General features: G+C 39.3%; 2 protein-coding genes and 1 non-coding gene across 3 annotated transcripts; 2 read left to right on the forward strand and 1 right to left on the reverse strand.

Annotated features, from left to right (window-relative positions):
• Nucleotides 1-5,379: 5,379 nt before the first annotated feature.
• Nucleotides 5,380-8,404, forward strand: LOC133782698 (beta-glucuronosyltransferase GlcAT14B-like). Its single transcript, XM_062222052.1, has 4 exons — nt 5,380-6,203; nt 6,806-6,881; nt 6,978-7,093; nt 7,631-8,404. Exons 1-4 carry the CDS (start codon nt 5,654-5,656, stop codon nt 8,140-8,142), a joined length of 1,254 nt encoding a protein of 417 aa, XP_062078036.1. The 5' UTR covers nt 5,380-5,653; the 3' UTR covers nt 8,143-8,404.
• A 5,293-nt stretch (nt 8,405-13,697) lies between these two features.
• On the reverse strand, nt 13,698-15,815 carry LOC133782699 (pentatricopeptide repeat-containing protein At5g66520-like). The gene has a single exon (XM_062222053.1). It carries the CDS (start codon nt 15,524-15,526, stop codon nt 13,907-13,909), a length of 1,620 nt encoding a protein of 539 aa, XP_062078037.1. The 5' UTR covers nt 15,527-15,815; the 3' UTR covers nt 13,698-13,906.
• Nucleotides 15,816-42,499: 26,684 nt separating this feature from the next.
• On the forward strand, nt 42,500-42,606 carry LOC133787257 (small nucleolar RNA R71). The gene has a single exon (XR_009872288.1). It is a non-coding gene; the product is annotated as a small nucleolar RNA R71 (small nucleolar RNA).
• Nucleotides 42,607-72,089: the final 29,483 nt, after the last annotated feature.

Consider the following 72,089-nt stretch of genomic DNA (forward strand, 5'->3'; position numbering starts at 1 on the left):
AGGTGCTCATCACTCCAAGCACTGTAGTCGTCTTAGAAGGGAGTGCAGCTCCGTTCTCCCTCAAATGCAGGTCGGGCAATGAGACCATCAGCTCCCGTCTCGATATTGTGACTCAGCAGGATCTTGTTCACCTTCCCCTGAGTCATTATCCGTGAGACTATATGGTCAGCCTTGAAAAAACGCGTTGGGGTCGACGACAACCTCTCTCTCCACCATAGGGCCAAAGTGAGGGATGGGAGATTCAGAGGCGATCTGCTTGCCTTTATTTTTGTTTTGGGCAGGTGAGCTCGCGACATTCTTCTTGGGAGGTGCCATGATTCAGATCACCTAACGACAAAGCGACCTAACTAGTAGGCAACCTAAGATGGTCTCTAGCTATGGTTGTAGAGGTACGAAAGACGAAAAGGTTTAATTGGTTTACTTTCAAAATTTGAAAGTTTATACGAGCTAAGCTTTGCCCTAGCCTCAACGCGTGGTCCCACGCGGTATCCTAGGCCACGTGCTTCGATTTCTTAAAATCCCCAGATACTTTGGGATCCATGTGTCAGAACCATCAGACCCACTACTTTCCTTTTGAAAGTGGTTCAATGCAAAATCACTTAAGGAATCGTAACATCTAAGCTACCTAGGAATAAACATAAAACTCCTTTGGTTTTTACAACCCGATTTTCCATTAGAGTTTTCTCATAATAACCTAGAAAATTGCCCAGAGTTATGAGTATCTTATTTCTAAACAAGTTTGTTTCATTCATTTAGCCTAAATCGAATCCTATTTCCTATTCGCACTCAGACATGGCCTAAATGATATCGAACAACATGCATTTTTCGAAGTGAAAAACTCACTGGAAAATGAAGAATAAAAAAAAAAAATCAAGCCAGATGATGAAATACTTACATTGTATGTTCGTTCAAAGAAGGTGTCGAAATGTCCACAGGAAGCTCCTTGAAAGCTTCTGAAAGTCTGAAAGGCGATGAAGGTTTTTGGAGAAGAAAAAGGAAAGCTTGGGTTTTTGAAAAAGAAAATATTTTGAATACAAAGGTGGTGAAGGCTCAGGACTGATCATCCTATTTATACGTAAACTATGGAAATTAATCTGGGCCATCCGATTGGGTTAGTTTTAGAGCCGAGGGCCAAGATTAAATGAACCATATGGTGACAAAAAGTTGACAGGACAGTTGTTTTAGTCCTCGAAACCCGAATGGACACCAATTGCAGGAAGCCACGTGTCCAGTACTTGAGTAGTGGGCAGGCACGATTTTATATGGCAGAAGTCTAAAAACCCCTACTGTGCATGTCAGAAGGTGACGACATCAAGCACGAGCATGAGCTTGTGGGGAAAATGTTGTACCCTAAAATTAGCATGAGTTCAATTACTCAGCTCGGGTACAGTTGACAGATAAATATGTGGAAAAATGGCCAAGTGGAATATATGGTTATTAATGATGTGAGCAGCTCGAGATCCAATCCAGTTCGTACACAGTATACAAGTTATCATTTGACTTACACTTAAGGTAACAATCGAGTTCGAGACTCATAATGGTCAGATCCAACTTTGGGCGCTCTGAAGTTACTACGAGCTCGGAGTCAGGTAGTTGATTAAACATGAGCTCGAGTGAGATATTCAGCTCGTGAGAACCTAGACAACGCATGCTAAAGGATCCCAGGAGATTCGGGGATTCTTTATACACTCATTAACGAACAAGCTGTATCATATATCTGTCATTTATTATTCGAGATAGCAGGAGTATATTTATTATGTTATCAAATCATATCCCAATGAAAATGGGAATACTCTGTATTAATTATATACGTTATTTAATTACGCGGTTTGTTTATACAGTTACCCAAACCTGTCCATGAAATTCCCCTATAAATACTAGGAATATTGGACAGGAAAAGGGGGGACTTTTTTGTATTACCGAAACTCTGCAGAAATAGAGAGAAATAATAATATTGACTCGTGTGACTAGGTGGATTTTAACCACTGAACCACATAAAATTTCTATGCTTTTGAGTGAATGTTTATTAGTTCATTATGGTTTATAATCTAGCACTAGTCTACTTGTTTAATTTCTTAATACATTGTTGGCGAAAAACCACGTCAATAACAGTGTTCAAATAATCGATCTATTTATTCATTTTTTTTTTAATTTTGACAAAACACTAGTCCTAAATGTTAATTTTAAAAAATAAAGGGTTCAAACGGGCAGTCAACCAAAATAACTCTTACACAAAACATAAATTTTCTTATACATAATTTAGACTTTTTATAAAAAAAAAAAATACCACTTAAGCGTATAAAAAAAATAATATTAAATAAAAACACACGTATAACAAACACTTTGAACTTTATTTTCAACACTTTAATTATTTAGAATTTCTCGAAAATCTGCAGGAAATTTGTTATAAAATGAGCACCATATAAAGAGTATGTTATACGAGTAGGGTAAAATTGAATCCCTGCCACCCAATTTCCCAAAAATTATTTTAAATATATATTTTAATCATTTCAAAAGACTGCGCGAAACGCAGTTATGTTTTCTAGTGTTGGTATAAAGTTGGGTCTGAGTTTGAATTGTTAATTGTATAAATCTGTTGATGTAAATTTATGGGATTTGATATTGAGAAATTTACATATATCATAAAAGTTAAGAAAATTTTACAATTTTACTGTTACACGAAGCTTTTTTCTTATTTACTGTTCAAACTTTACTTTTTCCAGTTATACAACTTCTTCCTTCCGTCGGAGAAGAAGCCATTTACCGGGAGAGGCGAGGGGTTTGGGCTTGCGCAGAGGGTTGGTCGGCTCGGGTGCTGGTGGAGTCGCGCCTGCGAGGGGTCGAACAACGACTACGAGGGGTTACACAGAGAGAAGCTGAGTGTTTGGTGTTCGACAATGGGGAGAGGCTCTGTCTTCGGGTCCTTGACGAGCTCTGAGGAGAGAGACTAGGCGACCTGATCATGGTCAGTTGGCGTTTCAGATGAGGAAGAAAAAGTTCTAGAGAGATAAATTTGGGGTAGAGAGAGAAAATGAAAGGTTGAAGTGGTGGTTTGGTAATGGCCGAATGGAGAAGGAGTGTACAGTAGCAAAATAGGAAAGTCTTTATTGGTCTTAGAAAAAAAAAAAAGGAAGTCTTTATTGGGACCCACTTTTCTTTAGGGTCTCTATTGGGACCCACTTTTCACAAGGCAAAATCTCATTTTTCCTCTGGTTCACATTTTATATTGATTATTTAATTTCTTGAGTTAGGAAATTTAAGTTTTTTAAGTATACTTATAATTTTAGTTTATATTTAATATATGTTGGGTTGTTTTTGTGTTGTTTTTTCTAGTTGTTTAGATTTATGTATAGTTGTTTTCACGTTGTTTTTTTAGTTGTTTAGATTTATGTATAGTTGTTTTCACGTTGTTTAGATTTATGTATAGTTGTTTTCACATTGATTTTTATTTGTTTTAAGTTTATATATATTTGTTATGTTGTTGTGTTGATGTCTAATTGTTGTTTATTTGTTTCATATATATTTTGATTTTTTTAACAAAAAAACATGTTAGTATGCAATGAGTTAACTTCTAGTTGTTCTTCAGTTGTTGTTTTTAAATGTGTGTAGTATGCAGTGAGTTAATGTTTAATTTTTGTCTTATTATTGTTTTTGGACTGTTTAGATTTTACGTATACTTGTTTTCATGTTGGTTTTTAGTTGTTTAAGTTTATTTATAGTTGTTCTGTTGTTGTTTGTTGTCTATTTCTTGTTTAGTTGTTTGCATATATATTTTGATTTAAAAAAAACAGGGTTAATGTTTAGTTATTGTATTCTTATTGTTTTTTAGTTGTTTCATTAGCACTGTATTTTTGTAAATATAAAACTTTAAAAACGTATTTTCCGAAAACTTAAAGTAATGTTTTTGAAAAAAAAAATCAGAGACAGTAAAAAAACACAAAAAAAGAGTACATTTTAAAAAAAATCTCTTTGATATTTGTTGTGGAGAGATTGTTAATGTGTGTATTTTCTTTTTTTAAATAAAGTTCAAAATCAAATACCAAATATCAAATTATATTTCACGTTTATGGTGTAAGAAAGTTAATATATAAAGTTAATTTTGTAATTTACCTAACAAGAAACTAAAACTAAAATTTATCAAAAAAAACATCTGGATATCACATGAAGATCTTGTAATGATAATGTGCATAATTAATTGGTCCCCAGTAGATTGTTTAATAGGGAAAATCAATAGTTCGGATTGAAATAAATAATAATTTGTAATATAATATAAATTGAAGATATCCTTTAATGCTTTGCAATTTGGATGAAAATTACGTACAAGAAATGAAACTTTATTTTCAGAATGAGGAATGACATTTATTGATTGAAGAAATAAAAATTAAAAGTATTATCTTTTCATAATGACATTTATTGATATCAATTATGAATCACTAAATAGATGAATAATCCCAATCTATAATTTCAATTAAAATGACAAATCTCCATTGCCAAAAAACGACAGATCTCCATTGCCAAAAAAAGAAAGATCTCCATTAACAAATTATTTACATAATATGATGAAGAAAAAGAGGATTTTTTTTAATCCTAGGAATCTACAAAATCTATACTTATTGATTAGAACATGAACATGATAAATCATGTGGTATATAACTTGGCATAAATATATATATATATATATATATATTTTTGTTGTTCAGGAGGTGGTGGGAATGGGACTTGATATTAAAAACTATTGTTAGAAAAAAATACCCTTCATGTTGACTTTTCAAAACCAAATACCCAATGAGTGCAAATTTTACAAATAGGAAGATGCCCTTAGGGCATTGGGAATTATCATACCATTAATATCAAGAAAGAGATTCCAGAAGCCCTTGGATCACTAACCCATCTTTTAATCCAAGGGCTGAATAACGAAGACTGGTATCATGGAGAGTGAGGAGAATGCCAATAGAGAAGGAAAATGAATAAAGTATTGAGATTGGGTCCACCAAGAAAGGACATCACGATTCCTTACCTGGCCAATTAGTCCCACTCTAATGGCTTCTTGGTGGCCTTAAATTGAGATACCCACCCTTACTTAGTACCATAGTGGACCTAAAACCATATTCTTTTTTATAAAAAAAAAAGCTTTTCTTTTATGGTTTTGTTATAATTGGTATCAATATATCGTATCTAAACGACACACTTTTCAATAGAAAAAAAACCATTCTTTTCTTTTTTATTATTGATAAAAATTCATTCTTTATGTCTTTGCTATTCTTTTCATAATATAATATAGATGTGTAAACAAGCGTATAAATACCACAATCTTTACATGTATGATGTCTCTCTCTCTCTGTATGTTGCTTCTTTACTTTATGTGCAGTCCCTTTCACACTCTCTGAATCACACCCCACTAAGCCAAAAACAAGTGAGCTAATAATTACAGCAGTTGATACATTCATTCCGTGACCTCCATTTTTTCCATTTTTTGTGCCCGAAAAATGGAAAAAAGAAATTTAAATAAAACCCAACAAAAAAAAGAGGTAGATCTTCCATGAGAGCATTCCCAAGAACCCATTTTGGCTCTCTATCCATTGTTTTTCTTTGTTGTTCAATGTAGATTGATATCCGATTCTTTGTCCGGCTAAGTAATACAGAGGTTTTAATCATGGAGATCAACAAGCAGCAAAAGAAGAAGAAATGGTTTTTACCATTAGTACTCTCTCTCTTGTTATCTACTCTACTCGTGTTTATTACAGTTTTCACTTCTTTCAGCTCGTCTTCCTCAAAATTGTACAAGACCCCTGTCAAGTATGAGCTCCCCCGTTTTGTTGAATCCAAGCTTAGGATTTCTGATACTTCCAAAGACCCAATACCCAGGTTGGCTTACTTGATCTCAGGCTCTATGGGGGATGGGAAGAGCTTGAAAAGGACTCTGAAAGCACTGTACCACCCTAGAAACCAGTATGTTGTGCACTTGGACCTCGAGGCCTCGGCCGATGAGAGGTTGGACTTGGCTGAGTTTGTGAGAAAGGAGCCGCTTTTTGCTAAGCTGGGTAACGTTAGGATGATTGTGAGGGCTAATTTGGTGACCTATCGAGGGCCAACAATGGTGACCAATACTCTTCATGCTGCAGCTATTTTGTTGAAGGAAGGTGGAGACTGGGATTGGTTTATCAATCTAAGTGCTTCTGACTACCCTTTGGTAACCCAAGATGGTACAGACTTTAGTTTTTATTTTTTTCCTTTTGATTTCATTTTTTGGATACTAAATTTGGTCCACTTGATCTATGAAATGAATGGCATTTTGCTGATGTCCTTTTTTTTTATAATGGAAGAAATAACTGGGTTTGCTTCTTTTTTGCATTGAGGCAGGCATTGGTTGGTTTTTGGGTTAAAACCTAGTTAACTCTATTATCAATTTTGCTTACTAGTTACTATCCCATGTTTGGATGAATTGGTTATTAGTTTCCCCACTGGATTGACAAGTGTTTGGCTAGTTTCAACTACTCATCTCTTTCTATTGGAGTATTTGGCTAAATTTGACCTTCTTGCTCTTGTCGTTTATAATTGTTTTACTGATATTTCCTTAAGGAAAATTGAGAGAAGGGGGGTGTGCCTCTTTCTATATTCTTTTCTCTCTTTATTGGTGTGAAGGCCTTTAGTAATGCCATTCTTTGCTTTTTTTTTGCCCAAGTAGATTTGTCCCTGTAATTGTCCTTAGACTTTGGTTAATAGATGAGTAGATGATCTCATTGATTAAGAACAAATGGTCAGGTTCTAAATCCATAATTTTGGACGTTTATTTCCTGTAATGCAGATCTTCTTCATACATTGTCAACGATTCCTAGAAACCTTAACTTTCTTGAGCATACCAGTGACATTGGCTGGAAAGAGTAAGTTACAATCATGCCTTTTTTTTTTGCGTTGTACTTTATGAGTTCAAACTAAAAGCTTCATAGCGAGGTGTTATTAACTCGAGCAATTTGCAGGTCTCATAGAGCAAAACCTGTTATAATTGATCCAGGGTTGTATAGCTTGCACAAATCAGATGTATTTTGGGTGCCGGAGAAGAGGAGTGTGCCAACCGCTTATAAGCTGTTTACAGGTGAGATTTTCTGTTTCCTGCAATTTGAATGTACCCCTTTTGCCTTTAATTTTGCTAAGAATACAAGGTAGACATATGGATTTAATGTCTAAATTTCAAAACATAATTAAGGTGAAGAAAGTGTAGGCGTGACATAGTGCAAACACTCACATATTATTTGGTTTAAGGCCTCTGGTTGTCAAGATGGTGTTTCCTATATTCTCGACATATTATGAGCATATCAGTTGCTTCTAATTTTACATTTTTGTATCTTGCAATGGCTTTTAAAGAAGCATTTAAGTTTACCACATGTTATCGATTGTACTGCCTTAAGGTAAAACACTTTGATGCATTGCATATCCTGAAGATTTTAGTCGACTTTGAAGTTTGTTACTAGTCAGAATTGGTATATAGATCATTACGCACCTGCATGGTTTTTTCACACTTTTCCAACTCTGAATTATGCAAAGGAGATGAATTTTGGTAAAGTAAACTTCCTTTAAATAATCAAGTTCATATGCTCATTGTTTATTGAATCATGCTTGATGATTTCTTCAGGTTCTGCTTGGATGATGCTCTCTCGCCCTTTTATAGATTTTTGTGTGTGGGGGTGGGACAACCTCCCAAGAATAGTCCTTATGTATTATGCCAACTTTCTCTCTTCGCCTGAAGGTTATTTCCACACAGTCATCTGTAATGCAGAGGAGTTTCGGAACACGACTGTAAACCATGACCTCCACTTTATATCATGGGACACTCCTCCTAAGCAACACCCGCATTTCCTAACTACCGATGACTTCCAGAAGATGGTAGCTAGCAATGCTCCTTTTGCAAGGAAGTTTGGCAGGAATGAAACAGTTCTAGACAAAATCGATACTGAGCTTTTAGGTTGCAATGCTGATGGGTATGTACCTGGTGGATGGTTGGCAGGAAATACGAATGTAAGTGTCCTAGACTACATCATAGCAAATACCACAAAACTCAAGCCAGGTCCTGGTGCTGAAAGGCTCAAACTTCTCATCAATGGTTTGCTAAAAGCAGAGGACTTTCACGCGAAACAGTGCTCCTGAAATCTGAACAAGGTCAAGAAATGCTCGACAGCACCATACTTATACCTAGTAACCAGGGCAGGACATTGCCAGCAGTACAATCAATAATGGATGAGCCCTGGCTACACATATAGCAAAGCCATAGGGATTTAGTGAGTAAGAAATATATGACCGAGTTTTTATAGGATACAATATTCTTGTAGCTCGAAGCTGAAATTGTAAAATGAATAATTTTTTGTTCACATAATTACTAAAAGTGAAAATATCATGCTTCATCTGTTTACTGTGTGGAAAGGTACCATTGGCTAGTCATTTCTATTTTAGTAACTTCAGTAGCCACACTGGTGATGTGATGCCTTTGCATTTGAGGTTAATTTTTGGACTTATATCTTGCTTGGAGTATTGGTGGCCACAACTAATCTTAGGAAATTACTTTTTGAATTATAATTCTAATGAGGTTTCTGGAGAATTAGAAATGGCTGGTTTAGGGTATTAAGCTTGAACAAATAAATGGATTTTCTTTCTACTTCTGCATACAGAAACCACTATAATGAAAGACTTAATCATAATGTTAAGTGGAAATGATTTTGTTTGTTCTCACCCATGCTGCTCCTCTTGTTCCTCGTTCACGTACCATCACTGGTAGTTTGGTCTATAGGAAGGGGCTCTTTAGTAATTGTAGATAATAATGAGGAGTAGCTGAATATATTGAGTGAGGAGGAAAGAGAAGGTCATGCATGTACTAGCTTTTGCTAATTACAGCTGGAGATTCCCAGGCTCTCGAATCCCTGTGGAACCTGTATCAATTTGGTTGATTAATACACATTTCATAGTTTCTTGATCAGCCTGGGTTATTTGTTCTGTTCTTTCTGTTTTGGTACTGTTTTATTGGGTTATTTTCAGAATTGCAGGTAGTCGGGCCTAACAAATTGGTATCAGAGCACTCGTCGGGGTGAATGACGAACACGAGGATGGATTCTCGACTTGACTCAGTTGAATCTCAGTTGTTCGCCCTTCAGGATACTGTGACATCGCAGTCGCATGATATGGCGGTTCTTACCGAGAAATTGGAGATGGTGATTAAGGGCCAGGCTCTTATCACCTCTGAGTTGGCTGCGGGCCGTTTTGGTGCTGACCGTCCCTCCGGCGCAGGCGAGCACTCTTCGGCCGGCTCTCCTCCATTGGGTGGGTCGTCTTTTCGTGGGGGCGAGGGTGGCCATCGATCGGACTTTCGAGCTCGGAAGATTGAGCTGCCTGTGTATTCGGGGGCTGACCCCGATGAGTGGACCTATCAGGCGGAGAGGCACTTTGGGTTGCAGCGGTTTTTGGAGGCTGAACAATTGGAAGCTGCAGTGATGTGTTTGGAGGGGGCGGCCCTCCATTGGTTTCGTTGGGAGAATCTTCGGAGGCCGATTGCTTCATGGGAGGAGCTGAAGTCGTTGATTGTCAAACGGTTCAGGCCAGTCACGGAGGGCTCCCTGTACGACTGCTTGCTGAACCTCCGGCAGACGTCCTCGGTCCAGGATTACAGACGGCAATTCGAATCCATTGCGTCCACGCTGGGGACGATGGAGGATTCCATGCTGGTCTCCACGTTCCTCAAGGGCCTGAAGATGGAGATTCAGGGCCCACTGCGAATCCTTAAGCCCGCGGGCTTGGCCCAACTCATGGAATTGGCAGAGGTGATAGAGGCTAATCAGTCCTTGGTTAGGGCTTCTCGGGTTGGGCTTGGGCCGCCCAAAACACACCCCAACCCTATTCGGCAATTGGGTCCCTTGCAGCTCGATACGTCCAGAGGTCCTTTTCCCTCTTCGGCGGCTACATCGCCGCAGGCGACTTCTCCGACTACACCAGTAGCCGCCTATTGTCGCCTAATAGAAGCTGAGATTCAGGATCGGAAAACACGTGGAGTGTGTTTCAAATGTGAAGGCAAATGGCGTCGGGGGCATGAGTGCAAGTTCCCTGAGTTGCAGATTGTTTTGCTACAGGATGATGCTCCTGTAGAGGAGGCCGACGAGCCGCTTGAGGAGCTGCTGGGTATGGGTGCTGCTCCGCCACCGTCAACGGGGTTGGAGGCTCAATTGGTGGAGGTGTCACTAAACTCGGTAGTTGGTTTGACTTCGCCCAAGACGATGAAGCTACTGGGCAGTATCCGTGGACAGGACGTGGTCGTTCTTATTGATAGTGGGGCGACCCACAACTTCCTTACCGCTGAGTTAGCATCAAAGCTGCAACTTCCCATATCTCGCACTGAAGCGTATGGGGTCCAAATGGGGACGGGGCAGGCGGTCAAGGGGGAAGGGGTGTGTCGCTCGGTTCCATTGGCTTTGCAAGAGTTGGAGATTGTTGCTGATTTTCTACCACTACCGTTGGGCAGCACGGATGTCATTCTGGGAATTCAGTGGCTTGAGACATTGGGGGGCACGTACCATCACTGGAAGGACCACATTATGAAGCTGAACGTGGGCGGCAGAGCTTTTACGTTGCGGGGTGACCCCTCCCTGCATAAAACCAGAGTTTCCTTGAAGGCCATGCGGAAGATTTTGCAACAAGAACGGCAGGGGGTTTGGGTAGAGTTGGGGATGTCCACGGTTGAGCCAAATGTGGGGGAGCTGCCGAGTAAAGCCAAGGCATTACTTCAGATGTATAGTTCAGTCTTTGATGTGCCGTCGACACTACCACCACACCGGAGCCGTGACCATGCCATTTCCCTGCGTCCAGGCACCTTACCGATCAGCGTGCGGCCTTACCGTTACCCCCAAATTCAGAAAGACGAGATAGAACGATTGGTGGCCGAAATGTTAGCCGCGGGGATAATCCGCCCCAGTACCAGTCCTTATTCCAGCCCCATTTTACTGGTTAAGAAAAAGGATGGCAGCTGGCGTTTCTGTGTGGATTACCGAGCACTTAACCGAGAGACAGTCGCCGACAAGTTTCCTATTCCGGTTATTGACGAATTGTTGGATGAGTTGCATGGAGCCAAGATTTTTTCCAAGTTAGACTTACGTTCGGGCTACCACCAAATACGAGTGCGACCAGAAGATATTCACAAGAAGGCTTTCCGCACCCACGAGGGCCATTATGAGTTTGTTGTCATGCCGTTTGGGCTGACGAATGCCCCCGCCACTTTTCAGTCCCTCATGAATGAAGTTTTCAAGCCGTTTTTGAGGCGATTTGTGCTGGTTTTCTTTGACGACATCCTTGTTTACAGCCCAGACAGCGACACACATTTGGAGCATTTGGATTTGGTCTTCCAGACGTTAGCACAGCATCAGCTATATGCTAATATCAAGAAGTGTTGTTTCTTCCAATCTCAATTGGAATACTTGGGTCATATCATTTCAGCGGAGGGGGTCGCCGTTGACCCCACAAAAGTTCAAGCCATGGTTGAATGGCCGCTGCCCACAACGCTTAAAGAGCTGCGGGGTTTCTTGGGGTTGACCGATTATTACCGGAAGTTTGTCGCAGGTTATGGGACCATCGCACGGCCTCTCACGGACCAACTGAAAAAGGACCAATTTGGGTGGTCAACGGCAGCCACTAAAGCCTTCTTAGCACTCAAGACAGCACTAGTATCCGTGCCCGTGCTGGCTCTTCCAGATTTTACCAAGCCTTTCGTGGTGGAGACAGATGCCTCGGGATATGGCATTGGGGCGGTACTCATGCAAGAGGGACAGCCCCTTGCATATTTCAGTCAAGCGCTTAAACCACGCGCCCAATTGAAGTCAATTTACGAGAAGGAGCTCATGGCAATTGTATTAGCCATTTTGAAGTGGCGACCTTACTTGTTGGGTAGGAAATTTACAGTGCGCACAGATCAAAAGAGCTTAAAGTTTCTGTTAGAGCAGCGTTTAGTGTCGCAAGAACATCAGAAGTGGTTGGTAAAAATATTGGGTTATGATTTTGAGGTTCAGTTTCGGCCAGGGGTGAGTAATAGCGCGGCTGATGCACTCTCACGGCTGCCACAGGTGGAATGCACTGTTTTGTCCTCCACTACTTGGTTGGATTGGGATGTGGTATCGCGGGAAGTGCAGCAAGACAAGCTGTTTGGGAGAGTGATTGCTGACCTTACCCAAGGGAAAGCAGTTCCGGGATTCGCTTGGGAGAGTGGGCGACTATTGTATAAGGACAGATTGGTTTTGACAGCTTCTTCTTTGCTGCTAGAATTTTTGCGGGACTATCATTGCTCACCGATTGGAGGACACTCGGGTGAGTCGCGTACTTATCAGCGATTGCGACGGGATGTGTATTGGCCGGGTAAGAAGAAGGCGGTGACGGATTTTGTGCGTCAGTGTGAGGTATGTCAGCGGAACAAGAGCATGGCCATGTCCCCTGCGGGATTATTACAACCACTACTGCTGCCTGAGCGGGTTTGGGAAGATGTGTCCATGGATTTCATTGAGGGGCTGCCCAAGTCGGAAGGGGTAGACTCGATATTGGTAGTGGTGGATCGACTGAGTAAATATAGCCATTTTATTGGCCTAAAGCATCCTTTCAATGCCCGGATCGTGGCTGAGAAATTCCTTGACTTTGTGGTCAAGTTGCATGGAGTACCGCGATCGATAGTCTCTGACCGGGACCGCATTTTTCTCAGCAATTTTTGGACAGAACTGTTTCGTTTACAAGGTACCGAACTGAAGCGGAGTACCGCGTACCAACCCCAGACCGACGGCCAAACTGAAGTGGTAAATCGCTGCCTTGAGACATATTTACGCTGTTTTGCATCAGAGAAGCCGAGGGTGTGGGCGAAGTGGCTGTCTTGGGCTGAATATTGGTACAATACGATGTTTCACTTAGCTCTGGGGTGCACCCCTTTTAAAGTACTTTATGGCCGAGATCCTCCAACTTTGATTCGCTATGAGAATGGCAAAACAACGGCGGTGGCTGTCGAGCAGTTATTGGAGGACCGAGATGCATTTTTAGACGATTTAAAGATGCATCTACTGCAGGCACAACAGAAGATGAAGACAGCGGCAGATTTGTCTAGACGACATGTGGAGTTTCAAGAGGGGGATTTGGTGTTTGTGAAACTTCGACCCTACCGACAGAAGTCCTTGACCATTCGGAAGAATGAAAAACTGGCTGCACGTTTTTATGGTCCCTTTAAGGTGCTATCTCGGATTGGGACAGTAGTGTATCGCTTGGACCTGCCCGCTACTTCAGCCACTCACCCTATTTTCCATGTGTCTCAGCATGGAAAATAGTAAGGCCTCACCCAAACTAAGTCCTTGACCGAGATGCATTTTCAATGTTAGGCCTCCTATTCGGTTCACTTATGCTAGGAGAACCAAGTCCACGCACCAGGGGTAGTTTGGTCTATAGGAAGGGGCTGTTTAGTAATTGTAGATAATAATGAGGAGTAGCTGAATATATTGAGTGAGGAGGAAAGAGAAGGTCATGCATGTACTAGCTTTTGCTAATTACAGCTGGAGAGTCGCAGGCTCTCGAATCCCTGTGGAACCTGTATCAATTTGGTTGATTAATACACATTTCACAATTTCTTGATCAGCCTGGGTTATTTGTTCTGTTCTTTCTGTTTTGGTACTGTTTTATTGGGTTATTTTCAGAATTGCAGGTAGTCGGGCCTAACACTCTTGTTCCTCGTTCAGGTCTATTTCATTCACTGAATAAATATATATGGGTTTATTCCATAACAACTGTGTTTAAAAGTCAAGTTAATACTTGTTATTGGCTAGAGAAAAATTGGCATAAAGTGCTGTATAGGCACATATTTTATGCAGTATCAACCCAAAACGCTTGCTGAGGAAACACTTGTACTTCGTGACTATAAACTATTCAAGGAAAAATCACGTGACATTGCGTCCTCCAAATAAACCATTTTGAAAAAAGAATCAAGCAACTTAAATATTTCTTGTGCTTGTGGATGGCAAAGATCACCAGCAAGGAACTCTTCAACTACACCATTTACTTCTATCACACTGCATCCTGGCTGCTTCAACATTCCAGCGTTTGAAATCACTTTTCTGACTCTCTTTGCCTGCATATCCCAACCGGCTTCTTTATACATATTATAAGAAAGTACATGAGCACCACAATCAGCTGTCCCCATATCAGCTAGCTTTTTCCAAACCCGGTTGCCAACTTCAACCTTCCCATAAATTCTGCAAGCACCAAGTAAGGCTCCCCAAACATTGGCATCCCACCCAGCCAATCCCCCCATCTTCTCTTCTAAGAACTTTTCAGCTTCTTCTACCATTCCTGCTCTAGCCAGAAGGTCAACGACGCATGCATAGTGCTCACGCTGAGGTTTTACCCCATAGATGGTGCTCATTCCGTTGAACAATTTAAGGCCCTCATTAACCATTTTTGCATGTGTACATGCAGTAAGAACAGAAATGAATGTGGCCTCTGTAGGTTGAATCCCATATGCAGTCATTTTTTCGAAAAAATGAAGTGACTTCCTTGCATTCCCATTCAAGGATAGCCCAGTAATGATAGCATTCCAAGCCTCTGCATGCTTACTGGAAATTCCCTTAAAAACTGCCAAAGCTGACTCCAGTAAGCCACATTTTGAGTACATATCAACCAAAGCTGTGGCCAAGATCGGATTCGAGTCGAGCTTGTTCCTCTTGGCATAGGAGTGGATCCATAGTCCTTGTGTTACAGCACCAAGGCGAGTAGAAGCAGTAAGAACTGTAACAAGAACAGATTCATTGGGCCTAATAGCTGCTTCTTGCATTTTCCCAAATAAACAGAGTACCTCTTTGAAGTTACTCAAACGAGAATACGCAGCCATCATGGCACTCCAAGATATAGCATTTCTCTGAGGCATTTCATCAAACAACTCTCGCGCCTTCTCAACGTCACCCATTTTCCCATACCCATCGATCATCGTGGTCCACAAAACGACATCTTTCTTCGGACATTTATCGAACAAAAACCGAGCAAGGCCCATTTCACAAACCGAAGAGTAAAACTCAATAAGAGCGCTATTCACAAAAGGGTCATCACGAAAACCAAATTTAACAACATGGGCATGAACCAAACGACCAATAATTAGCTTCGAATCCGGGTCAATGAGAATCGTACAAGCTTTCATCAATGGCGGAAATGTATAGTGATTAGCAGCCAGCCCGTGAGCCAACATGTCCAAATAGCATAAAACAGTATCCAGCGGCGCACGTACTCGAACGAACCCTCTGATCATGGAATTGAACATAAAAACGTTTCTTCGATGGCGAAGATGGTCGAAGATTGAAAGAGCATATGAAAAGAAAGAAGCGTCGCCGAAGGTAGCGGCGGCGGAAAGCACAGGCGCAAGGGCAAAAGGGTTTTCCGGCGAAAAAGATTTGATGAGATGGGCATGGATCTGCTTGAGCTGGTTTAAGGTTTTGCATTTTTGTGAGAGGGAAACAATACGATGGTGGTGATTGTTCTGAATCATATGCACTGAGGTCTCATATCAGATCTCTCGTTCTCAACTTTTGATTAAGAAGAGGAAATCCTCATTCTGAAAAGCTGAAACTTTTGCAAAAATAAAGCAATAAAGTGGGCTGAGGCATTGGCATATCTAAGCGAGAAGACGAAGTCACCAAAGTTATACTTGAGCAGTTCACTCACTTCACTCTTAGCCTTTGTTTGTTAAAGATGAAAAGCAGAGGGAATGAATCATTTGGAGAGAAAATTGGAGAGAAGATAAAAAAGAATGGTGGTTTGGTAAGAGAGAAAACAAGGAAGGAAAGAAAAATGAAAAGAAAATAAGTGGTGGGTTCACACTAAAAATTTTCTTTCAAAATTGGAGAGAAAATATAGAACAGTTTGTATGATTATTATACCCTTATAAATTTACTAAAAAAAAAATTAATAGTATTTTTTTTATATATTATTACTAAAATAAATATTTTTAAATTATATTTTTTACTTTAAATATAAATATTTCAATACATAAGTATTGCTTAAGTTTATTTAAATTTGTTCTTAAGTTTATTAAATTATTATCATTTTATTTATAAAAAATAATTTTATAAAATCACACATTATCAACAATGATAAATAATATTCCATATGTAATAAAACATACACATATCAGCCTTATCAATTATTTTATAATTATAATCATATGTATTGCCAACTATTTACTTTATCTTCATAATAAATTTGAAAAATATATTTTTATTTATATTATATGTGACAAAAATATATATTTTTAAATATACAAAAATATATTTTTTCAATAATGAGTAATACATAAATACTAATATAAAGGTATAAATGTCAAAAAAATATTTCTTTTTTCTCAATTCTAACTCAAATACCAAGCAAAGGAAATAAAATAAGTTTGTTTTATTTCCTTATACCAAACAAGAACAAGAGAAAATGTATTTATTTTCTTTCCTTCACTTTTTCTATCCTCCCTATTTTCTCTCTCCTCCCTATTTTCTCTCCTACCTACCGAACATACCTACCAAACATAGCATTAAAGTCTCTAATTAAAGTCACTACTACTGGATTTAAAATTATTTGTCATACTCTAATCATTGGTTGAGAAATCTTCACTCTATCTTGGTATCTTTCACTGGAACTTTGAACAGTATCATAAACAAAAATCTCGATACTGCACGAGCCATTCTTCAACTGAACAGTTGCATCAACATTAACTTTGACTTGAACATCAGTTAGTGTCCTCCATTTTTCTTTATTTGGAGTGTGAATTAACTTTCTGATACTCAAAGCGTCTCCATTTTAGTTCTAATAATGTGTAAACTTTATTCTTTTATATACTCGTGCATTTGTTTCTTCTAATATATTACCAGTTCAAATTCGCACGTGATAACTAGCACTAATATATGTCATAGCTTCGTGTTTGGTTCGGTGGAATAGAGAGAACCGTAATCAAATGTAATAAGAATAACAATGAAAATAGTGTTATGATGTTTGGTTTTTGTTTGCAATAAACATTAGAATTATAATTATTATATTTAGTTAGGTGTGCACTGAAATGGAATAAATAGTTTATTGACTTTATTTATTTTTTAAATATTTAAAATTTAAGTAAATTAAAAAATATTTATAATTTAAATACATAATAAAATAATGTTAATATTTTAAATACTTTGAATTAATTTTTTTTATAATTAAAAATTATTGTTTAAATTGTAATAGACTATAAATAATTTTTTATTTTAAATTTTGTAAATATTTTTAAATGTACTAACTAAAAATGATCTTACATATTAAATAATAATATATGATTGAATAATAATATAATATGAATTTATATATTTTCAATATACACTTTTGGACCAACTAATGTGATACTATTTTCTAAGTGAGTGAGTCCCGCATTAAATAAATTTAATTGGTTTAATGAAACTGTCACGTCAGTTGGTATAATGTTTTTGTGCATAATTTTGGTACACATATCATTACTCTTATTTTTAATCATTACCTATATGTAATTTTAATATTTTTGGTACATAAATAAGTTGCAACTTTATTTTTTTTACATGACGGTGTATAATGTAGTTATAGGGGACCTCCTACAAATTTTCAGGAAATTCTAAATAATTTAGGATGTCAAAATCAAGATTCAAACAACTTGTTGCATACGTAGTTGTTTCAATATTTATACACGCGTGCTATAGGTTATTTAAATCATAATTTCGACATCCTAAATTATCTGGAATTTTCTAAAAATTTATGAGACGTCTCTTATAATTACATTATACATCGTCATGTAAAAAAAATAGAGTTACAACTTATCCATATACCGAAAATAATAAAAATACCTATCGGTGGTACTATATATAATCAATGAAACACATACACATAAAACACACCCTAATAGTGAGAATATATGTTCAATATTATAAATTATTACTGAAGTAACTAAAATGGACAAAATAGTCAATTTTGTGTGAAATAAGAATATTATTAAAAAAACACAACTAATACATTAATAATCTAATACTAATATATTAGTTTATTAAATTATTTAAATAAAAAATTAAGAATTTAGTCAAATAGATTAATGAATTATTTTTTTATAAGCATGTATTACTAATCTAAACAAAATACAATAAGGATGCACATACTTCTATTTATACTAATAGTGCAAGATGAAAAAATATTGAACACTATTAATGGTAATATAAAAAAATCCTTACCATGTATAGAAAAATTCTACTAATAATACTCTTTTACTAAAACTAATTAACACATTAATAATAATGACAATATTATTTGTTGACTAGCTTTTTCACTAATAACTAATTAAACGAAGCTTAAAGAAAAATAGAGATTGAGACACAGGATTTTACGTGGTTCAGGTTATAAATTAACCCTAGTCCACGAGTCACTTGTATTTAGGAGGTTTGGAGCTTGCAAATGTCAAGCTTTTATAGAAGTTTTCATGTAGTGTTTTGCCAATGCTTTGAAAACAAGAAGTGAATCTAAAGGTCCCTTAGAAAGTATGCCCTAGCCCTATTTATAAATGGCTGAGGGCAATTAGTTCCTTAATAAGGAATAATTACAATTATCTTCCCTTAATGGGGACTTAAATGTCAATAAATGGTAAATTCCTTCAGCTAATGTGCTGGTGGGCCCCTGCATATCTCATTGGGCCCAATACGAGGTACCAACCCACTACTTTATGGGGCAACACGCTCCTGACAGTGTTAGGCAGGTAGATGCACGTTTTCTCATGTCAGGCGGCATCGTTAGACATCTTGCATATTGCTTGTACGAAATTGACACCACGATTTGTGTAACAGTGAATGTCAGATGGCTGCTTGTGGTTCAGGGTCACTATGCTTGACACCTGGCAGGGCTACTCCATGTCCGGAGGATGATTCTCGTAGACCCGGAGGACATGATTAGACGAGACGGTCTTGTTAATGACTTGGAGCAACATCTTGGAACGTGGTCCTCGGGAATCAGCTTTTTCACGAGGACATACTCTAGTGCTGGTGAACGGTGATTGGAGGCAAGACTTTCCTTCCGCAGAGCTCCAAGCAAGCTACACGGGACTTAATTAGCTTATGCAAAGACTTAATTACTCTTTAATGCATGCCACATGTCACTTGGTGAAAACACGGACAACATTTTCCCCCCAAGTCTTCACTCATCCTCAGACAATGGAGACTTTGATTGAGAAGAGTAATTTTGAGGGACGTACTCAGGTTGAGACGATTGAGCATCATCGAGGCCTGACACCTCTAAAAATGTGGCACCACGTATCGACTCCCTATTGTTTGGCCCACCAATCGATGTCATTTAATGAGGGTTCTTTTCCATGCTCGAAACGTCTATTCCGTACCCGAGGCGTCCTTTCACCTTTTTTATCATGATCTGTGCCTTGATAAGTATGGCTATTAGATCATGCTCGAGTATTTACTCCCTAGGTGATCAAAGGATGGGGCTGAATTGGTTCCCGTATACACACACTCCTATATATTCAAATTTCACCTTCATTACTTTTCACTTTTGCATTCTAAACTTTCCCACTTCCAGAGCTTTGGAAAACCCCATTTCGCCAAGAACTCATTCGTCAAATCTAGTAATCTTTTGTCGTCAATCCTGGAAGGTTGGAGGGAATCGAGATATTTCTAGGTCAATCAAACGAAGTTTTTTTGTGTTCGGACTCGCTTTAGCATGTACATTTTGGTGCTTTCATTGAAAGCTTTAGGAAAGCTTTGAGTTGCAACAATGGTAACCACTAGAAGAAACTGTTGGTAACTGTTTTACCATGTGTGTAACGGAATGCACGGCGTGGTGGACCTAAAGATTTTTTTAAATAAAAATAATTAAACAATCTTTAAATAATGAGATCCATTAATATGCGTACAATAATCAAAGCCACAGAAAATATAAGGAATTTTATCAGTTGAAGAACTATCAAGATTCCTTGCTATCTTTTCGTATCTCCTACGAACATCCAATCCTTAGCAACCTCTAAAATACTTAGACCAAGATCTTTCAAGATGTATCTCTACACCTCAAGAGGCGAGTGGGCACATAGAGTAATTGTGGGAATTGAAGTGATTCTCAAGATATTCTCAACGCATGATGTAACACCCTGGATAACCAAGACCGTTACACTGTGTATTTGAAATAGTGCAGGACCTGCTAATCAAGTCATTTGGACAAAAATGTGATCCTAAAGTCAATAATCCAGTTAAGGTTAAAAGATTTTGATCGTAAATGGTTAATTTTCATTAAAATAGATGTTTGGTACATAGGATCCCAAAAACAGGGTTTAAGAGACAAATTTAAAATTTTCAAAAGTTCTATACAACCAGTAGCCACTCTAATGGAAAAATACAAGTTTCAGGCTTCTGTCCCTGTACTTTTCCTCGGCCATGGCGGTCGAGCAGCTGACTATGTACACTTTGCCCCTAGAGCTCTCCAACTCATGGTTGGTCCAGTTTCCATTTGCCTTTACCTGCACCATGTAGCACCCGTGAGCCAAGGCCTAGTAAGAAAACCAAGAATATCAAACACAGGTAACAATTAGAATATCCAATCAAGCTTATCTCATTTAAACATAGAACAGAGTACGAATATTCAATTAATCAATGATAACACATAATCTCAAGTTCTCAAATAATTAGGATTGGCACACTTAGGCCGAGCCTCTGTTGATCTAGCTGGCCCCGACTCACGTAGGCCGGGCTGCGCTCAGTACGCTTACCGTCAGCCCTGACTCCTTTAGGCTAGTCATTCATGTATATCACATTAATCTTACCAACACATAGTACAGACAATCAATAATTGGGAATCTCAGTCCCGTTCACAACCACACAAGGGTGTAGTCTTCTTACCTTGAATTCTGAGCGGAGCATACCGAAGGGTCCCGAGCACGATCCTCAGTCTTGAGCCTTGGCAATAAACCTAGTCACAGTGGCTAATGGGTAATCATCAAATTCTAATCCAAATAAATACTTAGGAGATAAAAACTAGACTTTGGGACCTCAATTTCTGCTAAAGAGGGTAGTAGAAAATTGTCTCGAGCGCCTAGGTTCGAGCCCCCCGAGCCTCACCAATTCTAGAAATTAACCTAAGGCAAAAACCCCCAGGCAGGCCACTACTTGACCCTAAGGGTCACGACGCGCCCCCAAGTCAGAGGCTAAATCCTCAAGCCTTTAGGGGAGGTGAGCCACGACTTGCCCCCTAAGGTCGCGACACGCCCTCAAGACAGAGAGCCACCCAGGGCGTTCTGGGCACGCGGACCGCGACGCCCCTGAGCTGGTCGCGGCGTGCTCCCTCGCACCCAGAATTTTTAGGTTTCCTCTCCACTCTTCCCAGCCAGATTCCTAGAATTTCAAACTAAACTAACCTCCCAACCCAGACTAAACTCAGCTATGAATTCGGGGCTTTTAATCACCCAATTTAAACACAAAACCACAACAATAATACTAAAGCTAACACTCCAATTCAACAACAACTTATTACCCAGAAACCCAGTCTAATTCAACCCAAATAACCAGAATTTCTTAACATAATCAGTGATAAAGAACTTACCTCAATTATGATTTAATCCTCACAGTTTCCAGCCTTCTACCCTTGAGCTTAAACCCCCAAGTATCCCAGCTGGATCCCCCTGATTTCCAAGCTTTAGCTCAGCCTTTTCCCTTCAATTTTTCTTCCAAAATTCCTAGCTTAGAGTCTAAGTTCTTCTGTCTTTTTCCCTTATCTTCCAAGTATATATAGAGAGAGAGAGAGTGAGAAATCATGAGGGAGAGAGAAAGGAAGAGCTGAGAGCTTCCAACACCTTCTAAGTTATTTTCCTAAACCTTCTGAGTATATCCCTTACTTTAACAAAAGACCTCATTGCCCCTCTAAGCTTATTGGTTCACTAAGGGTACTAAGGGGTAAAATGGTCATTTCGCTCATAGTTCCCACTAATTCCTCAAGTGTTCCTAATATTTACCAATTAATCCTGTCATGTCCAATTAATTACCACAAACTTATTCAACATCTAGTAAATCCCAAAATATTCTCTAAATTCCTAAAAATACCCCTAGGCTCCCACCGAGCCGAGCATTAAACCCCGCTGTGACTATTTCGCCAATCTGCTCACTAGGACCGTCTCGATCCATATATTGCAAATATATCTTCATAATAATGTGGTCTCAACAATTTATCACATTTAATCACGTTTATGCTCTTAATGGGCCAAAATTACAAATATGCCCTTATTAGCTATAAATGGCCCACATGCATATCTAATACTCATAAACATGCATATAGCATATTCATATAATCATATTAATCATGCATGCCACATAATCATGCATTTAACTATTCAAACATTCATATACCAATTATGCCCTCCTGACATGCTAATCAAGGCCCTTAAGCCTCATTAGTGATATTAGGTCGTTACAACTATCCCCTCCTTATGAGAATTTCGTCCTTGAAATTTACCTGAGTAACTCGGGATACTGATCCTGCATTGATGATTCAAGCTCCCAGGTCGCTTCCTTGACCCGACTATTCCTCCACAACACTTTGACTAAAGGAATCATCTTGTTCCGTAGAACCTTATCTTTTCTGTCTAAGACCTGAACCAGTCACTCCTCATAAGATAAATCTATCTGCAACTCCAAGTCCTCATACTTCAACACACGAGTCATATCTGAGACGCACTTTCGAAGCATAGAAATGTGGAATACGTGATGAACTCCTGACAACAACGGTGGCAGAGCCAATCTGTAGGCCACCTGACCGATCCTCTTCAGGATCTCAAATGCTCCTATGAATCTTGGGCTTAGCTTTCCTTTTTCCCCAAACCTTCTCACCCCTCGCAGTGGTGAGACTCCCAGAAACACATGGTCGCCTACCTGGAACTCCACGTCCCTACGCTTAGGATCAACGTAGCTTTTCTGTCTGCTCTGCGAAGTGAGCATTCAAGCTCGGATCTTCTCGATAGCCTCATTAGTCTTTTGAACCATCTCCGACCCTAAATACTTCCTCTCACCCATCTCATCCCAATGAATGGGCAATCTACACCTCCTCCCACATAACATCTCGTACGGAGCCACTCCAATCATTGATTGATAACTGTTATTGTACGAAAACTCAATCAACGCGAGATACTTACTCCAAGACCCCTCAAAGTGCATCACACACGCCCTGAGCATATATTCCAACACATGAATCGTTCTCTCGGACTGTCCATCAGTCTGAGGATAAAAGGCCGTACTGAACTTCAGCTGAGTCCCCATAGCCTTCTACAAACTACCCCAAAACTTGGAGGTAAATATAGGATCCTGATCTGACACTATAGACTTAGGAACCCCATGGAGACATACAATCTCCCTCACATACAACTCCGCGTACCAATCCACAGTATAGGTCATCTTTACCGGCAAAAAGTGAGCTGACTTGATGTATCTATCCACTATCATCCACGCCGAATCATGCAGCCCCACTGTCCTGGGTAAACCTCCCACAAAATCCATGGTAATATCCTCCCATTTCCACTCAGGAATACCTAAAGGCTGTAGCAACCTCGCTGGTCCCTGATGCTCAGCCTTCACCTGCTGACAGGTTAAACACTTGGCCACATACTCCACCACATCCTTCTTCATCCCAGACCACCAATATAATGTCCATAGATCCTGATACATCTCTGTGGTGCCCAAATGGAGTGAGTACGGTGTAGTATGGGATTCATCTAATATCTCTCGTCTAATACCCATATCTGTCGAGACACAAATCCGACCCTTATACTATAGCAAACCAGTCTCGGAAATGGAATAGTCCTTAACCACTCCAGCTAAGACATTCCCTCTAACCTCCTACAATGATGAATCAACCATCTGAACCTCTCCGGAAGGGTCGGCTGTAAAGTGATATTGGCCAATCGGCCCACAACTAGCTCTATTCCCACTCTAGACATCTCCTCTGCAAGCTCTCTCGATATCTGTGCGGAGCTAAATAACTGTCCCGAGCCCCTCCAGCTCAACGCATCTGCCACGAGGTTGGCTTTCCCTGGGTGGTAAAGGATATCACAATCATAGTCCTTTACCAACTCCAGCCAACGTCTTTGCCTCATATTCAGGTCCTTCTGGGTGAAGAAGTACTTCAAACTCTTATAATCGGTGTATATCTTGCACTTCTCCCCATACAGATAGTGTCGCTAAACTTTCAGTGCGAATACTACCACTGCCAATTCCAGATCATGGGTAGGATATCGCTGCTCATACTCCTTCAGCCATGACGCATAAGCAATAACCTTCTCATTCTGCATCAACACGCATCCCAAGCCCAACCTCGATGCATCACAGTATACCACAAACTTCCCTCCCTCCGAAGGAAGACTCAACACCGGAGCAGTAATCAGCTGTCGCTTCAATTCCTTAAAGCTATTCTCACACTTGTCTGACCAAATGAACTTCAAATTCTTCCGTGTCAATTCTGTCATCAGTCCAGCAATCTTTGAGAACCCTTCCACAAACCGTCTGTAATAACCTGATAATCCAAGGAAGCTCCTAACCTCTGAGGCGTTCCTTGGCCTCAGCCAATCTCTCACTGCCTCTACCTTAGTTGGATCCACCTTAATCCCATCTTCACCAACAATATGTTCAAGTAATGTCACTTCTGGTAGCCAGAACTCACACTTCTTAAACTTAGCATACAACCGATGCTCTCTCAATCTCTGCAAGACCTGTTGGAGATGATGCTCATGCTCTTCCTCTGAACTGGAATAAACCAAGATGTCATCGATGAAGACAATCACAAACTGATCTAGGAAGTCCTTGAACACCCTGTTCATCAAGTCCATGAATGCTACTGGGGCATTGGTCAAACTAAACGACATGATTAGGAACTCATAATGCCCGTACCTTGTTTGGAAGGCCATCTTTGGTATATCCTCGTCCTTGATCCTCAGCTGGTGATAACCAGATCGAAGATCAATCTTCGAGAATACCGTCTTTCCCTGCAGTTGATCGAACAAGTCATAAATCCTTGGTAAGAGGTACTTATTCTTGATGGTCAACTTGTTCAGTTCCCTGTAGTCTATACACATTCTCAGAGTCCGGTCCTTCTTCTTCACAAACAAAACTGGAGCACCCCATTGCAAGAAGCTAGGCCTGATAAACCCCAAATCAAGAAGTTCTTGTAACTGTATCTTCAATTTTTTCAGTTCTGCCGGAGCCACCTATATGGTGCCCTCGACACTGGCTCTGTCCTCGACGCTAACTCAATGACAAACTGAATCTCCCTATGTGGCGACAGTCCCGAAAAATCCTCAGGGAACACATCTAAGAACTTGCATACCAATGTGGTCTCTCCCGGCCCTGCTGGCATAACCCTTGTAGTATCCACCACACTAGTTAGAAAACCTATACAACCTTCTTGCAACAAGTCCCTAGCCCTTATTACTGATATCATGGGTATGCGAAGTCCATGCACAACACCCACAAAAACAAAGGTGTTGACTGCGTTTTTAGCCAATGACGTGAGAACGTCAATTATGACAAGCCTTCAAGAGAAATAAAAACGACACAGACAATTTAAACAAGAAAAGTAAATAACACAGGAGATTTTTATAATGGTTCAGCCCCGATTGTCGGTAATAGCCTAATCCACTTAGAGTTGTGATTTATAAATCTATACTCAAGATCAGATGGACTGAGCCAACTGAGTTTCTTCAGTACAGATTGTGAAAATACAAGAATTCTCTCTAATTTCAGCACTTTCTCTCTCTAGAATAGACAGACCCAATTTTCTCTCTCTAGGAAGAAGAAGCAGAAGAAAAAACCCCTCTCTCATCCCATAAGCTCTCTATTTATAGGCCTGGGATCCTCAACTGATATCCCCTTATGATCGGGATATTTTATTATATTTATTACATTTATATTACAAATAAACATTCAAAATTCGAAATGTAACAAACTTCTCATTTGTGGGAAGAATGAGAGATTCCCGCGTATGTTGTTGAAGTTGTGTCTGACTTAGTCTCCTCTAGCTAGTTGGTCCACCTCCTACTCACTACCCATGCAAGTGCTGGTTGAACATGCATGGTGGTAGGATATGCATGGTGGTAGGACATGTTTTTGGTGGGTTGAACGTGCATGGTGGTAGGACACGCACTTCTCTCCTCTAACATGACACTCTCCTCTAGCATGCCATGTTCCTCCTTGAACCAATCTCCTTGGCTTCTCCTCGGACCAAGGTGGTCCGAGGCAACCTCCTTGGCACCTCACCTTGGACAACATTGAGGCAACCTCCTTAGCACCTCACCTTGGACAACATTGAGGCAACCTCCTTAGCACCTCACCTTGGACAACATTGAGGCAACCTCCTCCATAACATCTCACCTTGGACAAGATCAAGGCATTCTCCTTTAGCATCTCCCAAACATGTCCGATCGAACATTGTATAGGCTCTCCTTATCAAAATCCAAGTCTCCTTCCTCTTGCATGAGACTCCTCCTCCTTAGCTACTTACCTTGGACACGTTCGAGCCAACACTTAGGAAGCCTTGGGAGGCTTGCCTCCTACACACCCTTGGGGTCTCTTAGGACCGCATCCTCCTTGGGGTCTCCTAAGACCACTTTCTCCTTGGGGTCTCCTAGGACCACATCCTCCTTGAGGTCTCCTAGGACCACTCCCCTTAGCTCTCCTAGAATGCATTCTCCTTAACCTCCTAGGATGCATTCTCCAATTTTTGGGTATAACAAAAGGGATCCTCTCCCTCAGGCTCAAAAGTCACCATCTTCTTCCTACAATCAATGGTAGCCCCATATCTGACCATCCAATCCATCCCTAGAATCATATCAAAATCATTCATTCTCAACTCGATCAAGTATGCTGATAATTCCCTACTATCTACCATCACTGGCAGTGCTCTAATCCACATCCTAGAAACTACCAGTTCCCTTGTAGGCAGTATAGTCCAAACCCCGCTGTATAACACTCACTAGGTCTACACAATCTATCAATCACCTTACTAGATACAAATGAATGTGTATCACTAGAGTCAATCAATACAGCCGACCTGTCACTACCGAGGGACTAGCCTTGGCCTTCGCCTGCGTCAAGGTGAACGCTCGAGCTGGAGTCAAGCTGTCCACCTTCCCTGATTCCTTTTTCTTTGCTGTTGGGCAGTCTTTCTTGAGGTGTCCCACCACCCCGCACAGATAGCAAGCCTTTGCCCGACATTCACCCAGATGGTACTTCCTGTACCTCGTGCATTTAGGGTAACTCCTCCATGTCTTACCGCCTCCCTGGCGGCTACCCTGAGCACCCCGACCTTTCCTATCAGGACCAGCAGTGGTCAAAGTGTCAAGGGTCTTCCTCTTCAGATCATTGGGGCCTCTGCCCCTACTGAACCCTGTGGATGGAGGCACTGCCCTGCTAACAATAGATGCAGCACTCCCTGATGGAATATGCTGTCTCAAGAGGCAGATCTACTCTTCTTGACTCTATAACCGGGCTTGCATATCTGCAAGTATCTGCTACCAGTTCTCAGGGACTGGCAGAGGGTTCTGGCCCTAGTCATCATCTCTAGCCCCAGACCCTATGTCGGCTAGTCGTATAGATCACCTTGGACGCATAAATATACAAGTTTATCTGCAATCAACGACTCAGCGATCAGGCAATGATGACAAGTTAACAGTCTTTCCATGGTCCATCATTGAAACTTAACCAACCAAAAGAAATCAAGATTCAAACAATCATTCAAATATTCAAACACATACAACAACAATGCTAATAAGCACGCCTCATAATCATCATACAATAGTCAAGGGCCAGGCCCTATCAGTATCTCATGCTCCCTATTAATCACACAAATTAAAACATTTATATTCCATTCAGGCATTTAAGCATATGATCACATATATACAATTACCAAACCCAGAGTCGAGCTTGTCTTTAGCGGCGAGTGTACATGTCCAACCAGTCTTCAGGAACCCTTAAACCTAGACGGCTTTGATACCAAGTTGTAATACCCTGGATAACCAAGACCGTTACACTGTGTATTTGAAATAGTGCAGGACTTGCTAATCAAGTCATTTGGACAAAAATGTGATCCTAAAGTCAATAATCTGGTTAGGGTTAAAAGATTTGGATCGTAAACGGTTAATTTTCATTTAAATGGATGTTTGGTAAATGGAATCCCAAAAACAGGGTTTAAGAGACAAATTTACAATTTTTGAAAGTTATATACAACCAGTAGCCACTCTAATGGCAAAATAAAAGTTTCAGGTTTCTGTCCCTGTACTTTTCCTCGGTCGTGGTGGTCGAGCAGCTGACTATGTACACTCCGCCCCTAGAGCTCTCCAACTCATGGTTGGTCCAGTTTTCCTTTGCCTTTACTTGCACCACGTAGCACCCGTGGGCCAAGGCCCAGAAAGAAAACCAAGAATAGCAAACACATGTAACAATTAGAATATTCAATCAAGCTTATCTCATTTAAACATAGAACAGAGTACGAATATTAAATTAATCAATGATAACACATAATCTCAAGTTCTCAAATAATTAGGGTTGACACACTTAGGCCGAGCCCCTGTTGATCTAGCTGGCCCCGACTCACTTAGGCCGGGCTGCGCTCAGTACGCTTACCGTCAGCCCTAACTCCCTTAGGCCGGTCATCATGTATATCACATTAATCTTACCAACACATAGTACAGGCAATCAATAATTGGGAATCTCAGTCCCGTTCACAACCACACAAGGGTGTAGTCTTCTTACCTTGAATTCTGAGCGGAGCATACCGAAGGGTCCCGAGCACGATCCTCAGTCCTGAGCCTTGGTGATAAACCTAGTCACAGTGGCCAATGGGTAATCATCAACTTCTAATCCAAATAAATACTTAGGAGACAAAAACTAGCCCCCGAGACCTTAATTTCTATTAAACCGTGTAGTAGAAAATTGTCCTGAGCGCATAGGTTTGAGCCCTTCGAGCCTCACCAATTCTTGAAATTATCCTAAGGCAAAAAATCGCACGCAGGCCACGACTTGACCCTAAGGGTCGCGGCGCGCCCCCAAGTCAGAGGCTAAATCCTCAAGTCTCTGGGGGAGGCGGTCCACGACTTGCCCCCTAAGGTCGCGACTCACCCTCAAGACAGAGAGCCACCCAGGGCGTTCTGGGCACGCGAATCGCGACACCCCTGAGCTAGGTCGCGGTGCGCCCCCTTGCACCCATAATTTTTGGGTTTCCTCTCCACTCTTCCCAGCCAGATTCCTAGAATTTCAAACTACACTAACCTCCCAACCCAGACTAAACTCAGCTACGAATTCAGGGCTTTTAATCACCCAATTTAAACACAAAACCACAACAATAATACTAAAGCTAACACTCCAATTCAACAACAACTTATTACCTAGAAACCCAGTCTAATTCCACCCAAATAACCAGAATTTCTTAACATAATCAGTGATAAATAACTTACCTCAATTATGATTGAATCCTCACAGTTTCCAGCCTTCTACCCTTGAGCTTAAACCCCCAAGTTTCCCAGCTGGATCCCCCTGATTTCCAAGCTTCAGCTCAGCCTTTTCCCTTCAATTGTTCTTCCAAGATTCCCAGCTTAGAGCCTAAGTTCTTCTGTCCTTTTTCCTTAGCTTCCAAGTATATATATAGAGAGAGAGAGTGAGAAATCGCGAGGGAGAGAAAAAGGAATAACTGAGAGCTTCCAAAACCTTTTGAGTTATTTTCCTAAACCTTCTGAGTATATCCCTTACTTTAACAAAAGACCTCATTGCCTCTCTAAGCTTATTAGTTCACTAAGGGTACTAAGGGGTAAAATGGTCATTCTGCTCCCAGTTCCTGCTAATTCCTCAAGTGTTCATAATATTTATCAATTAATCCTATCATGTCCTATCAATTACCACAAACTTATTCAAAATCTATTAAATCCCAAATTATTCTCTAAATTCCCAAAAATACCCCTAGGCTCCCACCAAGCCGAGCATTAAACCCCACAGTGATTATTTCGCTAATTCGCTCACTAGGACCGTCTCGAGCCATATACTGCAAATCTATCCTCATAATAATGTGGTCTCAACAATTTATCACATTTAATCACGTTTATGCTCTTAATGGGCCAAAATTACAAATATGCCCTTATAAGCTATAAAGGGCCCACATGCATATCTAATACTCATAAACATGCATATAACATATTCATATAATCATATTAATCATGCATGCCACATAATCGTGCATTTAACCATTTAAACATTCATATACCAATTATGCGCTCCCGGCATTCTAATCAAGGCCCTTAAGCCTCATTAGTGATTTTAGGTCGTTACACATGATCTTTGAATTTTTCAAGTTTGAGATAATTTTTCAGGGATAGAGAAAATAATACGATATCTCTTTCTCTCTCTAAAAACGTTAAACTTATAAGAAGACTCTAGAAACTCTTTTCTATCAGATAGTTTTTTAAAAGAATAATAAATTCAAATTTTAAAATTTAAATTATAAAATAATATCCAAGACTGAGTTAATATACAGTTACACGCCACTGTGATTGGCGTGTGGCATATGCTTTTTCAGGGCATGTGTCTTAACCACTTTCATTTATTTATTATCTAATAGAAACCTCCTTGAAGAAGTTCCCCCCACCACCGCAGTGGGAGGAGAACCTAGCCGACCACCTTCACCAGTTGATCCCGAGGTGGCTGATAACGATGACTACGATGGTGAAGACGAGGCCGAGTACTACGAAAGTGAGTACTCCTAGTCGTATCACATGAAGGAGCCATCAAAAGTGGTGGCCCTTAGAAGCCCAGATGACTCCCAACAACGGGAGATGGATGATCAGAAGGGTAACATTGCTGCTTTACAGTAGGTGGTTAACGCCATGAAGGCCACTTTGGCAGCTCAAGGGCTGCAAGTGGATCCTCAGGGAAAAGTACGACCTAGGTAGCCAACTGGTGTGATACCTGCCCACCCAGCTGGAGTGCCACCTGTGCTTCTAGCGGGCGTTCCCTCTACGCACCCCATTGACGCGGTGTAAGAACAGCCAGCTGGCATGCCTCATGTGCACCCAGATGGAGTACCACCCGTGCCTCTAGCCCGCAGGGAGGACAAGGCTAAGGCTCCTCAGAAGCGGAAGAGAACATGTAGGGCTTCTGAGTCCTTCGATGTCCCGAGAAGGGTATATGACCCCGAAGAGGCTCCCATGGTCCGAGGAAACTGCCAGGCCCCAGCAGTTGCGAAGCCCAGGGCCTTCCACCCCAGCGCTGCGACTGACCGTGTCAAGCCCGGAGGAGGGATTCTTTTCGTGCCTCACCAGCCCCAGGGAAACCTCGAATGAGGTGTTACGATTAATGCCCTAAAAGCATGTAAAGAAATTTTATTGGTTTTAAATAAAAGTACAATTTTATTATATTTGAATGTTATAATTATTGTTTGAATTAATTATATAGTAATATCAAGAAAATTTCATATTCATTCATAAGAATTTGATCTTGTATTAGTACGAGAGAATTAAGAACATATATAATGAATAAAATAGTTAGTAACATATCAAAGTATGAAATCTTTAATGAATGGTTACTAGTACAGTTTTCTAAGCATACGAGATGCGAGTAATCTAGATTCGGATTACTGATGTAGATAGACATCTAAGTAAATGTGTTGTATATAATAGAGATTATATATGAAAGGATCAATGAGAATTAATTATCTTTATAAACTTGCCATTTGACATAAAGATTTAATCCTTTTCATAATAGATGATCATTTGTAGATCAGTCTAAATCTTGAGTATTCATGAACGCATGTTTGTGTTTATTGGATCTCTTGATTCACTTGTTAAGGTCTCTTAGAATAATGAGGCTAATGACTTTTGTTTTGGAGATTCAATATCATGGATGGCTGGGAACATGAATTACAATATTGGAATCCATGCTTTCCTAACGGATCAAATATTGGTTCCCTTGATGGTTAATTCTGGAACTGAATAGTTATTGAGCTCAAATCTATAATTAAATTATAGATTAATTATTCGTTAGTGAATTAATGGTACTTAAGGATCAAGAGCTAATTAGAAGGGTAAAACACTAATTTTGACCAGCTCTAATTAATGAACCAATAATGGAGGAAAGAACTACATATATTGATTATATCAATGAACTACAAGAGAAAAGTCTGTAAATATAATTCTATAAATACTTAGAGTGCAATTCCATATTTAAAGTGGAGTAATCATGGAATTAATAAATAAGATTATTAGATTAAAGAGTTTGATTAATAATCTGATTTATTGGAGCTTCGTATTATAGGTCCATGGTCCCTAGATCACCTCTGTCCTACACAGTCAAGGGTAAGGATGTCAAAAGAAAGATTTGTAGAGAGAAGGACTGAATTGCAAAGGACTTAATTTTACAGGGCAAGAAAATAATTATGTGATAATTATGGGTAATTAATTAATTATTTAACTATATAGTTTTTATTTTGAAAAACTATATGTTAAAATTAATATTATTCTTTTTGGATTAATATAAAGAGAGAAAATAATAAATATCTTATATAGAATATGATATTTATTTATTTAATTTAAAATTGATATTTTAAGATAAAATTAATTTTGAATTAACTGATATTTATGTTGGGATAAATATATTGTCTTAAAAGTTGATTAAACAAACAAATGAGAAAATTAGAGAAACCCTAATAAGGTTGGGCGACAGACACTGTACAACACAACGTGTGGCGCCTAACTCAGGGATTTTTATCCCTGGGATTTGAATTTTGAATTTCAAATAAATTTGTTTAATTGTTATGAAAATTTAAAGCTACACAAGTATACGTAATCGCTTTTGTAGTTTATTTCGGTAAGACCGATATCGTTCCCACAGAGACTAATTATCAAGTACCAATAGCCTATTTTATTTTCTATTTGGTAATAAAAAATTGGAATTTTTAAAACTAAAAATAATAAATAACAGAATTAGATGAAAAACAACAAAGAACAATAATCTTGAAGCAAACTTGACTCAAATATATATAAGAAATTAGGGATTCTAATCTCCTCTACTATCCACTTTATTATTCATTAATGCAATCACAAAGATAATTCTTCTCATTAAGATGAAAGACATGCAAAAGTGTTAAATATTCAGGTTAAGAAATATAAAACTTGACCTAATGCAAATTCTCTATATTTCTATGAGAAATTTAAACAATAGGAAGCAGTGAACTCAGCCCTAAATCACATAGATCAATTTGATACTCTCGTTCTAAATTGAAATCTATGTCTATTTAATTTTAGCATATCCAAATCTCACTTCTCAGATTTTGATTCAAATTCATAAATAGCATGTAAATGGTGCGTAATCAATCACATACATAATAAACACAAATTGAATAGATCTTAGATGAAGAAGAAATAGAAAACTTGCATTAATTCATAATAAAGCTTCAAGAGATTCAATTAAAAACCCTAAATAGAATTTAGTTCATGTTCATCACTAAGAAATCCATAAACATGAAATTAACATAAACTAAAAGTAAAAAGAGAAGAAAAAAACTCTAAATGATAGATCCAATCTTCATCCAAAGCACTCTTAAGACTCTTCTCCCAGTCCAGATCTGTAAAAGTGCCTCATTTTCTCTCCTTAATCGTGATTTAAACCTAATTAGCATTTTTTTAAACATGAAATGACCAAAACACCCTTAATTAAAAATCTGCGTTTTTCTCATTTGTAGACATATCCTGTGGTCGCAGGATGTCATTCTTGTGGTCGCAGGAATGCCCTAGAAATGCCAAAACTCTTCTGGAATTGTGGCCGCAAGACATCCTTCCTGCGGTCGCAGAAAGTGCTTCGAAACACCATTTTCCACCAATTTTTGTCATTTTGTCGATTTTCCCACCATGTTTCCACACCTAAGTCACCTCAGCCCTTCGACACCTGAAAACATACAAAAACAAGCGTAAAATAGAACTAAACAAAACAAACACCTAATACTTTACCTGAAAAACACATAGATAAACAAGTCTAAAACTCGTTTATCAAACTTTTCCAAACTTAACATTTGCTCGCCCTTGAGCAAAGAAAACAAGATTCAAGATAAACTAAACAAATAAATACAGACACTAAACAAATGAATCAAGATAACCACAATTTTTAAGCCTCAAAATTAATGAATGCCAAGCATATATAATTTTTGAAAAAGAAAAAAATACTGACAAGTAATCCAAATTTTTAATCCAACCACTTCTTCAATTCACCCTAACCCATTGATCATTTTTTGTCTACTCAATCACGAACAGTAAATAACACACATTTAAAATAATTTACACATGCTGAATTCTCACCATCAATCCATCAAATCCCAAATTTCCATATGCTTACTAACTTATTATTCTCCACTAATATAAATCAATGCATGTTCAAGAATCAAAAGGTCTTTTAAAGCTTGTATTGAGAGGCTTAGGTAACGGTAGATAAAATAGTCATTTTGGCTCAAATATACCATAAGCATATAATCCAAGCAAACCAAACCTGATATCCACATTGTAATCCAAACAACCCCAAATTTCCCTTTATTTTCCAAGATTGAGAAAAATTCATTTTAGATATATCTTTTTTTTTCTCTCTTTTTTTTTAACTACACTTCCCTAAACTTATGTTTTTTGATGTGAACAAACATAAGAAGTGTAGTTTATTTTCAATCTCAATATTTTTTTTCCAAATTTTTCTCTCAATCTTTTCCTTTTATTTTTCTATTGTCAAAACCACATCACAAAATAACATCCATTACAAATCAATCCCCATTTATATATTTATATGCATATGGTATAAATAAAGGGAATGGAAAATAATAAAATGTTCAATTAGGCTCAAAATAAGTGTTTAACAATAAAACGTTATTCTTTTAGGCTCAAAAAGGGTAACTAGGGATAAATTAATAAAGGTTGGCTTGAAAGGTTCAAACGTTCCAAAAAATCACCTAAATCATTTTCCTAAGCAAGCATTGTCTATAATTTCACCTCAAATAGTAAGCAAACAAGTTCTAGAATTGTTCATACAGTCTTTCCACATTCAAAATTCAGCAAGTGTAAATAAATTTAAATGCAAGAATTTACCAATCATGATCAAATATTCAGTCCCAAAGAAGTGGTCAAACAAAGCACAAAAATTGTTTTTTTTTTTACAATCAAATATATTTTTCTCGAATTATATTACAAGTCATTCATGTATTCTCATCGGCTAATCATTGTTATCTTGATTCGACAGACTCTCTAGATACCCTAACACGAAACACAATTAACACACAAAACCAAACACAATTTAACAAAACACCAAACTAAACAGAAACTTGACTCAACTAACCTGATACAAATAACTAAAATAAAACCACCTTCCCCAAACTTAACAAAAACATTGTCCCTAATGTTTAAATAAAAGCTAAGGAAAAGAACCTTATCTGACTCGACTCATGATGAAGGATCGGCCTCGTCATCCCCCTTAGGTGGAGGATACCCAAAGTTGGGTGGTTGTGGATATGGTGGAAATCCACTAGTGTCAATGCCAAAATGAGTAGCGACGGCTTGGTTGTAGGCATATTGATTCTGCGCCACATTGACACTCCACAAGTGCTGCTGCTGGAACTGTGACACCAAAGTGTCCAGCCTTTGGTTGACGTTCTGAGTTCTTGGCGTTGGACGAGCAGACTGTCTTGAGGTACCTGTAGTAGGAAAAACTCAAAAAGTTTTCACATTGTTAATCTTGACCAATTCATAAACTAGAATGGGCAATTTCTCCTCTAGTTCATTAACGGGGACCCCTGCTTGCAGACATAAATTGGTGATAAGGCTAGGAAAATACAGCCCCACAGAACCAGTGACACAACACTCATTCAAATTGGAAGCAATAATACTGCCTACATCTATAGATTTCCGTTGTAGGACAGCATAGAGCAAGACCCCCTTACTAGGGGTAACAATGGTAAAAGCTTCGGTGGGTGTCAAATTTGAACAAATAAAATACAACCACACTCTTTTCTCCCTTATCAACAAATTGAAGGGAAACCCAACTTGGTGAGTGCCATTGAGGGTCCATTCAATGCCAGGCGGGGTTAAAGCTTGCAAGATAGTGTCCCAAGTACTCTCCTCACATAGTTGGTCCTGTAATTCCCTATACTCATCAGTTTCTAAGGTAGGCAATTTGAAAAATTTGTTGATATCACTTCTGTGAAATTTCACAGTTTTGCCCCTAACAGTTGCTTCCCATGTATAGTCATGGTGAAAAGCATTAGCATAAAATTCTCAAACTACGGGGATGATAGCAGCAATTGGAGGAGAACAGAATACCTCCCATTTATGGACTCTAATCACTGACTTATACTCTTTAGGGACAATAAACTCATCTTTCCATTTGGTAGCAAACCCTCTCTCCCTAATATGGCTACGCTCCTTATCTTGAATGTACCTAGAATTGGCCATTGGGTTGAAAAACCTAGGCACATCCTCAAAATTTAGGTCATCCTCATTCTCTATGGGTGGAGGTGGTGGTTGTTGTTTTTTCGTTTTTCCAGTTTTAGTTCTTTTTCTACTTGCGGACCTTATGACACAATTACCAAATCTACTCAAAAGAATGTACACACCACCAACAATTTACTTAAGAGCACCAATTGCAAAAGTTATAAACAATGTTCAATTTATAATTTTCCACAATCAAAACAAGCACAAGAACAATGATCAATTCCTTTAAATTGCAAAATCCCCAAATTTACACCTTAGAATAGGAAATTGGCAAAATTCTCAAAATAAATTGATGACCCAATGCAATTGAACATAAAAATAAGCATCTATAATTCTCAATTTCACCAATGTCACTTCAATTGAACAAAATCATCTAAAAAAATTAGGACCCAAAATTAGGTCCAAATTTCCCAATTTCAAAATCAAGCAAACTCAACACAAATGCACATCCATCAACATTCAATACAATTGGGTCAATGGTAGCTTAAGAATCAAGAAATAACAACTATTTATCAAACTCCACACACAAATTTTGGATTCACTAGTTCATCATGAAAAATTTCTCAAGAACACTATGTAGAATGGAAGAGGAAAAAGATGAAGGAGACTTACAATGGTAGATGATGATGGAGAGAAAGATGAGAATGAATAAAGGAGAAATATACTTACAATACCCTTGATTGATATGGTCTCTTGAAAAGAAAATTAAAGAGAGAAGAAGAATGAGAGAAAATGAAAGGAGGGGATGGGAAAAGAGGAAAGTGAAAAATGAGAGGGAGAAGAAAGAGAGAGGCTGAAAAGAAGAATTTTTCAAAAATAATGATTTTATTTATTTATTATTATTATTTTTTTTTAAAGAAGAAAACCGTGATCCTGCGGCAGCAGAAAGTGGTTCCTGCGGTCACAGGAATCTCCCCATTTGGCGTGGACCTCTGGACCTGCGGCCGCAGAAAGTGGTTCCTATGGTCGCAGGATTGCTCTACAAACCACAACCTCATCAATTTTTATTCTTTTTCACGTATTTCACGATGACAAAATCCACAATATTTACAAGAAAATTAAGAAAAATAAAAAAATAAAATAAAATAAAATAAACCAAAAACTAATAATAAAAAAAAATTGTCTTAACTAAAATAGCTTAAAAACTGAAAGAACTTGAATGAATTTGGGATGCCTCCCAATGGCATTTTCGTTAACGTCATTTAGCCGGACGATGAACTCTTCATCAAAGAGGCTTCAACATAATAATGGACTTGACTTGATCAATGGGACCACCCAAGTATGGCTTCACTCATTGACCATTCACCTTGAATGTTTCATCATTTCCATTTTTCAACTCCAACGAACCATAAGGAAACACCGTTACTACTGTGTACGATCCCGACCATCTCGATTTCAACTTCCCTGGAAAAAGTTTCAACCTTGAATTGAACAATAATACCTGCTGACCGGGTTGAAATTCTTTACGAGCAAGTTCTTGTCATGCCATCTCTTGGTACGTTCCTTGTAAATTTTAGCATTCTCATAGGCTTCATTCCTAAACTCATCAAGTTCATTCAATTGCATTAGCCTATTCTTCCTAGTTGCATTCCAATCCATATTCAACCTTCTCATTGCCCAATATGCTCGATGTTCTAATTCCACCAAAAAATGGCAAGCCTTACCAAAAACCAACCGATAAGGAGACATGCCAATGGGGGTCTTAAATGCCGTTCTATAAGCCCATAAAGCGTCATCAAGCTTTTTAGACCAATCCTTTCTTGAGCTATTAACAGTCTTTTCAAGAATGCTCTTGACCTCCCGATTAGAAATTTCTGCTTGCCCATTGGACTATGGATGAAAAGGAAAAGCGGTTCTATGTCATACTCCATACTGAGCAAGCAAAGCATCAAACCATTTATTACAAAAATGACTCCCTTCATCGCTTAAGATAGCTCGGGAAGTTCCAAACCGAGTAAAAATATTCTTATGCAAAAAATTTAGAACCACTTTACCATCATTCGGAGGAGTTGCCGCTGCTTCCACCCATTTAGACACATAGTCCACATCGAGCAATATATACTTGTTATTGTAAGATGATGGAAAGGGTCCCATGAAATCAATCCCCCACACGTCGAACAACTCAACTTCTAGAATAACATTCAGCGGCATCTCATCTCTTCGTGATATGTTACTCGTGCATTGAACTCTATCACAAGACTTAACAAAAGTATTTGCATCTTTAAATAATGTAGGCCAACAGAAACCACATTGCAATACCTTTGCTGCTGTCCTGGTAGCACCAAAAAGACCCCCACAATGGAGAGTGTGACAGTGGTTGAGAATATAGATCATTTCATCTTCCGGTACACAACGACGAATTATTTGGTCAGCACAATGTTTATAGAGGATGGGCTTCTCCCAATAATAATGTTTGATCTCGAAGTAGAATTTCTTCAACTGTGCTCTAGACATATCAGGAGGCACAACCTTCGCCACTAGGAAATTGACATAATTTGCATACCATGGTGCTTTGGCTTTGTCACTCACCCCGAACAATTGCTCATCGGGAAAATAATCATTGATTTGAACTTTCTTGGTAATTGGATCTTCCTCAACTTCCAGCTTAGACAAATGATTAGCCACAAGATTCTCGGTACCCTTTTTATCTCGTATTTCCATATCGAATTCTTGGAGTAATAAGACCCACCGAATAAGACGGGGTTTAGCATCCTTCTTTGTAATGAGATATTTAATAGCGGAGTGGTCCATGTACACAATCACCTTATTGCCAATTAAATACGGACGAAACTTATCGAAAGCATAGACTATGGCTAGAAGTTCTTTTTCTGTTGTTGCATAATTTAGTTGAGCATCATTTAAAGTTCGACTAGCATAGTATATGGTTCGAAATACCTTGTCCACTTGCTGCCCAAGAACCGCTCAAACCGCATAACCATTAGCGTCGCACATAAGCTCGAATGGAAGGTCCCAATTAGGTGCACACACTATAGGCGCTGATATTAACTTCTCCTTGAGAGTCATGAAAGCAGTCAAACACTCTTCATTAAAATCAAAAGTGGCCCCATTCATTAGCAAGGTGGACAACGGCTTTGAGACCTTAGAGAAATCTTTGATAAATCTTCGATAAAACCCCGCATGGCCCAAGAAACTCCTCACTCCTTGAACTAAAATTGGAGGTGGAAAATTCTCTATATTGCACGATCTACTTCAATGCCCTCACTAGAAATTTTGTGTCCCAAGACAATCCCTTCTCTCCCCATAAAGTGGCACTTCTCCCAATTAAGTACCAAATTTGATTCTTCACAACGTATAAGAACCACTTCTAAGTGATTCAAGCATTCATCAAAATCAGACCCGAACACCGAGAAGTCATCCATAAAAATTTCAATACTTTTCTCTACCATATCAGAGAAAATAGCCATCATGCACCTTTGAAAAGTGGCTGGTGCATTACAAAGACCGAAAGGCATCCTTCGGAAAGCAAAAGTACCATATGGGCAGGTGAATGTTGTCTTCTCTTTATCCTCCGGAGCGATGGAGATTTGGTGGTAACCTGAATACCCATCTAGGAAACAATAATAAATGTGGCCTGCAAGCCTATCAAGCATCTGATCCACGAATGGCAGCGGGAAATGGTCCTTCCTCGTTGCCTTATTCAGCTTACGGTAGTCAATACAAATCCTCCATCCCGTTACAGTACGAGTAGGGATGAGTTCATTGTTCTCATTTTTTACCATAGTCATTCCTCCCTTTTTAGGCACCACTTGAACAGGGCTCACCCAAGCATTGTCAGAAATAGGATAGACCACCCCAGCATCCAACCAATTAAGTACTTGCTTCCGAAAAACATCCTTCATAGAGGGATTTAGCCTTCGTTGAGCTTCAATAGAGGGTTTGCTATCTTTTTCCATAAGAATTTTGTGCATAACCGTTGAAGGGCTAATTCCTTGAATATCAGCCAAAGTCCACCTAATAGCATGTTTATGAGCCCTCAAAACCCTCAAAAGTGTTTCCTCTTCACCTTTAGACAACGATGAAGAGATAATTACATGTAGCGTTTCTTTCTCCCCCAAGTAAACATAGCAAAGATGCTCCGGTAAAGACTTCAACTCAAGGACTGGAGGCTTCTCAATAGATGGTATGGGGCGTTCAGGCCCTTGCCCCAATTCTTCAAATTTCTTCTTGTAATATGGACCATAAGAATTGATACATTTCACATACTCATGAGTCTCCCAATCCTCCTCTTCATTATCATCACCCAAAGCCAAAGCCAACTCAAGAGGATCATTAGTAATCCTCTTTTTCAAAACCACCTCATCAATCACATCAACATTAAAGCAACTATCACTTGCTCTTGGATAAGACATAGCCTTAAATACATTAAAGACCACTTCTTCCCCTTGAAATCTCAACCTCAACTCACCCTTTTGCACATCAATGAGGGCTTTCCCTGTAGCCAAGAATGGTCTCCCAAGAATAATGGGAACTGTTGTATCCTCCTCCATGTCAAGAACAATGAAATCCGCTGGAAAAATAAACTTGTCTACCTTGACTAGCACATCTTCAATAACTCCCCTTGGGTGCTTGATTGATCGATCTGCGAGCTGAAGAGTAATAGTAGTAGGCTTTGCCTCACCAAGATCAAGCTTCCAAAAGATAGATAGAGGCATGATATTGATACTTGCTCCAAGATCACAAAGAGCATGTTTGCATTCAAATTTTCCTATAGTACAAGGGATAGTAAAACTACCCGGTTCTTGAAGCTTTTGTGGTAGCTTCCTTTGGAGAATTACACTACACTCTTCAGTAAGTGCTACTATCTCAAAGTCTTCCAACTTCCGTTTCTTCGATAAAATCTCTTTCATGAATTTCACATAACTTGGCATTTGCTCCAAAGCCTCAGCAAATGGGATGTTAATATGAAGCTTTTTAAACACCTCAAGAAACTTGGAGAATTGTTTGTCAAGAGAAGTCTTCCGGAGTCGTTGTGGATACGTGATTTTGACATTAGAATCAACAACTACCGGTTGAATCTTCTCTTTGGTTGCAAGGCCTTCAGTAATATTTTCCTCCACTTGGGGCTCAACTTTTTCACAACTCTTCTCTTCTTCTGCCTTCTTTTCTTGAGTCCCCTTTAGAGAAGGACCCTCAATTTCTTTCCCGCTCCTCAAGGTGATAGCTTGACACTGCTCCTTAGGATTTACCACGGTATTGCTAGGTAAATTCCCTTGAGGCCTAGTATTTAAAATATTGTCTAGCTGCCCCACTTGCATCTCCAAATTTCTGATGGAGAATCTAGTCTCAGTCATAAACTGAGTTTGAGTCTTGGTGAGAGTCAATAGAGCAGCCTGCAATTCACTAGGCTGTTCTGTAGGAGCTGGTGGCCTAGGTTGTTGAAAGGTTGATGCTTGTGGTGGAGCTTGAGTCATAGGTCTCTGATACTGTGGTTGAAATGGTTTTTGGCCTTGATTATTTCTCTAGGAAAAGTTAGGATGGTTTCTCCACCCCGGATTAAATGAGTTGGAATAGGGGTTGTTGTAGGGCCTCTGAAAATTACCCACTGTGTGGACTTGAGCTTAATCTAATGGGACATTGTTGGGATCTAAAGCAGCTTGACACTGGTCAAAAGGATGAGGCCCCCCACATAATTCACACATTACTTGGGCTTGCACAACCTGGGCAGGCATGGTATTTTGTTGCAACTGCTTAGTTAGAGACGCAACTTGAGCAATTATGGCTGTGATTGCATCTAGTTCATGAACCCCTGCAACCTTTTTATTACTGCCCGACCGTTCACTTGGCCATTGGTAATTATTAGTGGCCATTTCCTCTAAGAGTTCATTAGCTTCATTAGCACTTTTGCTTATAAATGCTCCTCCCGCTGCTACATCAATGATTGTGCGAGTGGTACCGCACAAACCATTGTAGAAGTTGTGGACCAACATCCACTTCTCAATACCATGGTGAGCACATTTTCTGATCAAGTCCTTGAACCTCTCCCAAGCATCATACAAAGATTCTCCCTCATGTTGAGAGAAGTTATTGATCTCCCCTCTCAGTTTAGCAGCCTTGGTAGGTGGAAAGAACTTCAATAAGAACTTCTGAGCTAGAGCATCCCAAGTGGTGATAGTATTGGCCTCAAGTGAATTCAGCCAACTTTTCACTCGCTCCCGTAGTGAGAATGGGAACAAGCGCAATCTAGTGGCATCATCACTCACCCCATTCATCTTGAAGGTGGCACACAACTCCAGGAAATTGGCTATGTGCATATTGGGATCTTCAGTGGGGAGGCCACCAAATTGAACTGCAGTTTGGACCATCTACAAGATAGCAGGCTTGATCTCAAAATTGTTTGCCTCTACTGCTGGTGGACGGATGCATGAGTGTACCCCTGCGACAGTAGGGAGTACATATTCCCGTAGAGGTCTTTGACCAGCAGGATATTGATCTTGTGGTGCTCCCCCATTCATGTTTTCCACACGGTTGTTATTAATATCAGCTGTAACAACAGTGGAACTTTCAGCCCTCTTGTTTCTTTGGTTTCGCTTGCACTCTTTCTCGATCTCAAGATTAATTGGAACTGGACTGTTAGCTCCCCTTCTACTGTGCATATAAAGAAAGTACCTGAGATGGAGAACAACTGCACCCAAACAAGTTAGAAATTATTTCAAGAGAACCAACCAAATTAGAAACAAAACTAGCTATTTGATATCGATAAATTTATCAGTCCCCGGCAACGGCGCCAAAAACTTGTTGCGAAAATTTAAAGCTACGCAAGTATACGTAATCGCTTTTTTAGTTTATTTTGGTAAGACTGATATCGTTCCCACGAAGATTAATTATCAAGTACCAATAGCCTATTTTATTTTCTATTTAGTAATCAAAAATTGGAAATTTTAAAACTAAAAATAATAAATAACAGAATTAAATGAAAAACAAAAAAGAACAATAATCTTGCAGCAAACTTGACTCAAATATATATAAGAAATTAGGAATTCTAATCTCCTCTTGTAACGACCCTAAATTCGCTAATGAGGCTTAAGGGTCTTGATTAGTGTGCCGGGAGGGCATAATTGGGTTAAATGTGATTTGAATGATTTTATTGATTTAAATGCATAATTGTATGATTAAAATGCTTGTATGATTATATTGATGTTAATGTGATAAATATATGGTATTCGTGAGAACCACATTATTATGTGGGTAGGATTGCAGAGCACGACTCGAGGCGATCCTAGGGCTAGATAGCAGGAAGAGTCACAACGGGGTTTAACAGTTGACTTTGGATAAGTCAGGGGTATTTTAGGTATTGGGTAGTTATTTAGACTATCGGGTTATGAAAATAAATATATGGAGATATATTTGAGGATAGGAGGTCTAGGCGGGAATATTGGGGAAATTTTACCGTTTTGCCCTCGGGGACGTTTCCGGCACCCCGAGCCTCGGGATTGACTTAACGGGATAAAGGATAGACTTAGTTAAGTAGAAGCTAGTGGAAAAGAAAATTATACCGACTCTTTTTCTCTCTCTGTCTTCTCTCTCAAGGAAACTAGGAAAAACACAAGAAAAACAGAGAAAATTTGGAGGATTTGAGCTGGGATTCCAAAGGATTTCAGTGGGGATTTAGAAGCTTAGCTCAAGGATTATCCAAGGAACATTTAATCAAGGCCAAGGTGAGAATTAAATTGTGTTTTTGAGGTTAGAAACTCTGAGTTTTTTTGAGTAGTGAGATAATTGTGATTTTGATGTTTAAGGTTGAATTGAAGCTGGAAGCTTGGGAATTAACTTGGATTTTGCTTAGAGAAGTGGTTTAGCAAAAGAGGTAAGCTTAAAATTGTGAATTAGAGGTTTAAATTCGAGTTTTTGCATGGCTGGTTGGGTGTTTTGAAGTTCTTGAGTTTCAGAAATTGAAAGTAGGATTTCAATGAGTTTTAAGTTAGGTTTTCAGTTGAATTAAGTTGTTAGAGTCATTCTAAAAGTGTTGGGATTAATTGGTTTTGAATTAGGAAGCTTTGGGATGATTTTGGGTAAGGTTTAGAGGTTGAAAATGGTGGAATTTCTGGGCACGAAGGGAAGGGCCGTGACTCTGTTCTAGAGCGCTGCGGCCCTAGGATGCAAAGGAGCCAGGGAGGCTTGGCCAGGGGTAAGCGCCGCGGCGCCCAAAGGAAGGGCCGCGACGCGTGTCTTCTTTCAGGGGTGGCCTTGGTTCTGTTTTAGGGCAGGGCCGCGACTAAGCTTCAAGGGCTGCAGCCCTTAGGTGTGTACTTGAACTCTTAGAATTTTAAAGCACGAGAATCTAGCCTAGAGTGCTTGGGATCGATTTCACCACCGTGCTTGGTGGAATTCGATTTCCCGGAAGTTAGTTTTGTACCCAAAAACCTATATCTGAATATTAATGGAACCCAATACCTTGGTTGTGATTAGGTGTTAAAGCTACGACTCAGGAAAGCATCGTGCTCGAGGGACATCGCTTGTAATTAATAAACGAAGAAGTTAAAGGTAAGAAAACTGCACCCGATTGTATATTTGTAACAGGACTAAGGGCTCCCTAGTATGTATGCTTGAAAGAATGGTATTATGCCATGTAAATAGTAAACCAACGGCCTAGGCGTGCCAAGGTTAAACTAGCGCACAGGGCACGGCTCGGCCACTGGTAGCCGAGGACAGCTTATTATGCACTGAGCTCGGTTTAAGCGGGCCGGAGTCAGTGGGTTAAACATAAGGTGCGGCCTAAGTTGTCAGCCCTGATTATTGTGTATTTGATTAATAATGATGTTTACTTGTATCTTGGAATCTAAATACATGCTATAGGGTTAACATGAGTATTGAGTATTTTAACATGCTTTAAAGGGTTAATTGTTTGTTGATACTGTATGTGATGTGTATTATGTTTTCTTGCTGGGCCTTGGCTCACGGGTGCTGCGTGGTGCAGGTAAAGGCAAGGGCAAACTTGATCAGCCTTGATTTGGAGAGCTCTACGAGATGAATGTATATGACCAGCTGCTCAGCCGCCACGGTTGAAAGGAAAACAGGGACGAGAGGACCGAAAATGTTTATTTTGCCTTAGTATGGCCAATGATTGTCTATAACTTTTGAGATTTTGTAAATCAACTTTCAAACACTATTTCCTTTTTGGGATCCCTTATGTAAATCTGTTTAATTTTATAAAATGTATCTTTTGAGACCAAAAACTTCTTTTAACCCTAGCACACTTATGATTAGGGACACAATTTAATTAAATGACTTGATTAGCAAGTCCATCACCTTTATAAACACACAGTGTAGCGGTCTTGGCTATCTAGGACGTTACACCTCTACTATTGTAACGCCCTGGTTACCCCAGAACAGTTACGGTGAACGGTGAACCGGAAATTTGACTCATTGCCTGAGTCCTTTGGTTAAAAACGTGTTCTAGGTGTTATTAACAGGTTAAGGTGAAAACCAATAAAAAGGAAAGGATATGTTTTATTGATACATAAAACTGTTCATGGGCCCACAAGAACATTTACAATTTATTTACAACTCAAAAAGGTCACTACTGTTCCAAAATTATAAACCCACCAACCTAAGCAGCAAAAATAGGGTAAACCCCCTAGTTCCCCTGAGAACTCCTTGGCCGTGGTGGTCAAGCGGCCGCATATGTACACATCACCACCTAAGCTCTCCACACAAGGTTGGGTGAGCTTTTCTTTTCCTTTACTTGCACCACATAGCACCCATGAGCCAAAGCCCAGCAAGAAAACATAACATTATGTGTAAACATTATCAAATGATTATCATTATAATCACACTGAGCACAAAGCTTTCAAACAAATGAGTGAGTATCACTTGAGGTTCCGATAAACCATACTGAGTGACTGACAAGCAGGTCACTAATTCATATGGAAGGGTGGCTGTTGGGTAAGCCTCTAGCCTTCAAGCGCATATAATGTTCATCGACCCTTGAGGTCGGTCTGGCATTAATGCTCTTTGAGTCGTTCAATGCTGATAGTCGATTAGATCTAATCTTTGATGGCTTGTGTGATACACGCTAAGGCCATTCTGACTAATGAGTCAGCGCTATTTGACTAGTGTCCAGTACCACTGTCGAACCTGACTAATAAGTCACAGCTTCACAGTTGATACTAACACCTTTGCCAATATTGATTGATGAGTCAGTGCAACATGACCAGTGCCCAGTACCACTGCCGAACCTGACTAATGAGTCACAGCTCCATAGTTGATACTAGCACCTTTGCCAAATCTGACTAATGAGTCAGTACCATGCACAAGTGAGCAACATTTTCTAAGTGTTTCATATTCAATTCATGTCCACATTTATACAACCAACATGCCTCAAGAATAACCATGCATGTCACATTTGGGGTGCAGTTTTCTTACCTCTGGTTCGAGCTAGAATGAATAAAAGAACGACCCTTGAGAAAGATCAACCTTTTGGTCCTTTAGCGGTTACCTGGTCATAACCAATTATGGGATTCCATCAATAAAATAAATCATAAAAGGTTCCCAACCAAAACCTAGCCTCCAAGACATCAAACACTACTCAACCGGGTAGTAGGATCGACCTCGAGGCCTAAGGCTTGAATCCCCAAGCTAAAAACACTTTTCTGGCCAAAATAACACTAAGGGCCGCGGCCCTCCCCAGCTGCACCGCGGCGCGCCCCCAAACAGAGGCAGCCTTACCTTGACAAGCACCATGGGTCGCGGCTCACCTATGCCATGCTGCGGCTCATTACCCTGTTTAGCCAAAAATTCAACACGCACCAGCTCGACTTCCCCTGCATTTTTCCTTGAAACCAACCCTTCAAACCAATCCAAAACACCAACCTAACACTCAATTTAACCCCCAAACTTCATCTACAACTCACCCTCATCAAAACCCAAGTAAAACATCAACCTAACTCCCATTAATTCCAACTATCCACCAAAGAATTACAAGCTGAAAACTCAAAGCTAAAACAGAGATAAACCAGAAAGTTATGGCTGAAACTCACCTCAAATTCGAAATCAAACCCTCTTCAATGGCTGAACCAAGTATACAAACTCAGCCCCTTGATTTCCTAGCTTGATTCCACACTTTGAGCTCAAAATCTTCAAGGAGGAAATGAGAGAAATGGAGGTACGGGAAGGAGAAGTTCTAGCTCTGTTTTTGTTCTGTTTTCTACAGCCATCTAAAGCTTCACATATATCCTAACCAAATGACCTAAATGCCCCTAGGTCATTTAAGGCTTCTAAAATCATTGCAAGGGTAAAATTGGTACTTTCCACCTATCCCGTTAATCATAATTAACGCTTCCCAATTCCCGCTAATCTCAATATTCTTCAAACACCAATAATTCACATCCCGTTACCCTTTAATGCCCGGTAACATTCTAATCATTAAAAACACCCCGAGACTCACCCTGAGCCCCGAGCTTAAACCTGTTATGACCAAACCGATAATTAACATACCATGATCGTCTCATGCCGAATGGCTCGAACAAACCCACATTATAATGTGGTCTCAAAATATATCACCAACATGCATACAAATAAACAATTTACCCTCAACGGGCCAAATTACCATCACAACCCTTTAATTATAAATATGGACACACATGCATGCATTTCACATCATATCATAATATAATCCACATATACATGCATCTTATCAATTAATAACATAATTAAGCAAGTATGGCCCTCCCGGCCTACTATTCACGCCTTTAAACACATCGGAGAATTCAGGGCATTACAACTATCCACTTTATTATTCATTAATGCAATCACAAAGATAATTCTTCTCATTAAGATGAAAGACATGCAAAAGTGTTAAATATTCAGGTTAAGAAATATAAAACTTGACCTAATGCAAATTCTCTATATTTCTATGAGAAATTTAAACAATAGGAAGCAGTGAACTCAACCCTAAATCACATAGATCAATTTGATACTCTCGTTCTAAATTGAAATCTATGTCTATTTAATTTTAGCATATCCAAATCTCACTTCTCAGATTTTGATTCAAATTCATAAATAACATGTACATGGTGCGTAATCAATCACATACATAATAAACACAAATTGAATAGATCTTAGATGAAGAAGAAATAGAAAACTTGCATTAATTCATAATAAAGCTTCAAGAAATTCAATTAAAAACCCTAAATAGAATTTAGTTCATGTTCATCACTAAGAAATCCATAAACATGAAATTAACATAAACCAAAAGTAAAAAGAGAAGAAAAAAAACTCTAAATGATAGATCCAATCTTCATCCAAAGCACTCCTAAGACTCTTCTCCCAGTCCAGATCTGCAAAAGTGCCTCATTTTCTCTCCTTAATCGTGATTTAAACCTAATTAGCATTTTTTTAAACATGAAATGACCAAAACACCCTTAATTAAAAATCTGCGTTTTTCTCATTTGTAGACATATCCTGCGGTCACAGGATGTCATTCTTGCGGTCGCAGGAATGCCCTAGAAATGCCAAAACTCTTCTGGAATTGAGGCCGCAAGACACCCTTCTTACGGTCGCAGAAAGTGCTCCGAAACACCGTTTTCCACCAATTTTTGTCATTTTGTCGATTATCCCACCATGTTTCCACACCTAAGTCACCTCAGCCCTTCGACACCTGAAAACATACAAACAAAAGCGTAAAATAGAACAAAACAAAACAAACACCTAATAATTTACCTGAAAAACACATAGATAAACAAGTCTAAAACTCGTTTATCATTAATCAGTCATTTAATTATTATTTTTAAATATGATTAAAATAAATTATTAAATATAAATATCAAATTAGTTTTAATTTGAATTTGAATTTTAATAAAATAAAGATTATTTAATTATATTAATTATTTTTATATAAGTCTGATAGTACGTAACTGAAGTAGTTGTTCATTTTTTTATGAGATTAAAAATATAGACTCTCTCTAAAAATTGATAGTTTTCTCTAAACCTGAAAACTATTCTAAACCTCTTCTCTCAGTCAAACCTCTCTAGATCTCATGTGTTGAGTACATCTAGAGAGTCACATAAATCAACCTTTTAAATCCTATGTACCCACACACATCCTTGTGTGTTTGTGGATTGGTATGGAAGATCAATGTGTGAGCTTTCAGATTACTGGATAGGAAGATCGTTGACTTTATGCAAAAAGATTCAAGGACACTTGATAGACTACAAGAGGTAATCCATGATCTGTTTTGTATGTGATTTAATGTTTATATATGTATATGATCCTGGCTGGTATTAATATTTATTAAAATGAGTCCATATATTCCACTGTGCACCTTTGATTTGATCATTTAATACCAACATGAGGAGCCAACAAGAGAAGTCGCCGTAAACTAAGGACAATGAATTAGTGTCCCAGTTAATAATGACTACGTAGAGTCGGATGGGGAAATAGAAGTAGCATTTCTCGAGGAGGGTTGCTGTAGGAACGTGCAGCCTGACTTGCGAGACAATCTAAACGCTCCCAAAAATAGGGTAGCTCCCGAGGACCTCCCCAGAAGATACCCACAACTAGACCTCTGAGAAAATCCCAATGCTCGAAGGAGAGAATCCATGCCTAACTAGGCGACATAGCCGACACAAAGTGCCAACCACGACCCTCTCCGCGCAGAGTTGGAGAGCCTAAAAAATATAATGTTGAAAATGGCCAAGAGACAAGGCCAAGACTCCAACTCGAAGGATGAGGAGGAGGAGTCATGTGACCCACAAATTATTGAAGCACTATTACCTCAAGGCTTCAAGATGCCAGACATCTCTCCTTACAGTAGAGTTACGAATTCGTCCGATAATCTATCCAAGTTTAACCACTTGATGTTTGTGCACCACGTCTCCAAGGATGCAAGGTGCCACTGTTTCCCATTAACCTTAACGGGACCAGCTGATAGTGGTTTAAGAAGCATAGACAAATCTCCATCCACTTCTGGCACCAACTCTCTGTGGCCTTCCGAAGACAATTCATAGCTGCTCGGAAGGTTCACTTTGAGGTCAATGATTTGGCTTACATTAAGGAAGGTCCTTTGAGACCCTTAAGGCGTACATAAAATGCTTTAAAGAAGAAGCTACAAGGACCAAGAGGGTTGAAGATGGCCAACAGTTGATGGCCTTACAAGCTAGTATCCAAACAGGTTCTCCGCTATGGGACGAACTGCAAAGGCGCTGATGCCACATGCTCGATGACTTCATTCGTCGGGCCTAGGAATATATACATTGGGAGGATGCCCAAATTGGAGTTTTTGGAGGACCAGTTTCATTTCTAGTTCCTACAGTCCCTGCTGCCACAACTCCGAGTCGCCAGTTCTCGCCTTACACTCTCGTGTAGATGAGTATTGTTAAGTTGTTCCTCAGGTCAGAAACAGTTCCATTCCCACTGGGTATGGAGCAGCTCCCACTAGATTCAGTGCTTTTCAGCCTGATTTTAGTGTTGGAACAGCTGCTCCTGCCCAGTCAGCCGCGCTTAGCGAGGGCCCAACCGAAAGTAAACGCGGGGGTAAAGGTAAAGGAAGTAAGAAACCAAAGAGAGTTGTTGCTCCGGAGGAGAAGTACATTCCTTAGTACTCCAAGTACACCGATCTAGTTGATACTTGTGAAAATATTTTCAAAGCCACGGAGCAGCAGGTCCATTACTAGAGGCCCTAGTCCATCCGGAGAGAAAGGGAGTGAAGCGACACTATGAAGTTCTGCAAGTTTCACAACGATGTTGGGCACCATACCAACAAATGCAGACAACTTCGTGATGAGATTGAGAATCTCATCAAGTTAGGGCATCTTCACCAGTATGTCAGAGCTTGCGCATGCCCAGCTTAAGCTCCAGTCGGAGATCAGCCTCTACCTCAACAAGTGGCACATTCGCAGGCTCAAGGCCAAGTGCCAGCTGCTCTGCAACCAATGTCCAATGGAACTTTGCCAGTCAACGGATGAGTAAAGACCATATCTAGAGGACCCCATCTGGGGGGCACGCTGAGGGACTCGCAAAACAGGTATGTAAGAGCCTTTAACCATCATGATGAAGTGTTTCAACTGACCCAACTCCTAGCACAGATGCCCCAGATGATGGACCAGATAATATCCTTATCCAAGGACGATGCTCGGAGAGTGCATTTCCCCCCACCACGATTTTTTGGTAATCGAGAGCTAGATTTCCAACAAGATGGTGGAAAAGATCCTGGTGGATAACAGGAGTTTAGTGACATCCTGTTCAAGACAATCTTTGAGAAGATCAGATTGATGACAAGTGACATGTCCCCATGTACCTTGACACTTTATGAGTTCTCGGGTGAAGGCTTGATCCCGATGGGATAAATCAAGCTGCCAGTGACACTTTGAGAAGTGCCTCGAGAGGCCTTCAAGTACTGTACTTTTGTGGTGGTGGATTGCTCATTCGTCTATAGTGCCATTTTGGGCTGTCTGACCATGGTGGAGTTTGGGGCAACCACCACCATTAGACATTTGTGCATGAAATTCCCCACGGAGTCGAGGATTGTCACAGTTCGCCGTGACCAGAAAGAGGCCCACCAATGCTACAATGTGTCACTCAAGCACCCGGTGATGGTGATTGAGACAGCAGCTGCCGAGCAGTCTCCTCCAGAGGAGATGAAGGTCCAAGATGTTCTCGAAGAGTGGGAGTCCAATGAGTTGGATCCTAGGGTTGGAGATGACAGAGCTCAAAAACTTGTTGTGATATATTTTGATCAATTATGTGCACGTGTACACTGTCACAAAACAAGTAATATAATGATGAGTATACGTATCGTCTCCATATGGATTGAATTAGCAAATAATCATGCACAAATCAATTACTAAACAATTTAATAGTGGTGAAAAGTAAAGTGGGTTGATTCTTGTAAACTAAAACTAATTGGGACAAATTAAAAATGCAAGAGAAATTCAATTGAGTTATATGAGCTTTAACTATTAAAATCTTCTATGTCAAGTGACATGTAACATTTGATGCAACAATATTTTAGCAAAATTCCCAGAGTTAACAAGAATTCAAAATATGTTCATAGAACTTACAATTTTAAGCTTCAATTCACAATTGTTACACAAGACAAATAACTCATTCCTATGCTATTCACTAAACATAACCTAACAAGATTATCTACTTGTGTCATTCAAGTTCATCCATTATATTCAAACTTTCTAGCACAAATATAACTCAACATATTTCCATTGATGGCCAAACAACAACAAGAATTAATCATTAAGCACACTTGAATGAAAAATGGGTACTTTTGCTAGAATAAAGTGCTAGAAATTTAAACACTAAGACATAGGGTTCTTTAATAATTCAAGCCTCAAAAGATTTAGTTGATGGCTACATTCAAGAACACAAATCCAAAATCAAAACAGCCCATGGGTATATAAATAGAAAAAGCTATAGAAATTACACACTTAAATGAGATTAAAGAGGAGAAAACAAGCCAAAGATGATGAATCAATATTCTTGTCTTCCTTTTCTTCCTTGGATTCTCCTCTTCAAGCTTGGAATTTCTTCTTCTTCTTTTCTTCATTTCTCTTCTTCCTCTATCTACAATGGCAGCTCTCCCTTCACATGGTGGCTGACCTCCAAATTAGATGACAAATGATAAAATTGCCCCTTCCATTTTTCACATGTGAACTCCTTTCATTTCCCTCTTTAAAATGCTCCAAAATACTGAATAATGCCTCTGATTTCGCTATCTCAACAATCTTTTCCAGCTCAATTAATGAAGTACCAAGGGGGTCTCCTTCACAGCTGAAAATCCCCACTTGGATCCTGATAGGAATGCTCCAGCAAAATTTTCTCTACTGCAACAAAATCTGGAATTTAAGCACAAACAAGAAAACTTAGAAATCAATTCACTTTTCCTCTTTCTCCTTAGATAATTCATGCATAAAATCATTATTTTCCTACTTTCAACTCTTAAAACTAATAAGACACAATAAGTCCAGAACAACACAAAAAGGAAAAGAAATTAATTAAAAACAACAACAAAAAGCAAACATCACTCTTCCTAGTTCTACATTTATAAGATTAAAAGCATTAAAATAACTCTTTATTCAAGAGTTATTAGCTATTGAGCCCATGGAGGAAGTTGAAGAAGTCATCCTCAATGAAGCCAACTCATAAAATAAGACAAAGGTTGGGAAGAACCTTAAGGCGGAGGTCCGGGAAGCTCTGGTAAGCTTTCTCTACGAGAACTAGGATGTCTTCGTCGGGTCTCATGCACACATGACCAGAATCGATCCCAACATCATCTGCCATGCCTTGAACATATACCCCAGCATTGCCCTAGTGCAACAAATGAAGAGGACAATGGACCCGACAAGGGTAGATGCCTTGGAGGTGGAGGTTGATAAGCTCCTAAGGAATGAGTTCATTCGGGATGACCATGGAGGTATACGTGGATGACATACTGGTGAAATACAGGATAGCCCTAGACCATGTGAAGGACTGGGAGGAAGCATTTTCAGTCCTCCACAAGTTTGGGATGAAGCTGAATCCCCAAAAGTGCACATTTGGGGTAGCCTCCAAGAAATTCCTGGGATTCATCATGAGCGCCCTGAGGTATTGAAGTAAACCGCGAGAAGATCAAATCCTTGACCGAGATGTCATCCCCTTTGGAAACACAAAGATGTGTAAAGCCTGAATGGTTGGATAACAGCTCTCAGCCGCTTTGTATCCAAGGCTATCGATACGTGCATCACATTCTTCAACACCTTCTGAAGAGGTCAGAGATTTGAATGGATAGAGGAATGTGAGCAGGCTTTCTAGCAGCTAAAAGTGCACATGGCTAATCTCCTCATATTGTCGAAGCCTGTAGACAGAGAACCCCTTCTCCTCTACATGGTTGTCTCATAAAATGCCATTAGTGCAACCCTGGTCCATGAGGAAGGTTGTAACGCCCTACTACTCATGGACCATTACAATGTGTATTTTAAATAGTGCTAAACTCACTAAATGAGTCATTTGGCCATAATCATGTAACTAAACGTGATTAACGGTTATGGGTTAAAAAATTTGGTCAAATATACAAATGTTTCACTAAAACGTTTACTGTATACATGGGATCCCAAAATATATTTAAAAGGTTAATTACAATAAAAGAGTTACAACCTATTGACCTAAGCGGCAAAATAGGGTTTGACCCTAGTTCCTCTTTAAACCCTCGACCGTGGTGGTCGAGCAGCCGCATATGTACACATCGTCACCTAAGCTCTCCAACTCAAGGATGGTCCAACTTTATTTTTCACTTACCTACACCATATAGCACCTGTGAGCTGAGGCTCAACAAGAAAACTTAAACATGCTTATATGCAGTTATAACATATTACCAAATCATAATAAGCATGCCTAGCAGTAATAACCTTACTCATGCATGCATACCATTCATATAAATGACTACAGTGTCATATCGGGCCAATTGCCCTAAATAAATGATCAATGAATCATATTAGGGCCCAAGGCCCAAAATACATGATTATGGAATCATACTGGCTCAAAGCCCTAAGATACGAGACTAATGAGTCACCTGGTGCCCTTTGCCTTGTCCTCTGTATAACCAGCCTTGGAAATGGCCTAGCGCACTTGGTGCTTTAGTTATCTCGACCAATAGGTCAGTCAAGCGTATAATGCGCTCCTAGTTAGGCTAAATCATATGGACCAGCGCTCAGTGCGCTATCGCCATGCTTGACTAATAAGTCAATGCCTTACGGCCAACACTCACTGTATTAATGTCGTCCTTGACTAATAAGTCAATGATTTTCGACTAGCACTCACCGTGCTAATGCCGTCCTTGACTAATAAGTCAATGCTTTACGACCAACACTCACCATGCTAATGTCATCCTTGACTAATAAGTCAATGCTAGGATATAGGACTAATAAGTCACCCCGAGGCCCTTAGCCCTATCCTCTGTATAAACGTACCTGGAGCTGACCAGCAATCTACGTGCTAAGGCCGTTCTTGACTAATAAGTCAATGCTAGGATATGGGAATAATAAGCCACCTCAGGTCCATTAGTCCTATCCTTTGTTTAAGCGTACTTGACGCTTCTTGTTAGCCTAGCCAAAACGACCACCACTCAGCGCTATTGCCACCCTTGACTAATAAGTCAATGCTTTTCGACCAGCGCTTGATGCTATTGTTGACCTTGACTAATAAGTTAATGCTTTTCTCAATAAGATAATGTAAACAAGCATATATCATATGTCAAATATCCAGACACAAAGTTTTCAACATGCTTAATCCATAATCACAAGCATAATCATAATCATGCACATACTCAGGCATTCATGCCCTATTCATGTTCCTGTTCAACAATTCGGGAATCACAAGCATAATAATAATCATGCACATTTACAGAGACTCAAGCTCTGATCAATTCTATATTCAACATTCAGGCCAAGCCATAATCACATTTATCTCATATTGGGTGTAGTTTTCTTACCTTAAGTCCAAGCACAAGTTACCAATAAACGACCCTCGATCACGATCATGATTCTGAGCCCCTAGCAATAACCTAGTCACAACCATAATATAGAATTCCATAAAAAATGAGTAAATAAATGCTTCCAAACCGAGTCCTAGCCTCCAGGACATCGAATCCTACCAAACCGGGTAGTAGGATCGATCCCGAGCCCTTAGGTTTAAGTTCCCTTCACTAAAAACCCAACCTGGCGAAAATGCTTAGGAGGGCCGTGACTTTACCCTACAGGTCGCGGCGCGCCTCCCAGAATAGCAGGCCCTCTGCCTGGGCTTTAGGGTGCAGGCCGTGAATTGCCTCTTAGGGTCGCGACGCACCCCCAAGCAGAAACCCCTCCAGGTCTTGGGTTCACACAGGTCGTGGCGCCCAAGAACAAGGTCACGATCCGACCTCGAACCCAATCATTTTCTCCATTTTTCCCATCTCAAAACCCTCCATAAACCTGTCAAAATATATCCAAATCCCAAAAACAAAATTCCCAAACATCTTAATGGCCCAAAACTATAAAAACCCAAGCTTCAAACAACTCAAAAACTCATCAAAACATAGAATCCAAATTCAAAACTTAAGAAACTTTAGGAAAAGAAAACTCAGAAATTCAAAGCTTAAATTACCTATGATTATGTCGTTTCTCTCTAAATCCTCTGGCTAACAAGCTTCTAATCTTCCCTAGAATTGTTATGACTCTAACCTTACTTGAATCTGAGTCATAAAACTCGAGTTTCCTTTGAAAACGCCATTGAACGCCAAAGAGAGAACGGGAGAGAAAGAACGTGACTGAACGTAACTTTTATTATGTCAGGTTACTTCAAGCTTAAGTAACCTCAAGTAAATCCCAATGCTCGGGGTGCCCAAAAACGTCCCCGGGGGCCAAATAGTGAAAATCCTCAAAATTCCCTCCTAATCTCACTAACTCCTAATATATCATCAAATATTTATTCCCATTACCCAATAACCCGATAATGTACTAAATACCCAATATACCCCTTGACTCACACCGAGTCAAGTATGGGTCTCGTTGTGACTTTCCCACTAGCTTGCTCCCTAGGATTGTCTTGTGCCGAGTAACCCAAATATAACCACATAATAATGTGATCCCACACATATATCACATATATGCCAAATATACCCATAATAGGCCAAATTACAAAAATTTCCCTATTAATAAAAAATGGGCCCACATGCATATTTAATACACCTAAACATGCATATCAAGTTGTTGACTGATGATTTATCCAACGACATGGAGTCACCAAAACGATAAAGATTTGTAAGCTGAATGCAAGAACTAAACGACACCAGGAATTATAGTGGTTCGGCCCCAGATATTGGTAATAACCTACTTCCACTTAGTGTTTTTATTGATGTATTATGAAACCTCAGATCAACAAACTAGGGTTTACTGAGTTTCACATGCTCCAAAAAAGGATACAAAAGTTTATGTATAGAAAATATTGATTCTCTCTGAATACAAATTATTGCCCCCTTTTCAATGAGTTCCTTGAGTCCTATTTATAGACTCAAGGACATACAATGGGCCACGCCTACATTATGTTTCAATAATAACAGAAATCATAAAAAAAATAGGGACAAATATTTTTGAGATATCAATCTTATAACTATATTTGAACTCTGGCTTTGTTACCATGACCAAACCTTGTCGCATATGTTGGCACATTTTCTGTCGTATTGTTCAGCATCTTTCTTAAATCCATCGAGCAACTTCTCTTTTGGTCGCTGGTCGACCGGGGTGTAATCACTAAATAATCACGTGCAACCCATGTGCACACTAATCTTGCCACGTCAGCAAGTAAGTATTTTTTAGGGTAAACATTTACCCCCAAATTTATTTTAATGCGATCAACATTTAATAAACTTACTCGACAACAATCAATCTGACCTGTCACATCTGTCAGTACTTTTTCAAAAAAAAAAGTAATTATGACATTTACAGTTTCCCAGAAATGTTTTGACGGTTATTGCAATTCCCTGTACATCAAAATCCCATTCCCATCATTACCTTTTATTAACGCCTCGAGCAGTATAAATATAAGCATTTTTATCTTTTTCATTTTTTACCCAAACCTTCTCTCTCTTCAAGAACTCAGACAAACCTTCAAGAAGACCCAGAGATTCTAGTTTAATTTGAGACATCTTCAAGCAACTTCGAGCAAAAACTTCATGATTTCTCCTACAATCCATACTCAAAAGTAAGTTTTCAAATCCACCCTCTCATTTTTGTAGAAATTTTTATGTATTCTGGTCTTGATTCACGAATTTTCGTAACTGGGTTTCTGCTGTTCCTGAGAAATTTTTGGGTAACCAGGTTTAAGCAAACATACATAGAATAAGTATGCTAGAATAAGGAGTTTAAGCAGTATAAATAATAGACAATGTTTAAAAATTAATGTGGAATATAGGAATATTGATTTCGGGTCTGAAATCGAAGTGAAAATTTGATTTTGAGTATTTCAGAATAACTGGGGTTTTCTCGCCTGTTTTAAGAGTTGAAAAGTTTTTCCAAAAAAAATTTTCACGTTCACTTTTTGATCTGTTTTTTCAAACTGTTCACATGTTTATTGTGTTTTGATTAGGATGCTGCTGGTCATATAAAAGCTTAACTTTTATACATGAGCAACATTATCCTTGATTTTCTCTTTCTTCTATCTATTGGTCGTAGATTCTAACTACCCCTTTGCTCTTCTCAAATATTCATGCATGATCCCTAATGGAGGTGAGAGAACAATAGATGATGATCTTCTTGCTTTGCTGTTCGAGGAGACAAATTCCCAAAACCTGTAGAGGTTCCGAGGAGCTACCTTTAACTGCTTCTACTTGTTTTGAAAGAACAATCCAGAGGAAAATTTCAACTGTCTTCCCGAGCAAATGAGACAAGCTAAACTTGCAAAGTGCGCTGCTCGCCAAGAGGAGGAAAGGAGTGCCCAGAATGCCTCAGATTCTCCTGAAATCTCTCTGGTGACAGGCATTGATGGTGCTGAAGAAGATGCTGGAACATCAGTCGACCAACAGTCTCAGCAAGACTCTCCTCCAGCTGCACATTAACTTTTTTTATTCATGTAATTAAAACATTCGAAAAATAGTTCATGATGTTAAGACAATTTTGCTGCCTAAGGCAGCTTTTTCCTTCTAATTATTTTTATTACATCCGAGTAGCAATTGCTCGTGATGTAAAGGCATTTCATTGTGATATTATAAAATATTTTTATTGCTATTATAACATCTGATCGTATGACCAAACTTAGCAGAACACTTTATTAAGATTTCACAAAATTAACTAAATTTTTTGAAAAATACTCTTCGTGTCGTAATATGCTTTCCCTTATTTTGCTCGTGTGTTTACATATGTTTGTTGATATGCTTTGTGCACTTAGTATCTTATATGCCCCCAAGTGATCAAGGAGCTCAAGGTTCTCGGTCACTTGCCATGACCAAGTCTTGTTTGAACATTACTGCTCGCGTACTTTATAAACAATTAATTATAATATAGCAAACAACACACATAATGAGCAAATACTTGTAATAAATACAATAATTGACAAAAATAACTGGCTGCACACAGTTCCTCTTATTTCTTGTAATAGAATGGACAAAATCGTGTTTGTACGAGTGATCAAAATTGATCTTACTCTTATAAGCGACCAGTCACTAACTGACCAACCCATGTTCACAAACTGACCAGCTCTTGTTCACAAACTTGTACAAAGTAAAATTAATACAAGCTAACTTTTAAAAAATAATTGTTTATTGATAATACTTGCGCAGGTGTTCTCCATTCCAATAGCAAGGAACGAGATCTCCATTTAAGCGAGCAAGTTTATATGTGCCTGGTTGATGGATTACTTCAATTTGATATGGACCTTCCCAATTCGGGCCGAGTACTCCAGAATTTTGGTCGCGAGGGTTGAGAAAAACTCTTCTAAGTACCAAATCTCCCATGTCAAACTTTCTTTCGCATACGTTAGAGTTAAAATATCGAATGACCTTTTGTTGGTAAGCTGCAACTCAAAGTTGAGCCTGCTCGAACCTTTCGTTGACCAAGTCCAAAGACTCCATTAATAATTGGTTATTCGTGCTCTGGTCGTAGGTTAGCCTTCTATGTGATGGTGGATCTAGATCAACGGGTAACATGGCTTCATACCCCTAGGCCAAGGAAAATGGACTATGGCCTGTTGATGTTCGGTGAAATGTTCTATACGACTAGAGTACTTCTGGCAATATTTCTGGCCATGCCTCCTTTGCTTCTTCAAGCCTTTTCTTCGGTGTGTCCATTAGAGTTTTGTTAACAGCTTCAACCTGTCTGTTGGCTTGTGGATGGAAACTGACAAAAAACTCTTTGTAATACCGTGCCGTTCACAGAAATCAATGAAAAGGTTGCTGTCAAATTGCGTGCCATTATCTGAGACAATTTTTTTTCGGTAACCCATATCGACATATAATGTTTTTGACGACGAAATCCAATACTTTCTTGGTCATGATTGTTGCGAGTGGCCCAACTTTAGCCCACTTAGTAAAGTAGTCATCAGCAACTATTGCATACTTGACATTCCCTTTTCCTGTAGGCAAAGACCCGATAAGGTCAATTCCACAGACTGCGAATGACTATGGGCTTTGCATCTATTTAAGCTCATTTGGGGCTGCTCGTGGTATTTTGGAAAATCTTTGGCACTTATCACATTTTTAAAAAATTCCATAGAGTCTTCGATCATGGTAGGCCAGAAATATCCTTGCCGTAGAATTTTATTTGACAAACTTTGCCCCCCAACGTGATCTTCGTAGAAACCTTCATGTACTTCTTGCATCAAGTTCTTAGTTTTTTCCTTAGAGACACACCGTAGTAAAGGCATTGAGTATCCTCATCTATACAATACTCCATCGACCAAAATAAATTGAGCTGATTGTCTTTGAAGTGTCCTCGCCTTATTCCTATTTGCTGGTAATATTCCTTGTGTTGAGATATTTAATGATGGGAGTCATCCATGTGTCTGACACTTGTACCATTAGCGAGGATTCTTTCACTTGAATGCTTGGTGCCAACAAATGTTCGACCGGTATTATGCTCAAAGTGTCATCATCTTTAGTGCTTGCCAATTTGGCTAAGGCATCGGCGTTTGAATTCTGATCGTGAGGTACTTGCTGGAAAGTATACTTCTCAAAATATGCCAACAAATCCTTTTCCTTGTTTGAATAAGCAACCATCTTGAAACCCCTAGCCTGATATTATCCCATAATATGATTAACTACTAGTTGGGAGTCACTATATATTTCTATTGACTTTATATCCATATCTTTGGCTAGTCTTAATCCTGCTAGCAGCACCTCATATTCGACTTCATTATTGGAGGCCGTAAAGTTGAATCTGATAGCACAATGAAACTGATGTCCCTCGGGTGTGATTAAAATCATCCCTGCCCCTACGTTATGCTCATTGGAAGATCCATCTATGAACAACTTCCAGGTAGGGCATTGATTTTGATCATCGATCTCTATCATTGGTTTGCTGGCAGGGAGCTCGGTGTATTCTCCAATGAAATCTGCTAGGGCTTGTCCCTTTATAGCTGCTCGTGGTGCATGGGAAATTTCAAACTGTCCTAACTCAACTTCCCATTTTAGTAGCCGACCAGTGACTTCTGGTTTTTGTAAGCTTGTCGTAGTGGCTGGTCGATAACCACTATGATGGGGTGAGCTTGAAAATAGGGTCACAGCTTTCTAGATGCCAGTATCAAGCAATAAGCCAAGTTCTGTATGGGCGGATATCATAGTTCTGCTCCCACTAGCCTTTTGCTTACGTAGTACACTGCTTTTTGAATGTCGTCTTCCTCTCTGATTAAAACAACACTAGCAGCATACTCTGTTATTTTTAAGTAGATGTACAAAGTTTCTCCTTCGACCGACTTGGACAAAATTGGAGGTTGCGACATGTGGGCTTTTAGCGGTTGAAAAGCCTGTTCGCACTCCTCTGTCCATTCAAATTTTTTGTTGCCTTTGAGTAGATTAAAAATGGGACACACTTGTCCATTGAGTTAGATATGAATCTACTTAGGGCTACAATTCTTTCGGTTAGGCTTTGAACATCTTTGACTTTGGTAGGAGGCTGCATCTTGATCAGTGCTTGAATTTTTTTGGGATTAGCTTCGATTCCTCGTGAGTTTACTATGAATCCCAAAAATTTCCCTGATCCAACACCAAAGGAACACTTTAGAGGATTCAACTTCATCTGATATTTTTTCAAGATGTTGAAGCATTCTTGTAGGTCCTTGATGTGTTCTTTAGCCTTTCTTGACTTGACCAGCATATTGTCGACGTAGACTTCAATAACATTGCCTATCAGTTCTCTAAACATATGGTTGACTAGTCGCTGGTAAGTCGCACTGGCGTTTTTCAAACCGAAAGACATTACTTTATAGTAGTAAAGTCCTGTATCTGTTTGAAAGCTAGTGTGATCTTCATCAGGTGGATGCATACTAATTTGATTATAACCGGAGTACGCATCCATGAATGATAAAATTTCATGTCCTGATGTAGCATCGACCAGCTGGTCGATTCTAGGAAGTGGGAAACAATCCTTCGGGTAGACTTTATTAAGGTATGTGAAATCCACACACGTTCTCCACTTACCATTTGGCTTGGGAACTAGTATGGGATTAGAGACCTAAGATGGATAAAACGCTACCTTGATGAATCCATTTTCCTTTAGCCTATCAAATTCTTCTTTTAGAGCTTTGGATCTATCTTTGTCGAACATCCTTCTTTTTTGTTGTACAGGTGGATAGTTTTTGTTTGATCACCGCTGGGTACATTCAAGACATGGCTGATCACCGCTGGGTCTATCCCAATCATATCTTTATGAGACAAGGCAAAGACCTCCTGGTGTATCTTCAAAAACTCCACCAATTCATTTTTCGTTGTTGTCTCTAAGTTTTTACCGACTTTCACAACCCTAGTCGAATCTTTCTCTTCTAACTGGACCTCCTCGAGGTCCTCCATGGGTCCTATGATTTCTTCAAAATCCCCAAAGTGAGGATCTATGTCCCTATCCTCACTTTGGGCAACGCCTTATTTGGCGACTTGTTCACCTGATTGGGCTTGTGTTTCATTTACCACCAGCAACCTTTTTTCAGCTCCATTTCCTGATTTATCCCTTCTTGCTTTTGTGATCGAGGAATTGTAGCATTCTCTGGCTTCTTGATAGTTTCCCAACACGCACCCAACTCCTGCGTCGGTTGGAAACTTCATGACCAAATGCCAGACCGAAGTTATGACTCACAGATCGATGAGTATGGGTCTTCCAATCACAACATTATATGCATACGGGAAATCAACTACTATGAAAGTAGCGAGTAATGTCCTGTTCGTAGGTGCAACTCCTGCTGTGACTGGGAGTCTGATTGACCTTGTTGGTGCGAGTCCTTCACCAGAAAAACTGTGGATGGTTTGGTTGCATGGCTCTAAATCTTGCACTGATAATTTCATTCTTTCCAGTGAAGATTTATACAAAATATTGACCGAGCTTCCTATATCTACCAACACTCATTTTACCATCATGTTGGCGATCAGAAGATCCACGACCAGAGGATCTGAGTGGGGAAATCGAACATGATGAGCATCTAGCTCGGAGAAAGTTATTGATTCTTCTTCTATTTGAGCTTTTTTGGGAGTTCGCTCCTCGACATTCATCATTTCGATGTCTTGATCATGATGTAGGGCTCTGGCATTTCTCTCCCTTGCCTTACAACTGTCACCTGCTATATGTGGTCCTCTGCAGATGGTTAACAATGTACCAATGACCAGAGCTGGCTGTAAAGGAGGCGAGCATTGGCGTATAGGTGCCTGCTCGTTGCCTACTTGAGCCTCCTACTGAGAACCTCCACCTGCTCGTACATACCTCCTTAGATGTCCTTGTCGTATAAGGAACTCAATCTCGTCCTTGAGTTGGTTACACTCGTTGGTGTCATGGCCATAGTCATTGTGAAAATGACAAAACTTGGTCGTGTCCCTTTTGGAGATATCTTTTCTAATCAGGGCTAGCTGCCTAAAGGGAACTATGGTATGACTGGCCTGATATAATTTAGCTCGACTATCAACCAGGGCAGTGTAATTGGTGAACCTTGGTTCACACCTATTTTGTTTGGGGCGCTTGCTATCAGATGTTGTTAGTTCATTGTTCGCCCTTTCCCCCCCTTTTTTCCATTACTTTTGCCGTTGTCGTTGGGTTTTCCAGACCCATTGGCAGCTTTGGTTGGGTCTTCTTTCTTGCCCTGGTTGTCGATATGAGACTTTCCTTCATTGGCGATAGCCTCCTTGAGCTTGATATATTTTTCTGCTCGATCCAAAAATTCCGAGTGCTCTTGACTCCAATTATTTGCAAACTACTCCAGAGGGGAGAATGGTGTCGTACTGCAGCTGTGAGCGCCATCATCTTTCCCCTCATCTCCAACAGTTTTGGCCTGAGAAACTGATCGCATGAATCACTGGATATACACTTTTAGGGTTTCTCCCTCCTTATGTCGAATCTTGACCAGCTGATTGACCTTTCCTCGGTGTATTCGAACACCATAGAACTGTTCATAAAACTCTTTTATGAACATCTCCTAGGACACTATATTGGCTGGAGGGAACATGAAATACCACTCCTGAGTAGATTCAGATAAAGTGGCAGGAAAGATCCTACACCGAGCATCATCTGACACCTTTTGGATGTCCATCTGTATCTCAAACTTGTTCATGTGAGACACAAGATCTTTCCCTCCTGTGAAGTTGGGTAGTATTGGCATCTTGAATTTTCTTGGAGTCTCCACCACAAAAATTCTATGAACAAATGGAGTGCCCTTTCTCCGATCAAATTCTATACGTGACGCTCTGTTCCCCACCAGTAGTTGCACGACTTGATTTAAGGCATCTATTTGGGCCTGTACAACATCTGGTATTGCTAAAGTGACTGGAGCTGGGGGGAAATACTCGTCGTATCTTTCCCTTCGATTATTGAGTACATCCCTCAGGTCTTCTTCTCTACGCCTTTGCTCGCTTGCTCCTAGTCGATCAAAGACATTGTTGCCCCCCATCATTTTGGCTTCTCGGTCGGTTCTTCATTGGTGGAGGATTTTGTCGTTTGCCCCTCTCTTCCTACTATTGACCAGCGTTCCTCCAGCCAGAGTCCGCCTCATTATAATCATGGCCATCTCTGAATTGTGACCTATGAGTGTGCGACTTGTTGTTCACATTATTTCCCTCTTTCCCTGCTGGTGTGTATCTATAGACATGGGGAGGCCTGCATTGGTCGGTAGGTCCTCTGACATTGCTATGTCGTGCGGGACCTCTGACCGCAGAGCCTGAGTCCACCTGTCTTCTGCCTCCTGAGGGACGTTGTCCCCTGCTGGGAAGGTTTTGCTCCCCAGCCGTCTGGCGTCTAGAGCTTCTAGGTTGCTGCTCCACCTTATTCTGCCTTTGCTGCTGAGCGTTATCTCGACAAGCTTGAGAGGGTGGTTGCTGCTCAGGATTTTGGACTGGTCCCTCCTATTGAGCAGCGGGATTTTACTCTGGTCCTTAAGGATTCCTTGGTTGTGGTGGATTGTGGGGATGCTCTGAATGTGGATTTTGTTGAGGGTGAGTGCTGGGTGGCTGATCCGGTTGGGAGGCAGGTGCAGGTTGTCCTCGTGCCAATTGAATTGCCACTTCTAAAGTTGCAGTGACATCTCTCTATTAGTGGTCCATGTCAGCTTGTCGCTCATTCAGTTCTTGGCATTGCCGGTCAATCTCCCTTTGCTGCAGTACCATTGTCTTAGCCACATTCTCTTGATTAGCTACTTCCTCTTGCAATACAATCAAAGTTGTTTGCAAGGTTTCAACATGCATCTCCTCCTCTTCCAGTTCTACCTGTGGCTCATCCTCCGCTACATCTTGTGGAGGAGGTTGATTTGGCATATTTCCATAAGTTTGCCCCGCTTTCCTGGTTGTTTTTGCCATTGATTTTCTTGAAGGTCTTGAGTTCAACTCTTAATGAAAGCACCAAAATGTTGACTGATGATTTAGCCAATGACACGGAGTCACCAAAACGATAAAGATTTGTAAGTTGAATGCAAGAACTAAACGACACCAGGAATTATAGTGGTTCGGTCCCAGATATTGGTAATAACTTACTTCCACTTAGTGTTTTTATTGATGTATTATGAAACCTGCGATCAACAAACTAGGGTTTACTGAGTTTCACAAGCTCCAAAAAAGGATACAAAAGTTTGTGTATAGAAAACACTAATTCTCTTTGAATACAAATTATTGCCCCCTTTTCAATAAGTCCCTTGAGTCCTATTTATAGACTCAAGGACATACATATGGGCCAATAGGCCATGCCTACATTTTGTTTCAATAATAGCAAAAATCATAAAAAATACGGACAAATATCTTAGAAATATCAATCTTATAATTGTATTTGAACTCTCGCTTCGTTACCACGACCAGACCTGGTCGCATATGTCAGCACATTTTCTGCCGTATTGTTCATCATCTTTCTTAAATCCATCGAGCAACTTCTCTTCTGGTTGCTGGTCGATCTGGATGTAATCACTAAATAATCACGTGCAAACCACGTGCACACTAATCTTGCCACATCAACAAGTAAGTATTTTTTAGGGTAAACACAAGGAATATTATAATGTAACTCACATAATTATATAATGATACACATATATATATCACATAATCACATAATTTCCATAATTTTCCATCCCGCCCCCCTAATCAATGCCCTAAGCCTTATTAGGTAATTTGGGACGTTACAAAGGTTGTGCCAACATCCCATCTATTATGTAAGTAAGAGACTCCTTGGGGCGAAGTCTAGATATCCACTCATGGAGAAGCTGACCTTATGTTTGATAATAACTTCTCAGAAACTTAGGCCTTATTTCCAGACGCATCTCGTCAAAGTCCTCACCAACCAGCCTCTAAGGCAAGTCCTCTAAATTCTAGAGTCCTCCGGGAGACTCCTTTAATGGGCGGTCGAACTTAGTAAGTTTGATATCACTTACCACCCGAGGACTACCATAAAGGGGCAAACATTGGCAAACTTCATCGTGGGATGAACAAGAATGCAAGAAAGGCCTGAGGAGGCCCAACTTGTGGGGCCCGTATGGAAGCTATTTATGTATGGTTCCTCCAATGAGAACGGGGCCGAAGCAAGATTCATCTTGTTGTCCCCCGAGGAATATAGAGTTCACAGTGCCCTGAGATTTGGGTTCGATGTCTCGAACAAGGAAGCTGAGTATAGGGCCTTGATAGCCAAACTACGAGTTCCCTTGGAGCTTAAAGCTGAAGGGCTCGAGATATATAGTGACTCTGAGCTGGTTGTGAACCAAGTCCTCGGAGAGTACCAGGCTCGAGGAACCAAGATGGCTGCTTACTTGGACAAGACCCAAGAGATGCTACACAACTTGAAAAGGTTTACCATATGACAAGTTTCATGGGAAAAAAACTCCAACGCTGATGCCCTAGCCAAGCTAGCTACTATCAAGGATGTGGAGATGCTGAATGTGGTCTTAATTGACTACTTGGCTTCTCCAAGCATCATAGTGTTCGAGGAACTGAAAATGGTCCACCCCCTGGACGGTTGGATTAAACCCATAGTGAAGTACCTGTTAAGATTGGTTAAATACATCGTGAAATTGGTTAGGCACGAAAGAGGTGCAAGAACCATAACGATTTCACAAAAGTCAACATATGAGAGTTGACTTTTGATATAGGCATTTATAAATCATCTTTTTGGGTCCAAAGTGTTTCTTTTTAGTATATGAGAGTACCCAAAAAGTTTGGGATTGGGGATGTTTTGAGAGAAGTTTTAGAGCGCCAAGTCAGTAACATCCGTGATGCGTTGCCTTTAGAAGGCGATACGTCGCTCGTTTGTGAAATAAGCACCCAGGCGCCTTGCAGCCGATGCATCGTCTGGTACCAGGTGACGTGTCGCCTAGGCCGTTTGTACGAATCCATACATTGATGTGTTTTGTCTCCAAAATTTAAATTAAAATGTTCTAATCTCATTAGTTGAGTCTAATGAGGTTCCTATACTATTTAAAGGGCTCATTTGAGTTAATTGATGACTAGATCACTCACATCTCTCTCTTTCTCTCTAGTTTTCAAGATTATTAGTTTTCTCCAAGAAAGCTTGACTTATATGAAGATTCAAGGCTTATGAATCCCAATCTCATTATATTGTTCTAACTTCAAGAAATTCCAAGGAGAAGGCTAGGAATAGAGATTTTTGGAAAATAAATCTTCATTTTGTCAAGCCTTTTAACATTTGTGGTTCGCATAAAATCATAGTCTTGTGATTTTATGTTTGAAGGTTCTTCTTCAAGAAAGGTCTACTCTACACTTTCATATTTGTGTTTATGTACTTTACAATTATCTTCCATTAGAGTTTTAGATTACTTGGGATTATTGCTATGAGTTGTAATACAAAACCAATGTTATAAGCATCTAACCCCCAACAATAAAAAATTTCTATCTCTAAACCTTTGTTTTGTGTCAAAGTTTGTCTATCTCTAAGGTTTATCTACAAACCAAAGATATAGAATAAAGCTCATCAATCTCAGCCCTCAAGTTCATGTCTCAAGATCTAGTGAGACTAGATAGATTCGATGGATCAATTTTTGTTCGTTGGCAAGATAAGTTAAGTTTCTTCTCACAACATTGTAGGTGCACTACATTATTGACAAATATTTGAAGACTTTGGAGCCTCCGAAGGATGATGATTCTCAAGAAGTAATTAAATAAAGGAAGAAAATATAAGAACATTAACTCATTTGTAGAGGCCACATACTTAATGCTCTATCGAATCGTCTCTATGATCTCTACACAAACACTACATCTTCAAAGGAGATATGGGAAGCTCTTGAGAAGAAGTACAAAATCGAATAAGAAGGTACTAAGAAATTCCTCATAACTCAATATGTGGAATTTAAATTCTTTGATGGTAAACTCTTACTCTCCCAAGTACATGAACTTCAAGTTATTGTGAATAACTTGTCTACACTTAAGATAACATTGTCGGAACCCTTCATTGTGGGAGGGATTAAAGCTAAGTTACCTCCATCTTGGAGAAACTATAGAAAGAAGATCCTCCATAAGAATGAAGAGATATCTTTGGAAGAGATCTTGAAGTACCTAAGGATTGAAGAGGAGTCTCTGTTGGAAAACCAATAAGAGCAGGCAGTGAAAAACTTTGCGTGGTTGGCCCGTTTTTTTTTTTTTTTTTTTTTAATTTTTATGAAACAACACAACAACAACATACAAAAAATTTCAACAATCATATAAACAATTTATATGACCAAGAAAACAATCCAGAAACATTATCATACAATACTATTAATCATGCAACAAATACATATAAAATATATTTATATATACAACATATAAACACAAAATATCAAGAACATGAACTTTTACCTCTTGAAGCTTATCAAATGACCTTGAGTCTTTCCTATCCAAAGTTTTGAGTACTCAAACCACGATCTTCCGGAGTGTTCTCTACACCTCAAGATGTGTGTTGGCACATAGAGAACATGGGTTTGTACTTTAGGAATCACAAGTATTTCTTAACACATGAGAACTTGGATTAAGGTCTGAGAATGACTAGAATAAAGAAGAAGAAATAGAGAGAGTTTTTATCTAACAAAAACTTTGAGAACTATTCTGAATTTTCTCTGTATTGTTGTGTGTTTCTATCGTGTGTCTCTTGTCTTCTTCTTCTATATCATGTATATAGAGACTATATTACCTTATTATTCCTAATAATAATAGTAATATAAAATATTATAATAATGATGATAGGATTAGATTTTAGGTAAAAGTCTAACTTACCATATTTGAAAAACAATTTTCAAATTATTACATAATTAAATAAATAAAATAAAAAATACACAGATACAATATCTGTATAGTAGTACACGCATGGCACAGTCCTTGGGCTATGTCAAGCGTGTACTGTTATTCCCTTTTCAGGCATTTTGCATTTTTCTTTTATTTAATTATTTAACTAATATATTTTTGAAATTAATATTTAATTCTAAATTAATTATTCAACCTCAATTATCATATAATTGCATACTTGACCCGAAGAACAAAATTCTTCTCCAATTCCCAAATTACAGTTATACCCTTGTATCAACTCTTACCTTGATATGGTGTTGATAGAGCCACCCAAGGGACCTATGGACCTATAATATCAAGCTCCAATAAATATTATATTATTAATCAATGCTCTTTGATTAAATAATCATATTTATTAATCTCATGATTACTCCACTAAAAATATGAGATTGAACTCTTGATAATATAGACATATAATTACTGAGTACTTTATTAAGAATAAAGTGTCCATTGATATAATCATTACATACAACGTTAATCCTATATTAATGGTTCATAATTAAAAGGGAATAAAATTACTGTTTTACCCTTTTAGTTATATCTTGTTCCTAGAGTACCATTGACTTTACTAGTGAATGTTGTGTCATAACAAGTTTGCGACGTGAGCGCTCATAACCTTTTCAGTTCCAAAAGTCAACCCAATAGGGAACCATTATTCAATCTATAAGAAGGTATAGATTCCATATCTATTAAACTACGTTCCCAGCCATATACATCATTGAGTCTTCAAAACAATTGTTCTTATCCTGATCATTTTGACAAACCTTAAAGCATGAATCAAAGGATCAGATGACATATATAGGAGTTCATAGTAACCTCAGGATTAAGATCATCATGTATATGATCGTTGTTTGATGTGTTTGATTAATAAAATGAAACTGTGTTTAAACAAGTATTAACAAATCACATCTGGTCCAGTTCTACATACTCTCAGCAAGCAAAGTATCTCCACTAAAGTGTCCTACTACACTAGTAACCCAGATCTAGGTCACATGTATTCATAATACTAGCGGACCGTACTTGCAGTAATTAATTTAAAGATTCCATAATTTTATTTTACTGCGAACTATTTAAGTTTATTATCTTAATCTGGATCCACCCATTCCAATATGAGATTAAGACCACATAGATAAACTTTGGAATTTTCCGATATTCACTTAATATTATCAGATAATATTGGATATAACATATATATAATAATTCAATTCAATTATTTATTTCATTTAAAACATTTGTCAACTACAATTGCTTTAAGGACACTATTCCCAACAGTCTCGTTCTAGAGACAAGTTCATGGAAGAGTCCAAAGTTGGGACATCCAAGACTAACGCCACAGACAAACCCTCTCAATCGAAAGGGAAGACTCACAAGAAGTCCCAATCAAAGAAGGATACTTACCTAGCCCCTAAGAAGAATGAAAGGAAATTTAAGGGTGTGAGAGGTCTTTGCTTTGTTTGTGGCAAGAGTCGCCACATGACTAGGGAGTACAAGTATCGAAAGTCTCATAACCATGGATCCAAGGTCAACACAACTGAAGAGAAGTTGATTGCTACCTTGAGTGAGGTGAATGCCATCCAAGGGAATGTGCAAGGATGGTGGTATGACACTTGTGCCACCATTCATGTAACTTATGATAGAGAGGTCTTCAAAACCTTTAAAGAATCAAGAGATGGCCATGTGATCTAAATGGGCAATAAGCATAGCTCCAAGGTGTTGAGCAAAGGGAATGTTGATCTTTACTTCACATCCAGAAAGAAGGTTTTATTGACCAATGTGTTGTATGTTTCAGATATGAGTAGGAATCTTGTGAATGGGCACACGTTGAGCAAACCGGACATCAAAGCAGTGTTTGAGTCCGGTAAAGCTAATTTTATCCAAGGGCAACTACTTTGTGGGGAAATGGTATGTTTGTGATGGAATGATAAAGTTGTGTACCAAAGATAATTGTTTTGATAATAATGGATGCTCTTCTTCCTCTTATATACTTTACTTTGATTCTATTACTTGGTGGCATAATAGACTTGCTCATATATGATATAGTACAATTAAAAGAGTTATCAAGTGTGGTTTAATTGTATGCAATGATGTTGAGCATGAAAAATATGAATTATGTGTTAAATATAAGATGGTAAAGAAACATTTTG

This window comes from Humulus lupulus, chromosome 6 (genome assembly GCF_963169125.1).
Source record: "Humulus lupulus chromosome 6, drHumLupu1.1, whole genome shotgun sequence".
Classification (NCBI taxonomy): domain Eukaryota; kingdom Viridiplantae; phylum Streptophyta; class Magnoliopsida; order Rosales; family Cannabaceae; genus Humulus; species Humulus lupulus.

What these genes read in the sequence shown, in the direction of transcription:
- LOC133782698 (XM_062222052.1), top strand. Translation starts at nt 5,654, where the DNA reads ATGGAGATCAACAAGCAGCAAAAGAAGAAGAAATGGTTTTTACCATTA. An exon ending in CCCTTTGGTAACCCAAGATG is followed by an intron (nt 6,204 to 6,805) that starts GTACAGACTTTA and finishes CCTGTAATGCAG; the next exon opens with ATCTTCTTCATACATTGTCA. An exon ending in AGTGACATTGGCTGGAAAGA is followed by an intron (nt 6,882 to 6,977) that starts GTAAGTTACAAT and finishes AGCAATTTGCAG; the next exon opens with GTCTCATAGAGCAAAACCTG.
- LOC133782699 (XM_062222053.1), bottom strand. Translation starts at nt 15,526, where the DNA reads ATGATTCAGAACAATCACCACCATCGTATTGTTTCCCTCTCACAAAAA.